Genomic DNA, 70,803 nt, shown 5'->3' on the forward strand with positions numbered 1-70,803 from the left:
TATGGGGCTCGGTCGTTTTTTTGAGGTATTTATAGTTTGGAGCGCGTGACAAAAATTGGAAGGTGAGGGGACGAAGGAAAACTCCAGGCCGATTGGCCTGGGAGGGTCCAGGCCGATCGGCTTGGGCTTTCCTTTTGGCCCCTCGTGTCCTGCTTCGTTCCCAAGTCTCCTCAGGTGCTCTGGAGTCTTCTTTTCACTTGCATAGGGGCCTGGCACGTCGATAACTTGGGGATGAGATTGATCTCCAATAACTTTTCAAATCTTAGCTTGATCTTCTTTGATTCCTCTTTGATCCCAAAGTGATTCTTGCCATATCTTCACAAACTTAGCGTGTCATTATTGAAGATAAACAGGGGTAAAAGTGTGTCAATAACGAGCGTCAATAATCCCCCATGCTTGAACCTTGCTCATCCTCGAGTAAGTCTTCAATGCAAATCAGCGTTGTCTTTCGGTGTTCAATTCCGCACTTGATCACACACAAGAAAACATAATGCTCTCATAGGATTTTTCAATTAATATTCAAGTTGTAACCAACCTTCTCTAATATGGAGGGTAGATATCATTTAAGCACATCCCACAATAAATTAATTTTCTTACTCTCAAATTTAAACAAACCTTCGAAGATTTTCATTAAAGCTTTTTCAAAAAGAAACTAAACCGAGATCAACAATTTAAACTTCATTGCAATTGCTCATGTTATCTCAGCTCATCAACTCTCTCAAACCTATGCTAGAACTTCTCCAACCTGTCATCACTCATAAAATATGTGTAAGGCTTTATCTAGATCTTTGGGAAGGTTAGTCCTAGCAAAATTATTATAATTAGGATATTATCAAAATAAGAAAGACTTCTGACGGATCTTACTGAGACTTGTCAAAAAGGTCATGGAAAATAATTGTTTATGGAGAGGGAGAGAATGAACACACGTATTTAGATAGTGGACATGTGCAAGGGCAAAGTGTGATCGCGAGACACAAATGAAGTTCTCGTAATCAGATTGCACATTGTTTGAAAAATGAGTATGGAATAATCCTTAATCTTGAAAGCACTTGGGGTCTTTATGAAGCTCAAAGAACTAATGAGTACTTTATTTTTTTTTCTTTTTCTCATATCTTTCTTTCTTTTTCCTTTTTCTTTCTTTCTTTCTTTTTGCTCCTTAGAAATCTTTGCAACATATTACTTACTCAGTAGTAGTCAGAGATAATGCGATGACTCTCCCTCCATGCTTAAACGATGCTCGTCCTCGAGCATGAAAACGAAGAAAGATAAACTACTGATGTAAGTACCAAAATCTTCGATCTTATGGAAAAAATTATTTTATTCCTTGGAGGGACTTCCACACCAAATTTCAGAGGCGGTATAGGGGAAAACACCCTAGGCCGATTGGCCTGGCCCCTTCTGACTTCCATTTCCTTCCTTTCTATTCCATGCACTGGTGGTTGCTTCCAGGTCTTGATTTTCTTAAAAAGGCACTGAATAATCTTCCGAATCTTTGTCGAAATATTTTTCGTACTCATATTGGGTTGTGGTTAAGGAGGTAGTCATAAAAATAATATATTTGAGTTTAGGTTTGGATGCCCAGCGAGGTTTGCGAGATTCCTAGTGTAGAAATTTATAATGCATGGACAGAAAGGCTAGCAATAAAAGGTTATAGAAAAAGGAATGACCGGTTTCTAAGTCTTATACCACATAAGTAAATTCTGAATCAATTCATCCAAAAATAAATCTTGCAATCTATAGTTCATAATGATATAAATATTTAACTTTGGGTGGGTAGAGCAATTGCAAGAAGTATTATTGACATGGTCAGTGCAATGATATTCAAAAAATAAAAGAGCCTTTGATACATTTAAAAGAGAGATCAATAAACAAATATATGGGTCCAGATTATCATAACCTCCAAAAAAAGATAAGCTGGTGTTTATGTCAATTTTACTTTGTGTTAGAGAGAGCATTAGTTCAATGGTGCAATAACCAAGTATAAAAATTAAACTAAGCGGCAACGATCATCATCTTTCAACATGACAAGAACTTAAACCATCACAATTAATCACATATCATTAGGTTCAGGTGATGCATTTTTATTTAAGCATGACATGGTGAAATAAACACACAAACTGAAAATGAAGAGAAAATAAAATAGAAAATACTACGCACACCCAACACACATGCTGAAATAAATAAAGAAAAGAAAACTCAAACCACACGTGTGCGTATTTATTCGGTTCCTTCGGTCTTCAATCCAAATCATCCTGTGGCGACTTGTAATGTGGCTTCCCTTGTTGCTGATGCTCGTGGAATCCCCGCTCATAATGTTCCTACGCTCCACCTTGATACTGATTTGGGGGCACAATTCCCATCATACTGAACTAATAAGCGATGCTTATGTTCCCATCTTCGATCCTGTCGGTGGCTTGCCTCATAGTATCTGCATCTTGTAAATTTCTTTGCACATATGCGCCTATGGTGCATGCGCCTCTCTGTGGCTGTGGCAGGTGGCTGAATTGAGAAGATAGTGGAGCATACAGTGGACGTTCCTGAAAAGGAGGTGGTATGTAACTATGAAAAGCATATGGTGGTGGCGGCGGTGGACGCGCCGGTTGCTAAAATTCCGGTCGTGGTTGATACACCGACTGCTGAAAATATGGTGCAAATGGGCCTTGCGCCCATGTTTCTACTGGTGCCTCCAGCCATTGCTCCTGCTGCCATCCTTCAGGAACTCCCTCGTAACTTGGTGCATTTTGGAACTTAGTCTGCCAGTAGCTTGAGCTGAGTGGTGGTAATGGTACTTCTGGAGTTGCTTGCAAGGATGAGCTTTCTTCAATTCTTTGTCCTCTTTTGTCTTTCTTTGCGGAAAATAATACTCCCTCTTCTTGCCAGTTAGTTTTGCCCACATGACAAATTTCCAGTCTTCTATCGGGCAGTTTAAAATTGGTGACCCCAACTGTATATCCATTCTCTTTGTCGCCGCCAATCAAATGTGCACTCTTCGTGGTCTTAGCATCGTTGCTTCCAGCTTTTATAAGCCAACTAGGGAGCCTTTCAATATTTGGCTTCAAACATGATGCTATCATAGTGAGATAGCAACTTGACCCGACAACTCCGGTTCCAGATATAGCTTCAGCAAACCATCTCTTGATCATCATATAAGAGGGGTCAATGACTTGCTTTTTCACAACTGCATAATAAAGCCAGTTCATTTCTAGGTTAGTAATCTTGGTCTTCTTCATCCTCCCCGAGACACGATGGCACATCCATAAATGAAATATTTGCAGGATGGGGTTGCAAATATTTTTTATTGGCCTATTATCTTCCTTGGAAATTTTCTTCCAAAACTCCTTCAAATCTTCTGCTTCTACTTCTCCAAGTTCTGGGGCCTGTGGATTGAAATCCAAAACTTCTGTGATGCCGTTGTATATGATAATCTTTTCCTTATCTCTTATCCTGCAGGATACGCATGGAATTTGCTTGGTCCTTTCTTCGTTCCACCTCCTGAGTTGTTTCATAGTCATGAACATCACGACAGCCCCATCCTTTTGTACACTAACGGGACCGTTGAGAGCAAATTGTATCCAACCAATGTTGCTCAGAAGCTTGTAAATATCATTGTGGAATCCAATCTTCTGAAGAAAATCATCATCGAAGTCATGGTTGGTAACAAGTCTTCCTTCAATATTCTTGAGCCTCTCCTTTTCCTCCTTGCGCTTTATTGTGAAGCCGTATATCGACTTCTTTTCGGTACAGCCACTTTGAGAGCGAGTTGCTCTCCTTGAAGTTTGTGGCATGGCTTCGGGAATTCCATGCGGTTCATCGAACCGCATGGAAGAGCTTCTAGTGTTCATACCACCAAGTAGCATTCGGTTGCTGCGTGATGCCTCCATGTCGATGTCACCGCCTCTCGGTGACTCGGAGACCGAGTACCGCCGCGAAGCGCTCGATGTAGATGAAGCTTCGGCCGACAATTGCGACTTCTCCGACCTCCCGAAAAGCCTTCCGATGCTCTTCATTGGTGCACACTTCAAAGAAAACACTTTGCTAGGGTTTCTTGCCGACGAAAAATATGCACAAGAGCAACGGCTAGCAAGAGGTGCTTGTTGAAATTTTATTTTCTTAATTTTTGTGTTTGAATGGACTTTTGAATTTTTCAGAGGCTAACCAAAGGTGTTCTTGGTGTTCTTGGTGTGGAAATAGATGAAGAATGAGCTAAGTGACTTACCTAGCAAAGGGCACCACGAGGGGGCTTAAAAAGACCCCAGGTCGATCGGCCTAGAGCACACCACGCCGATTGGCCTGGCATGTTTCTGCCTCCTCTGGTTCTCATCTTTCTTCACATAACCACTTGCTCATCATTGTACCCAAAATTTAGATCTTCACGTGAAGGGCACCGCCAAAACAACCTCTACCTCTCCTTTGTGTTGTCACTTTGCTCAAAATCGTGCACCTATGTGTCATAGACTTGTTTTTTCCACAATCATACTCAATGCTTTGTCCTTTGATCTGCGACAAACAAGCATGGCAGACCACTCCTTATTTTCTTATGCATGTGTGGTAGTTGGGAGTGCCTCCATAATGATTCCCGTGATCTCAAATCAAACCATTAGTGTTAATAAAGCTCATAAACTCTCCAAATCATATTTAGATGCTTAAACCTCCTCTAATTTCAAAAATTAAAAGTTAACTCAGAGCTAGCGATAAGTTCAAATATATTTTAGACGAGTTTTGATGCATCAAAAATAAATATAAGTCAAAAATATTTTCGACTACATTAATTTTGGTTGCACCGGTATCATCCATTCTCATGAATTGAGATGAAGCAATTTCGATTTCAACTATGGGGTAGTAGGTTTAGGTTCTAATTTTGGCTAAAAATGAGAGAGGAATTTTGAATGAAATAAACCAAAGATGGCTGAGAAAAATTATAATTCTAGGAAAACCGATAATTTTTCAAGTTTAAGCAAACCAAAATCGTGTGGTTATGCGAGTCCTAACATGCGTAAAAAATTTACAAAGTAAGAACAACACGGGCTTCTACTCATGTGTTTATCATGAAAACAAGTCGGGCTAATCATCATGGTAAATATGAAAAGTCTGGTAGGATCTGGATATTTGGTTCTGGTTTTAAAAAAAATCAAATAAAACTTGGGATGGCTCATGTCATTGGTTTATGAAAAAGAGAGGAGTAGAAAATGATTGAGCGAATAAAACTCCAAAAATTGTCTTGATCGAAGGTTCCACTTATTAAATCTTTACCAGGTATGTTGTAGCAAAATCTGTGACTCACTTACTTGAAAATTCAAATATCTTCAGGGTTGTCCTCCCATTAGCTTATTCTTGACTCCATGATCGGGTTGCCTCTCGCAAAGCGCTTCGTTTAAAGTGTATATCTAGACTCTTCAATCCTTCACTTCGGGCTAGTGCTTGGTGTCGACGCTGTAGTCTTCAGCACCCACTTCTTCACCATCTTTGGCTTTGATGTAGTCACATGCTTGGCTATCTTTTTGGTATTCACAGGCTGGAGTTCTTCCTTCTTCTGGACGATAGCAACTTGCACTGACTTCTTTTCTTCTGCCTTCTTATTCTTCTCCTCCTGCTTGACATGATGGTGTGGCGGTATATACTTGCTAGAAATCATGTTGCATACCTCAAAGTGTGGGCGAAACTTGAACGCTCTCATAGTGCCATTAATATCAAACTTGATCTCGCCCTTCCCAATGTCTACGTTTGCTCTTGCGATCTTCAGTAACAGTCTTCCCAGGATAAGTGAGGATTTAGCGATTGCAGCACTGCACTCTTCTATCATCTTGATGTGGTCTGTAGTGAACTACGGGATATCTCGCTTATTCGTCAGTATATCCTTGAAGTAGCGAGCATAGGTTGGAACTTGTAGATCCAATAGTGGCATATTGATGTTCAACCTGCGCACAACTCCAAAAAAAATTTCAAACTATTTGTCAATTTTACCTAGACGATGGCGTGGCTTTCCTGGAAGAATCTTGGTGTCATCTTGATCAACCATCTCAAACTCTGGTTCGTCTATTTTGATCTCCGGATCTAGGTTAGGTATCTTCGCCTTTGAAGTCATCTCTACTTCAGCAGCTGGTTTAGGCTTCCTACCTCCCGCTGGATGTTCAGGATCTTCTGTTTGTTTGCCTAAGCAAGTTTGAATAGCTTTAGCTATCTTTGGATTTCTCGGTTGTCCTGGGAACTTCCCTTCATTGCTTGTAAAATGCCCAGCTAATTGTGTAACTTGAGTCTCCAGCATTTTCATCATGTTCATTACATGGTGGTTTGAACTTCCGACCTCTGTCACCTTGCTATCAATATTTTCCAGAACCTTGTCCATTGCCTTGAACTTAGTGATAATGTTTTTATTGATCTTGCCTTGCTCCTTCATGAACTCCTTTAGCTGAATGCATAGAGGAACTGTGTTCTAGATGGATGAGATTGCGTTGAATTGAGGCCTATTCTATCTATACCGATAGTTGGATGGTGGAAACCATTCTCCCTTCTGCAGGTAGTCTGGTAACTTTGCTTCTTCTGGATAGTTCTTTCCAACATGGCCGTAGTCGCTACACTCTTCACATGTTGATCTTGCTTCTACTGTCTTCAGGTCTATAGAATGAGCTTCTTTTATCTCCATCTTCTCCAGTCTCCTCATCAGCGAGTCGATCTTTCCTTCGAGTAATTGATTATTCCCCACTTGCAACACACCTTGAGAATTTCCATTTGGTTGAACTGGGAACAGGTGCCAAGATGATGCCCATGCGTCGTTGTCTGCAACCTTCTTGATTAACTTGAAAGCTTGAGTTGGGGTGAGGTCGATGATCGATCCTACAGCCGATGCATCGATGATTACCCTTGATGCTGGTGTTAGCCCTTGCTAGAACTTCTGGACTATATCCTCCATCGGGAACTTGTGATGTGGAACTGCATGGACGTAGTCATTGAAGCGCTAATATGCTTCAGCAATGTTCTTAGTAGAATATTAAGCAAAGATAGCTTTCCTGCTTCTCGAATTCTAAGTCTTGGTTGGTGAATAATGTTCTGCTATGAAGGCCTTCATCAACTCATCCCAATTCTGAATTGTTGCTAGCGGTAGAGAATAAAACCATTGAATTGCTCTTCCAAGTAGAGAGTAGGGAAACAACCTTGCTCTTAGTTGATCCTTGTTAACTCCAACCATATCGAAGGTGTTGCCAAAAAAGCTTGTTAATGGCAGTTAGGACGCCAATTTGTGAACCGCAAGATCATGGATCAGTTGTAGCTCTTCCCTCAGAGTACTCCCCAAAGGTTTATCAATCCGTGGAACTTATAACACAAGATATATTTCAACTAGCATTGTTAGTATTAACTTGGTGTTGATGAGCGATTCAGATCCAATCTACTAAGCATGTACAGACAAATAATATATAGAGCAGAGGTAACCAATCTAGAGCAACCTAGACTATGCATCGAGGAGCAGCTCCTCCACTAGTCTTCATCGCCGCTCCACCGCTGGAGTACCATCGCTCGCGAAGACCCGAGCCGGCCATCAGCCAAATTCCGACCAGAATCCATTCGCCCCGCCGCCGATGAGCACCTCCATAAATTCCCCTTGATCTCCTCTTCCAATCCCCATCCTCGCTGCCGACCCTAGCCACTGGAGCGTTGAGGATTTTGCCGTCCAAGAGCCCATCCCCCATGGTTGATGAGCTGTGGTGCTTTTACACATAGGTCCCTGGAAGCTCGATAAATAGTTAGTTTTTCCTTGTGTCTTGTTTATTTTTCATCCATGTCCCTGATTAGATTGGATCCCTACAACCAAGTCCAACCCAAGCACTTTAACAGATCTAACCCTATACTTTGACCTAATGGTGAGCTCTATTCCAGTGTCTTGCAAATCTTCCTTGCTAGCCCCAATAACCTTCGTTTATCGCGAGTAGGCCCTGCAACCTTGTTTAACCCATAGATTCCACGTTTCGGCTTCATTTATATCCATTCTTGTTCCGTTAGGTTCATGATAACACAAATTACATGTTAGTAGTGATCTTTCCATCATGCATATTTTTAAAATAAATTTAATATTAATCTGATTAATGCCTATTGGACATGTCTTCTTTAATTAAAAGCTACTTAGTGTTATAACCGCTTTTCATAATAAATGTTAATTTAGTTAATGCTTATTTAAATAACTCTTTCAATTAAAAGTGAATTAGAGATGCACCACGGTTGTTCATAATTAAACTTAAATTGATTAATGTTTAATCAATTTATTTTCTAAATAAAAGCTACATAAGTTATATCTCGGGTTTTCATAATTAAATGTTAATTTGACTAATATAAATATAAATGTGTTTTTGAAATATATTTGGTTAGTTCAACCCGAATCATAAAGCTATGCGCTTAGATGTTTATATATACTTTATTTTCAAATTAAATGTTTAAATTGCATAAATTGTACTTGAATGTTTATAAATAAAATTTGACTAAGTTCTACATCGTCTTTCCATATATAAATATAACTTGCTAAGGATGTTTCTCTAAAATATCTTTACATTATTTTCTTTATTAAAATATATGAAGCATGTAGGCTTTTCTCTTTCTTTATAATTCAAATCTCTCGATAGCTTTGTATTTTCAACCATAGTTTTGTTCCTAGCGTTTCTTGTGTTTGAGTGACCTTAGATTCGAGCCTTATCCTTTAGTACACTCTTTTAAAGCTTTCCTATGATTGATATATTGTTCTTAGTTGTGATTGTTGTTTGCTTTGCATACTTGTGCCGATGATTGTTGCGAGTAGGAGGAACAATCGTTCGAGAGATTTGAAGAACAAGAGCTAAAGATAATCTGAGCAGCTATTCTTTGGAGAAAGGCAAGTGTGTCCTTGTGCGTTTATCCCAATAACTATATTTAATCACTTTTGCATTACTCTGCCTTTAACATTGATAGGTCCTATTAAGGTTTACCTAGTTTTTATGATCATTCCTTGTCAACCTGGGTTTTACCTTTTTGTTGGGTAGACATGCTTAGTTGCAATACCTTAGGTTATGATGGTTTTAATGAATTCAGTGATTAAACTTATTTTATTTATGCTATACCTTCCATTAATACAAGATCACCATGCTTAATTGGAACATGGAGCGACCACCTAAGAAAATAGTACAACCACAAGGACTATATGGCTCTGGTCTTGGCTAATTAATTAGAGACTCTAGTTTGGGGTAATCTTACCGAAAGGGCAAGAGGGGAGGCGTTGATGGGGTATAAACTGGCCCTCAGACTGATGTACTCTATGGTAGCTTCGCAGCATTGAGAGAGGTTTATGCTCTGCTTCGACCTGAAACCTTAGCGGGTTACCACTTATTAGTGAATCTTCATAAAGGCGTTGTAGCGTCCCTACACAGTCACACCATGGTAGTGTGATGAGTACCTGATTAGCACAGCATGGTTGGGTCTAAAGTTCTTCGAAACTTTTACGCGACTTGTGAGTAAAGATGTACAACCTCTGCAGAGTGTAAAACTGGTATATCAGTCGTGCTTATGGTCAAGAGTGGCCTACACCCTCACATGATAATTGAACTTGAAGATGGACTTAAATCGTGCTTATGGTTGTGCCATATGCTTATGGCCTATGTTTATGCTTAATTTTGGGTTGGTAAATACTTATACTTTAGTAGTAATTAGGTGTTAATAAAATTTGACCAACTAAAAAAGTCTAATGCAGTCAACCAGTCAGCCTTTCCTTATTTAAGCCTTGCATTCATACGTTCCCCACACTTGCTGAGTACGACATGTGCTCACCCTTACTAAACTAACGTTGCTTAGAAGAACAAGCTGCTATGAAGTTGTTGTGAAGATGGTGTTGAGTTTTAGGTATACGCAAGCCCCGGTCGATTGCATGTGAAGTTTGAAGCTTTCGTTTCCAGGATTAAGCTGTAAATCTCTGATGGACTCTATATCTTTTCACGTGATATGTTACTGTTATTCACTAATGATGTCACTATATGTATAGAAACTAGATCCTGACATACATATAGGTAACACTTGGTTTTGTTTTAAAACTGGTTGCAAATTAAACATGCAAGTACTTTGCAAGTTTATTCACAAAGTCTCTACCAATTCTCACACTTCAAAAGTGTTTGTAGAATTGGTATGTGATGACTTTAAGGTTTGCAAGATTTAGGGGAGTCTCCTCATGAATTATAACCTATTCATGCATATATTGTACTCTTTTCTTTTCTTTTTATGAGTTTTCCTCTCAAGGTTTCTCATATAAAAGTTTTTAATGAGGCAATATCAATACAAGAATATATGTCATATCTTCTATTTCCACCATTGAGGTTTGTAAAGGAGGTATCCAAGACATATCATGTTATATCTTCACCCTTGGGTTATGAGAAGATATCAAAGACATGCATTGCTCACTAAACTCTTATGGGTTTGTGAGTGAGCAATGACCATAAATGCAATATTATTTTCTCCTCATTTTTTCCCACTAGGTTTTGAAGGAGTTTTAATGGCGTATCCATATGTATATTCCTCATATTTTCCCATAGGATTGTCGGAGGAATTAACCAATAGATTGATCTCATTGATGGAGTTGATCAAGGGGGAGGGTTGTGAACCATTTTATCGGTGATCAACATCAGTAATTGCTGTTGGCAGTTACTCACCGAAAAGGCCGCACACCCTTTCACCATGACCTTTCATCTTGTATATATATGTACAAACAGATCTGCAATACACAGAGATTCCACTCTTATCATTTGTGTCTCTTAGCACAAATTACTCTTAACACAAACCATTATGGCTCGGTTCCAGCTTCCAGCCATCAGCAAAGGGCCGAGAGAGACACGGGAAGAGGAGAGAACAGAGCCCCCGACGCTGAAATCCCACACCCGGAGCCCAAAAAAAGGCCAACCGGGTCAGAGGGACAAGCGAGGACAGGGAAAGAACACCAGTCACCAACGCCACGCCACCACCGAGCCGGGGGCCGAGCGAGGCCGGAGAGCAAGCACCCGCACACGCCAGCAGCAGCCAGCAGCCAAGCAAAACGAAGACCAGAATCACATCACGCAGCTACAAGCCAGCTACCAGCACAGCGAGCACGCGGAGCTAGAAGCTCCGTCAGCAGCAGGGAGCTCAGCCCCGTCGGCCGTCGCGCCCAGCGGCAGCGCTCCCGTCTCTTCCACCGATCGCTGCTCCCCCCTCGTCGTCCTACGCGAGCACCAGCAGCAGCAGCAAAGGTGAGCCGAGCTTCCCCTCCTCCCCGGAACCCAACTGCCTCCCCGCCCTCCCCAATTCCCCCGCACCTCGATCCCCCCCACGCGCGCGCGCGCGCGCAATGGGGCCCGCCCGGCAGCCAATGGCACTCGTATCGCGCTCTCCCCGCGGCCGCTCCGCTGCACCCTCCGCCGCCGGTTGCTGGGGGCCGGCCCGGGAGCTCGAGGGACCTGGGAATTCGGCGCGAAACCCTAGCCCCCTGCCGGAATTCGGGGGGCGGAGCGGGTCGGATCAGCGGAGCCCGGGCCGGGGGACGCCCCGAGCTTGGGGGATTCAGTTTGAATTGCGCACTGTTGCCGTGCCGCAGTTTGCTAGGCCTTCGGAAATTTTTTTTTTGGGTGTTCTTTTTTTCTTTCCGGCCCTCGCACACGGGCTGAATTTCGCATCGGGAATGGAGCTCGTTCGTTCGGGGGCCTTTGAATTCGATCGGGGCGAAACCCTAGCTTGGCTCTCGTCTCGCTTGCATCGGAATCTAGAATCAGGTGAGCTTGGTGCTTGGGGCCGTTTGCCTGCCCTTTTATTTGCTTGTCATTTTGGTTTCAAATCTCCTGCAGCTGTGGCGCTTCATGATCTTGCCTCTGACTGTGCGGTCCCACGGTTCCGGGATCTATGCACACGTTCACTTCGTGGGTTCTCCTTTAGATTCTTGATTTCGTCACTGGCTGTTTGGTTTTGCTGTGCCAGATGAGCTCAGAAGACTTTGCTTAGGCTTGTGCATAAAAGGTGGATAACATTGGAGAATTGGATTGAACAAGCTTTCTATGGTCGTGATTGCACTAGTAGCTTCAGTCTTGCTGTTTCTTCAGTTAACTATGGATCAATTTTGGTGACCTGGGTTTCTCTCCTCGAGCTGCTGCTCTCCTCCTTTAGGTGTCTCAAGCATGAGCAGAGTCTTTAGAAAATGGAAACAAGTTCCAGCCTCTGCAACACATGCATTTGCTCTAGGCTGAGACAATGATAAATGCAAATACTAGACATTGTGATATATGGCAGATCATCTATAACGGCAACCTCCAATGCATAACATGTGCTTATCTTCTTATGTAATTTAATTTGCTTTCTACAGATTTAGTTTTACTGTTTGTTGGGCTTTTACTTGAAACTGAGCTCCTAACCTTTTGTTTTCGTGTGAAGCCTAATCTTTCAATTGATCAGGCAACATTATGGGACTCATTGAAGTTTTAATTTAATGCTGTTCTATTGATTCTTAATTAATCCAACTAGGGCAGGCAACATTTTTTTTGGCCCCTGTTTTTATTTGTTACACCCATTTTTGAAGCATAATTTGTTATCAATTGCAGTTAGCTCTCCTGTTGGTTGATTTGTGTACTGGGGCATACTGGATTGGAGGAGCAATAAAACTTGAAGAACCCGAGAAGTACTTTGAATTTAAATTTATGTTCTGATTGTATGGAATCCTGTTCCTGAGAGATGCCATCATCCACGCCACCACTGCCACAAAATTTGCTCCCACTACCATCACCGGTGGTTGGGCAGAGCACTCGTATTAACCTTGTGGACATCAAACTAAAACTAGTCAAGAGAATTGGTCCAGAGCAGGCAAAGAAGTACTTTGAGCACCTGCAGAGGTTTTTGTCTTCGAAACTTAGCAAGACTGTGTTTGACAAGCTATGTCTCACGATACTTGGTCATGAAAATGTTCAGCTTCATAACCACCTTATTCGCTCTATTCTCCACAATGCCTGCCAAACAAGTGGGCCGCCCACGGTCAGTGCACCTAAATCAATTGGAGCTGCCAAGAATTCAAATCATGTCTTAGTTCCTACAGTTCTGGTCTCTGAAAATGGTGATGTTCTGCGTCAACATGTGAAGGCCCACTGTCCACAAGGCAGAAATGCAGATGTTGTCGAGGAGAATGGTGTTGTGCATTTGACCAAACTGAAGAGATTTCCACAGCCTGAACAAAGTGACCTTGTGGAACCACTGTCCAAAAGATTACGTGTGGAAAATGCATATTCAAATTTATCTGAGTCCCCAAATAGCAACTGTCTTGATGTTGTTGACAGAGAAAATATGGAAGCGATTGCACAGCAAGCTCGAGATCCAATAACTGCCCCACTAGGGGTTGCCTTCTGCTCTGGTAGTTTTGGTGGGAGTTGGAAAACTTCAACATTTTCCTCTAGTGTTGGCAGTGATAACTCTGTTTGTTGCTATGACCTTGGTCAGCTGTGCGATACTTCATCACTGAGACAGCGGATGGGGAGAATAGCAGAAACAGAAGGGTTAGATGGTGTGTCATTAGATTGTGCTAATTTATTGAATAATGGAATTGATTTGTTCTTGAAACAGCTTATTGGATCTTGTATTGAACTAGTTAGGTCAAGATCTCAGCATGATCGAATAAATCAGATGGCACTAAAGCAACGGTTAAGTAGAAAGCTAATAAATGGTGTACAGCTGCAAAATCAGGTGCATGGTCGAAGTGCCAATACATGTCCACAAATCAGCTCCATTTCATTGCAAGACTTCAAGGCTCTATCAGAGCTAAATCCTCAGTTGCTTGGAGTCAATGCGTCACTGCTACTTGAAAAAATGAATTCATATGACTAATCAGATAGGATCCAAGTGAATTAATCTTTCTACAGAGATTAATCTTTGCCTAGCAGGCATGAGGATTGCAAGCTTGAAATCCTATCTTGGTCAAATGCACCTTCCTTATTGTACCTTTGGCAACAATTAAGCCTGAACCAACGCCCTCTGTTTCCTGTGTGAGTTGTAGCACCACTCAGAAAATGCATCAAGCTGAGGTTGGAGTACCAAACATGAAACACCACAGTGATAAAGTGTGAGCCTTGCCAGCTAGCGTGCTTCTCCAAAAATTTTCTGGTCACAGCAAAGTACCTGACTTGCTTCCATGCATATCTGCAGCTGAGGTCTTCCTGTTTCATCTCTCTTGCACTACAGCAAAGTCCAAGCCTGCCTCCATAACTTACTGCAGCTGAGATGTTGCTTCCTGTTTCATCTCCATTACTCAAATGACGTTTTGACATTCTCTGTCTCATATGTAGCAGACACCAAATCTTCTCAGCGTGGTGTTTCGTATGATGCCTGGAGTATGTTTTCATAATTTGTTGATGGGCAGTGGAAGGTGCTAATGAACATTGTACAGTATCCTGCTTCTGGTGAAGTCCACAGCCCACTATTAAGACTGCTCCATCAAAATGAATGAAGATCACATAACTTCTAGAGACTGTTGATTATACAAAGACACCAATTTTGGCTTTTATGCACTGTGGCAAGATTGCGCACACAACTATGGTGGTGCGGGGTTCAAAACAGATTTAGAACAGGGCCTTCCAGCATTAAGAGAAGTGATCTGTAAGTCTGCACTAGTGTGGTATAAATTGTTACATTTGTACTTCCGAGCATGTAGATACTACAGAAATTGATTAATGTGGTGCATTCAATTTTGATTTAGAGTTAGTTTGTTATGTTTAGTCTCAATCTATGAGTGCATTTCCCCTTTCTTTCAGAACTATAAAAGTTACTCCCTCCTTTCCAAATTGTAGGTCATTTTGACTTTTGTAGATTCATAGATATTATTATGCACCTAGACATACACTATATCTAGATGCATAATAATATGTATGAACCTAAAAAAGCTAAAACGACCTACAATTTGGAACGGAGGGAGTACAAAATAAGCCATACTCTGGGAATAACTTTTTTGAGTTGTTGTAGTTAGACCATAAACTGTTGAAGTACCCAATTCTCAGTCTTCTTTCTATTAGGCTATGTAAGTAGAAAACTTTATGTTCCTTCTTCAATGACGGGGTTCTATTTTCTGCTATTTTACTTTTGCTTTGTGCTGTGTGGAGTAAGTGAGAAGACCAAATTTAGTTTATTAGAATTCATATTGGTTACTATGCTACTGTAACTTGGAGTTTAAATTTTGCATTACTTAATTTAATTTGTGCCTATATATTAATAACATAGCGAAACAGATTGATATGGATCAAGTATAGAAAAAAAACGATAGATTTCGCTAGATAACAGGCGCAACAGAAATACAGGCACAAAAAAGTCACTGGCTCCACATTTTGGGTTTCAGCACAAAAAAAATGAACTTTGAAACATTGTGGAATTAAGAGATGCAACAGACTTGGGTTGGCTGAACCTTATAATCTGTAGGGATGCTTATGGATAAGATGCGTGGAGATGAAAAGCATCTTGTGCTAGTTGCTGGGTGCCTTTGGTTAGAAAATTTTTATTTCATCTCGTGTGTGAGACAGTCCCAAAATTGGTTTACCTTTTTCATCACATAATCACATAATTACGGGTCCTAACTTGCAGAAGTAGCAGCAATTTCACTCAATTCCATAACAGTAACAGACTAACAGTCACATGCATGAATGGAATGAAACATATGAACATCTACTCTTCACAATTGAGTACACATTTTCATGAACCAGAGTAGTTTTTTACTTTGCAACATGAAAAGAAGGTTTGTTTTCAGTGCTCCGTCAGTTCCTCGCGTCCATTCTCACTCTCAGCTAGACATGGCAGTCTCAAATCTCCCCACCAAGGCCATTACCTTGTTCTTCCTCTCCTGGATAGGCTTGCTCCTGCCCTCCTCTGTGACTTCATTGCTCCTCCCATCGTCCTTCCTCCACCTCTGTGCCAACTCCATGGTCTTCGCTGGTAGCATTATTTTCTCTTCCTTAGGTTTGGCCTCTTCTTGTACAATTAACTTAGGTTCAGCAACATCATCCTTTAACTCAGTTTCACTGGCAGCTTCTTTTAATACAGTTTCACAGTCAGCTTCGGTTAACTTGATTTCATCATTAGCTTCGTTTAGCTCAGCTTCACTGACAGCTTCGTTTAGTTCAGTCACATTCACATCAACAGATTCCTTTAGCTCAGTTGCACTGACATCTTCCTTCAACTCAGTTTCATCCGCAGCTTCCTTCAATTCAGTTTCACTGTTAGCTTCTTTTAGGATGTTTATATCGCTGTTGATTCCAACATCAGCATTGTCACCTGCATTCAGGTCTTCATTGTCTTTTCGTTCGTGTTTCTCTTCTGAAATGTCCCCTGTATTCTCATTCTTGTATTCCTCCTGACTAGATGATGGCTTGCTATTGACATCCACAGATTGCAGATCAACAGGGTCAGGGAGCCGTTCTTGCAAGTGTTCTTCTATGGAAGAGGTGCTTATGCTCTCTGTCTCATCAAATTCCATCAACAGCTCGACATCTTGCTCCTCGATTTTTGGTGTCTCTATTTGTCCTTCCGGCACACTTCTTGTCCTCTGGATAGAGATAGAATTTTGAGCACCTGTTCTTCTCTTTGCTACAGTACCAGGAGCACGGGTCGAAGATGCATCTTGAGATTTTCCAGCTCCAAGAGGTCCTGCCACTGATCTCTGAGTTTTCAGCTTCACAGAAGATGTTGCCATCTTCTCGATACCAGGCCTTGTAGAGAGGTTACTCTTCTGCACGATGGATGGCGATTTTGCTGTCCTGGTCATATTCTTAGATGAAGCATTTGGTGTTGCAAGGGCTGCAGGCCACACAGATGTGGCACCAGGCTTCTCTACTTTTTTCCTCATTGTGTTGCATTGCTTTGCACTGGCCAGAGAAGCAGAGTGCAGTGTCTTTCCGTGAGTGGAAGAAGAGCCCGAGCCAGACGTGGACCGGGATGAGGTGGTGCGCGTGCTGAACGATGATGAGGGTCGACATGTGTTCGATGAGCTTGAGGCAGGGGATGGGGATAATCTGCGATCAGGAGAGGTTGGGACGGACCTTGCACGCCGTAGCGCTTGGTCAGACTCGCTTGATTTGAGCCCTGGGGACATATTCCGGACGCCCTGGTTGACCCTAGCATTTGGTTGAGGCTCCCTCCTTGATGTTGCCATTGTGTCTAAGCTATTCTGCCAACAATTAAAAAATGCAGAAATTAATGACGCTTCAAGTACTATCTCTATCTGCCTCTGGGTTATGAACTGCAACCATTTTGATGCCATCACTGAAAAAAGTACTAGATCCGCATCGTATATTACCATAATTGGGCTTGATGACTAGCAAATCAACATGTTATGAATGCTTATATCTTTTCATGTGCAGTTTCATCTAGGAGAGCAGGCAAATAATTGTGGACAATAGACGGCAAGGCACAAAGGGTGATGGATAGAAAGGAAATGGCGCGGTTCGAGGTAAATCATACTGATAATCAGATAAAACAACATAAATACTTTTCAGAGCGGGCCTTCATGAATTAAGTTCTTATTTGCATGCCATGCATAGACATCATACAATCCCCAATTGATGCCTACCATCCATGCTCAGATGCAATGATCAAGAATGAAAATTCGGTAGCCAGGGGGATCTAAATTACGCTGCCATTCTGCCAATAAAGAGGCCAGGAAACCGTACCTGAGCTGATCTCAGAGCTGCTCACCAGAACCCCGGATGCTGATCAATCTCTGCAATTCAAGGTCAAGAATTCAAGCCGGAGAGAACAGAAAATTTGCGTTGCGGTTCCCACTTTTTATGGCCTGCCGCCTGCACCTGGAGGATCCAGGTGGTTGCGGCGTTGAAATAGCCTGAGAAAGGGCACTGGCTGAAAAGGCTCTTGAATGTTTGGCCCTTATGCTTCCGTTTGTTGGCTCCGGTGGACGTTCCATAAATAGTCAGCTGAGACGCCCCTCCATTCATGATTCATGGGCCTGTGGATCAGCCGTTTCGTGTTTTCTAGCCTAATAACGGAAGGCGCGGTTACATGCCCGCCTGTCTCTGAACTTTAATTTTGTTGCTGGCACGCGTGTTCCCTGCTGCGGATGTTGCATGTCCGTATCCTTGTGTCACATGTTGCCGCAGGAGATGACATGAGTTTAGCATGCGATGTGTACACTTTAGGTATGCCATGCAATTATGCTCCTGGGCATCGTGGGGGCTCAATCCTTTATGTTGTGATGATCATTGACCAGTGTTCTGAAGAAAAGGTATGCCTATGGAATTGGTATACTTGTGTTGTTGATCCTTCTCCACCTGTTTTGAACTCCTATGATAGAATTTCCGAGCCTATTGCCGAACTTTCCTTAGGACGCGTGTCAAATATGCAAAAATTGACCTGACAAACGGCCTTTAGGATCAGTCAAAAGCTTGGACGGACACGCTGCTTTAGATATATACTGCCTCTGTTCTAACCCCTTCTACGCATTGACGCATGGTATCAGCAGGAGCGGAGCTGCACCCCGTGCTGGGGGTGCTGCAGCACCCCCTTGGCCAGAATTACTATAAAGCACCCATATGGCCATATGTATTTGCTCACAACATTAGAAATAGATAGATCATAGAACACTATTGCTCTTTGATTTTAACTCATGCATGCTCCCTCTTTATGAGTTCCTCTCCATCGGCCATTGTTGCTTATCCCAATCCCAGTGTCACATCCTCCTAGCTACCCATGGCACATCCCCAGCTTTGCTCCTCAGGTAGCAGCACCAACACATAGCACCCCCTTTGTCCCATTCCTAGATCCGCCACTGGGTATCAGCCTATCAGGATGGCAGCACTGCACGGCTGCACCACGTCAAGGAAATAGAGGTAAGGAAACCTACCCGAATCATGTTTACAATCAGAGAATAATAACCCTGAAACAATATAACCTTATTGCGATTTTGTAAGGCCCTTATTTGTATATAGATTCACTATCAGTTTGGTCTATGCAGAAATCACACAGTTCACCAAACATGCTGGTTCATGCACGGAAGGGCGGAAGGCAATACAGAAACTTCAGAACTAATAAGCAAGGTCGTCTGCACTCTGTAGAGCGATCAACCAATTCTTTCATTTCCAAGTCCGTCAACAGGTATCTGAAGGTGTTTGACAAAAATTAATACTAACTCTGCTGTTAATTCCATCATTTTATGCCGTATGCCCAATCGACCACTCTTTGAAGAAAAAATAATACTTAGTCTTTTGGCTTATTCACATATCAATTGGACCTCAAACTCCCATGTGTCTATAGCGCCTCGATGGGGCAAATAGTCTCAAGAATGGAATATGATGAAGTTTTTCTCATTGTCTATGTAGTCTTCCTTTCCTTTTTCTTAGTAAAAAAAAATGAAAGGAATACCACCGTCAACTTCCACATAAGTATGATCTTAGTATCAGTTTTAGAAAAATGAATAGTCTTCAGTTGTATAAGTTGTTTGTTACCTCTTTCAATTTTGGGGTTTCCCACGGTGCGTGCACTAGAACATCGTCCAGCATTCAGCTTCCCAGGTGTTGCAAACATAACTCTCCAATTGTGCTCCCAGTATAAATAACAATTGTTTAGTTATTAATTAATTTAGATAACATGGACTCCTAAATCCTAATTTAGGTATTTTGGTTTACTTTTTACAGGGTCGTCACAGCAGCGTGTGGGCTTGTAGCGCAGCAACACTGTTTGAAGTCTCCAGTAAATTTGTATTAGATCGACTGTCAGCGGATCTCCCCTGTACCTCATAACATGACGGTTAATGTGCTGGACTTCAGGTCGCTGGTCAGGCAGCAAAGAAAATGCCTCGCGTGCCGCAAGGCAAAGAGATTGGCTGGTCTAAAAGAAAAAGGTAGGTAGGTCGGTAAGGATTCGCAAGGGACTAATTCTCGTCAAATTTTCTAGTTTGAGACTAAATTTCAAGCGACAGAAACATATATATCGACCCAAATACCTGCCCTCCGCATTTCCCTAATTTTGTTTGAAAGACATAATAATGCTCGCCTTTTCAGAGTTAGTAAGAGGGATCAAGAACCATCGGAAAATTCACCTTTAATCCCGGTTGAAACTGGACAGACGCTCCGTAGTGAACTTCACGGAGTCAATAATCTAAAAATAATGGTAGAACAGAAGAATTTCGAGTACTCGGGCTGAATATCATAAAGAATCTTAAAATAATTATCCAAACATCTTTTGGAGCAAGTGCCACATTCTCATAATACAAGTATGGTGGCATACAATAGCTCGTCCAGGCAAAAGATATGTTCACTGAGCATGACCCATTTTGACAAGCTAAAACCAACCAAAAGTCGATGGGTCAAGGTCAGTGAACATATCTCTGCCCGAACAAGCTATTGGACCACCATACTTCTATTATGAGAATGTCGCTCCAAAAGGCGTTTGGAAAACTATTTCAAGATTCTTTTATGATATTCAACCCGAGTTTGTGGACTCGAAGTTCTTCTGTTCTACCATTATTTTTGGATTCTTGACTCCGTGAAGTTCACTATGGAGCGTCTGTAGTCTTTATTAGTGTATCTTTATTGTCATGTTCCACAATTGTAGCATTAAGTTGACCGGTGTAATTTTCATGTCACTCTAATTTAACATGCAAACTATCCAAAAAAATTGTAGCAATGACCAAATTCTATTTCTTACACCTACAATATATTTACAAATTAATCATACAAACTAAAATAATGGTACAACATAGCAGAATGTTCACCATCCAAGCCATCTCTGCACATGACTCAATCTTCTACGAAGTCTATGAAGAGCCACCTCCACTCCTCCACTACCGGAGAATAGTGTAAGCACATTCATACCATGTGCAGACACTATTCTTTGGTATTGGAGGAGCAGAGGAACCAGCTCTTTAGAATATTCCTCCAAGTCTATGGAGAGCCATATCCGCTCCTCCAATACCAAAGAATAGTGTAAGCACATTCATACCATATGTAGACACTGTTCTCTAGGATTGGAGGAGCGGAGGTGGTACATCTGGTCCATCTGCATCATATTACGTGAAAAATGAACATAGGGTTTCGTATTAGATAAAGAACTTGATCAATATTAGGTATGGGAAAAAATAGGGTAAATGTATTTATAATATTTAGTCCTTGCAATAAACATGATATAAATAAATTATTGGTCAAAGAAGTAGAATTATTGTTAAATTAGAGTGACATGAAAAATTGTAGCAATGACCAAATTCTATTTCTTACAACTACAATTTATTTACCTTAATTTTATTGAAATGACTAAATACTAAAAACACATTTACTCTATTTTTTTCCCATGCCTAATATTGATCAAGTTCTTTACCTAATACGAATCATATATAACAAGCAAGCTATCCATCAAATTCTAGCTCAGAAACATATATAAATAAAAATCCTCTCCATTCTCCCTCATTATAAAAAACTCATTTTTCTATATCTCTAAAGCATAAAATAAAGCATAATAACAATAAATGAAGGGAGGATGAAATATCTAACCTTTACAACACTTTGGATGAGTGAAGTCCCCACGGAAACAAGAAAAAAATCGAGCAGCACCTCCCTAAGGCTGCTTGCTCGCCGTGGAGAAGGAGGAAGAAGGTTTGATGAGTGGCTCGGGCTCGGGGAGGAAGAAGATAAATTTATAGACAAGGAGCTTTTGTAATTTCCAAACAGGACTAAATCTTTTATCCCAGTTGGGAATTCCAACTAGGACTAAAGGGGGGATTTTTGTCCCGGTTGGTGTTTCCCACCAGGACAGAAGTGTCAGTGTTTAAACCCGGCAAACTACCAAGCGGAGTACCCAAGGTAGAGTTTTGGTTGGTGGGTGTCGCCAAAATCAGGAACTCGATGGTGTATGTAGGCATGCGATTTAGATAGGTTCAAGCCGCTAGATCGCGTAATACCCTACGTCTTGTGTGTTATTTGCCTGTATTCAATTGAACCCATCTGGAGGGGGTCTCTGCCCGTCCTTATATATCAGAGGAGCAGGGTTATAGGTCGATTATTTTATAGGAATACTAGTCGGATTCGACCAGAGAGTTCTACTCTAACTGCTATTAGTAGTTTCTAAGTCCTCAACTAGATCCTATCCTCCACGTAGACTATGCCGTCCTGCATCGCAGTCTCTATGTCTAACACGTCTCGGTGCACAACCCTATATGTGGGTCTGTCCAAACCTTCTGGTGGGCCCATGGATATATGTACAACAAGCCCTCGATTATGTTTTAGTCAAATGCAACAGTTCTGAGTACCTTTACAGGCTTCATCCGACTAGTTTTTGGTGCTTTTCTGAGTACTCTATCGAAGTTGCGCCTTCAAGTAACTCGAGTACTGCCATGCGGCTAGAATGTGCTCAAGCCTCATCCAACGCTGTCTTGAATATCTGTCCTTGAATCTATATATAGAAGTGCGATGAAAACTGCACTCCATATGGAGTAGCCCCCAAGCCTTAGGTTGAATCAAAGAATCAGGCTGAGGGTCTGCATCCGCATTGTCTTCACCTTAAACTCTGGAGAAAAAACTTTTTAGCCGATGGGCACGTGGCACACAACCCCCGAGCCATTACCCGACTAGTTTCAGGAGGTATAAGGATCAACCACCAGTCATTGTGACCATCACCAATAGTAACCTTATCTTTTGCGATAACTTTGGAAACTGACGGCCATATGCGAAATTAACGGCCAGAAGCGAAAACATCGGGACCATTACCTCCGTTTACTCTGCTTCTGTTCTAAATAGATGAGGGAAGTTACCCCCCATTTACTCCACCATTGCCATCTACTATTTGCGCTTCGGAAAACCCTACTGCCCAACGCCGCCGCAATCCAATTTGAGATCACCAATGCCACCTCCCTCTTATGAGCCCTCGAGCGTATGCGCGTGAAGCAGCTCGTGACATCCAAGATGGGGAGAAAAGCTTGTGCTTCCAGGGGTGCTGAAGGTTCCAAGAGGAGGCCTGGAAAGGAGAAGGAGCTGCAGCTGCCTCCGCCCAAGTATGGGAAGACAAACCAAATTGCACCGCCGAGTCCTGCCTGTGCTTGGAAGAAATCGACCATAAGGGAAGAGGAAATCCAGGCATTGGAGAAGGCGAAGCTGCTACAGAATCAAGCAACCGTAGGCTGGAGGTGTGCTTTCGGTAATGCATGGCCATTTGAAGAGTACCCCGAGGAGATGGTAACCTTTGCCCACTTTGTCGAGCAGGATTTTGCTATCCACTCCTCTAATATTCTGCGGGATCTTCTGGATTATTACAAGCTTCAGCTGGTCCATCTCAATCCAAATGGTATTCACCACATTGCTATTTTCGTGCACCTGTGCGAGGCTTTCTTGGGGATTCAATCCCACCTTCAACTGTTCCGTAAGATATTCCAGGTGAAGCCGCAGCCAAAACTGGAGTGTACTGCAGTAGTCGGGGGCGCTGAAATTCAGATGCGGGAGAATAGTAGTAGCTTGTACTTGGAGTATGAGTTGTTGGAGTCACACTCTAGGTGGAAGGAGAAGTGGTTGTACATTGGAGACCATGATCCAAAGCTGCCAAAGGTGACTGGTCACCATCCAAAGTGGAACAATAGGTGGATAGACGAGCCGACGCACGGGAATAGTCTTCAAGTACCCGAGCTCTTAGGCAAGATTGCCCAATTGAAGAATCAAGGACTGACAGGAGTTGGAGTAGCCTTTAGTTTTATGAAGAAGTGAGTTCAACCCCTGCAGCTCCGCCACACCTGGGGCTATGAGTACTTGGGCCTCAACGACCCGTCAAGGATGATGACTAAAGAAATCTCCGTCGATGGGGTGATGGCGAGGTTGAAACGCTTCTTTAAGAACGCCAATGAGATCGCCCGAGTAGTCCTGGAGTTCAGCGCCGCTAACCCGCCGAGAGTAGTAAGTAACCGTGGCTTTAGCTCCCAAGTACTTATTAGAGGTCTTTCTTGCTTTTTGATTTGTCTACCTTTATATAGGAAGACATACTTGTGTTTTATTCACCCCCTCCTCCCCTGGCTCCAACGATATGGAGAGCACCCCATGGGTGTTTGGGTGAAACCTTGTTGTACTAGGGGCCACCGAGGAGGAGGAGGAAGAAGAAGAAACTGAGTCCTTTAGCAGCCTAGACTCGAATGCTGCTGGGGCATAATGTGTGAAGGTCTATGCCTCGGACAAAGTTGGGACGTCCTCTGGCTCATTGAAGCGCCTTGCGGATGATGAATTTGAGACTGCTCTGGCCCCGCCACCGAAGAAGAAATGGATGGTCGGCAGGACGCGCGCTCCGGGTAGTCTGCGCATCGTCGAATCCGCGCCCCCGCCGATAATAACCTTCGAGGAAGGGCAAGACCCTGAGGTATGGGCACGATTATGCAGGTATGTTGATGTCACGACTACTAATCAGGACTTGTTGTATCTGCAGGTAGTCGCGGAGGTAGTCAAGGAGACGGAGGCGGCAGCTGGCGCCGTCCCGCCTGAAGTTCCAGTGTCTGGGGAGGTCGTCATGGTTGAAGATGATCCTGAGCCTCCCGCTACTGAAGTCAATCCTGCGGGTACTGAGGTATCCGCACAGGAAGAAGGTAGGACTACCATGGCTGGTGGTAGTCAGGATGTGCTGCAACATGCCTCGCCAAGGGATCCTGCCCCCACCATTAAGCCCCTACACTGGGTGGGGAAGCCGTCGCTAAAGCTGCAACGGTCTGCAAGGTAAATTGATTCGATATGGTTGAGTACCAATTCTAGCTTGATAGTTGGTTGTCTTCCGTCACTAACGCTATGTGTTGTGCAGGATATCTTCTAGACTGGGCCTTGGGTTGTCGGGTTCAAGGTCAACAACTGATGATGCTAGCTGCTCGGTTGAAGATGTAGCCCCCGCGCCTACTGTAGCCCTGGCCGAGGGAGATTCAGCTCCGGCGGTCAAGACAGGTGCCGCATCACTTGTCGCTACGTTGATGCATGACATAATCGACTCGATGGTTGACAATGCAGTGCCATCCCTCGAGCCTACTGTACCCGGGGCTCTTCCCATGGATATTCTCGTGGAGAGTCCGTCCCCACCTATGATCATGGAAGCTAACCCCCTTAACGCTGCTGCTCCCGAAGCCCCCAAGCTTGAAGCCGCCTGAGCCCTTGAAGCCGTGGCTGCTGCTGTCGGGATGACTTCCGAAGCTGGCACGTCATCTGGCCGTGAGATGGTCCTATTTCCCAGCATGAGGATCGAGCCGAACATTGAGATTCGGGTGCTGCTCGAGGAGGTCCAGCTGATTGACGATCCTCTGCTAGATGCGCAGACGGTGGCCACCATACTCGAGATGAACCAGCACGTCACGTCTTACACCGAGGTAAGTTTGAACTTTTTCCTTATGCTTTACTTCTGAATGTTCGCAATTTGTACTCCATGCGGTACCCCAGTACTGATTTCTGGATAATAGGACTTGATCAACCGCTCCTACTGGAAGTCCCAATTGTTGCGGGACTATGGTGAGACCGTACAATGTGCTGTGGTGTTGGAGAAGGAACTGGTTGAAGAGCGATAGCAAACCTCCCGACTTGTCATGAAGCTTGACAGCACGGCGGCAACCTTCCGGGCATAGATGCAGGATTTGGAAAAGGAAAAATGGGCGTCTTGCTGCCCGGAACAAGTTGTTGAATCAAATGCTTGAAGGTGAGTACTGATATTTTTGTTGTGTTCATCTGTTGGTAGCCTATAGTCTTTTTGACTAACATTGGGTCTCTGTTTGTGCAGAGTATAAGAATCAGGAACCCCGGTTGAAGGCTTCTATAACTCATTGGAAGAACGCCTACTACTGGACCACTGATCAACGTGACATGCTCGAGTAGCAGGTGTCCAAGCTGGAGCACACTTGGAGAAGGAGATGAAGATGCGCCAAGATGGTAAAGTCAAACTAATCAATGTCATGACGACCATCCAGGCGCAACAAGTCGAGCTTGGGGCCTATAAGCTGGAGCTGCAAGAGCTGTCTGCAGTAGCTCGGCCATTGGCTGACATGGTGGAGCCTCCAGTCGATGGCGCGGATCCTCACCCACCTGTAGAGAGACTCCAAGATGTGCCGGGAAAGATCGCAGGCTGTGTCCAGGGGATGGCGAAGTCCGTCTCAAAATAGTTGCTAGCCTTCGCAAAGTCCTTCTACCCCGATGCCGACTTGTCTCCTGTCGTGGAAGGGATAGCAGGAGATTACACGGATGAAGTCTTCAAGCAGTATCTGAAGGAGGTGAATCCCATTGCCGAGGAAGTCACCAAGCACCTGGATCTGCAATGAATTCCTTACCTTTTGGGATAGGAGGAACATTTAGTTTTGTAATGGGATAAATGTGTAGATAACTTTAAATCTTAGTGCAATTTGTTACTCTCGACTTGTCATCTATTGTGTTTAGTGCTTCTCACACTTGTTCCTGATTTTTCTCGTACGACCGAGGTGAGTGTTTGCGCACAAGGCTACTATTGTGAGCCTCTTCAGAAGCAAATTGTTGGGTACTCGTGTACTCGAACTATCCAGTAGTAGACATCAGGTAGTTTCTTTAGGATTCCGCTGACTAGGGCTTATTTCCTCGACTCCCCTGAGTAGAGTACATGCATGATTGCTGCTTTGTTAGGAAGGCCACATGGGGGTGCTGCTTGTCCGTGTCTAGTAGATAAAGTTGAGAAACATGTGAACATTGGTCGTCAAAGTCCTGACGATAAGGACAAGCGTCACATGAACACTGTATAGGCGTGATGTGCATAGGGAACTCTGCCTTGTGTTCATGGGCGCATATTGTAGCACTCTGGATGGTAGCCGGTTGCCTTGGCTATAAATAGAGCTGCATCTGCATTCGAAGTGTTCATGACTCAAGTTATAGCGCTTATTGGTTTGAGGCTTTTGTTGTTCATCAGGGGTAGCTTCCACCATATTTACTGATGCCAGAAGAATTCTCGTGAAGAATACTCAGGTGCTCCTTTCCTCTACAGTCTCTTTGGCCAAGTCTTGAGGCCATGATGCTAGAAGAATCCTCGTGAGGAAGGTGCATCGTGTGCCCCGGGCTTTGTCCAGGACACCGCTGAGGAAGGTTTTTGAGCGCAGCTTTCTTGCATTCACTCTTTTTACTTCTTCTATGTTGAAGCTGCTTGCCCTGAGGTTAGGGTAGTCCCGGGACTGTTCACACATGCTTTGTGATATTGTAAAAGCCTGGGACTTTTGTTGTAACCTTAATGAAAGCACGTACGCCTTGTTGATGAGATGTTGCTGTCTTGTTTCTTTAGCTGTTTTGTTGCTGTGCCCTAGGAACCTGGAGCTATGAAACTCGTTAGTACGAGCCATGTTAAGATAGATTTGTAGTAAATAAGTAGTCGATCGGGTAGTTTGTGGACTCCCAGATGACTTGATGGCTCTTGTACTTCTAGTTCGCTTAGCGAACTGCCAGGTAAGTTGAATAACTCATGTAGACTTGTAATTACAAGTCATATTGGGGCGTTGTGGCCCAAAGAGCTCAATGGCTCGTTAGGATGTTGCCGACCCACTTTTGCGAGCTGCAATGGTGGCGAGAATAAGTAGTCGAATTTCATAGAAGATAACTGCATTATTATGCTAAAAACTTACAAAGGTGGCTAGTGGCCTATTTACAATGATGCGTAGCCTTCTGACTATGGATAGAATCGATAGAGATGCTCGATGTTTCACGAGTTGTCGACATCTTTGCTAGAGAGGTGTTGTAGCCTGTACGATCCTAGGCCTGTGACCTTGGATATGATGTACGGCCTTTCCCATGGCGAATTAAGCTTATGCAGCCATTTGGTGTCTTGGATACGCTTGAGGACCACGTCGCCTATGTTTAAAGAACGTTCTTTGATGTTGCGATCATGATAACGGCGAAGGCCCTTGAGGTACCTTGCATACTGGACGAGTGCTGCATAGCGGGCTTCTTCTAAGCTGTCAAGATCTAGACGCTTGTCTCCTCTGCTACCCCTATGTCATATTGCTCAACTGTTGGGGATTTCCACATAACTTCAGCAGGAAGGATAACTTCTGATCCATAGACCAGAAAGTAGGGCGACTGCCCCGAAGGCTTGCACGGCTGAGTACGTAGCCCCCAAAGGACGTTGGGTAGTTCTTTGAGCCACTTTCCTCCTTTGGTATTGCCAATGTCGTGCAATCTTTTCTTCAAGGCTTCTAGTTGCATCCTGTTGGTGCGCTCAACCTAGCCATTGGTCCACGGGTGAGCAACAGAGACATATCGAACGTCGATGCTGCTGTTTTTACAGTACTCCCAGAACTCGTGATTGTTGAAATTGGAACCCAAGTTTGTGATTATCTGATTGGGGAATCCATAGTGGTGGACGATCTCATCGAGAAAATTGAGTAGTCTGTCTGCCTTGGGGTAGGTTACTGGCTTGACCTTGATCCACTTGGTAAACTTGTCGATGCCTACCAGTACTCGGTTGAATCCTTCGGGTGCTGTAGGAAGCGGACCAATCATGTCGAGCCCCCAGCATGCGAAGGGCCATGATGGCGGTATAGTGATAAGCTTGTAGGTAGGGACATGCTGCTGCTTGGTGAAGAATTGACAACCCTAGCACTGGCGGACTAGTTCTTCAGCGTCCGCTAGGGCGGTGGGCTAGTAGAATGCTGCTCTAAAAGCCTTGCCCATGATTTTGTGTGAGGATGCATGGTTACCGCAAATGCCGTTGTGTATCTCCTCCAATGTGTCCTTGTCATCTTCTCGTGTGACGTACTTCATGAGTACTTCTGAAGATGTGCCTGTTCTGTAGAGCTTGTCCCCGACTAGAACGTAGTTCTTACTTCATCATAGGATCTGCTCTGCCCGTGTCTTGTTTGAGGGTAGTTTTTGCTCCCTTATGTAATCGATGAATGGGGTTCTCCAATCCACGTCAATCATCATCACCCCCTCTATCTGGCGCCTCAAAACCACGAGTTGAGCCAAGTTTGGACAAGACATCCGTGGCGACATTGTTGTCGTGGACTACATGGTGAAATTCTAGGCCTGAAAATATATTTTTGAGCTTGTGTCCTTCTATACAGTACGCGTCCATGTTCTTCTTTTTGCGATCCCACTTGTTGTTAACTTGGTTGATCACTACCAGTGAGTTGCCATAGACCAACAATCTTTTGATTCCTAGCGATACCGCCAGGCGAAGCCTATGCAATAGCGCTTCATATTCAAATTCATTGTTGGATACCTCCCAGAAGATCTGCAGGACATATTTGAGTTACTCGCCTTTAGGAGACATCAAGAGTGCCCCTCCGCCGGCGCCCTCGAGCTTGAGGGACCCATCGAAGTGCATAACCCAATGCTCTGGGTGCTCCACCAGCGTCGGTAGTTGATTTTCCCGCCACTCTGCCATGAAATTGACTAGAGCCTAAGACTTGATTACGGTTCTTGACTTGAAATCTAGGGACAATGCTCCGAGTTCTACTGCTCACTTTGAAATCCTACCTGTGGCATCCCGATTGTGGAGAATCTCGCCCAGGGGAAAGTCAGTGATGATGGAGATCTTGTGTTCTTGGAAGTAGTGCCGCAACTTCTGCGAAGTGAGTAGTATGGCGTATAGCAATTTTTGGACCGGTGCGTACCTAGCCTTGGAATCTGAGAGTACTTTGCTGATGATAGACGGGCCTCTGCACTTTGTATACATGGCTGGGTTTTGACCTTTTGACTACTATCGCCATGCTTATGACATTAGTAGTTGCAACGATGTAGAGCAGAAAGTCTTCGTTGGGACTAGGCGCCATGAGGACCGGTGGCCTTGACATGAAGTCCTTCAATTGTTGCGGGGCTTAGTCTGCCTCCTCGGTCCACTAGAACTTGTCTTGCCGCTTGAGTAGTTTGAAGAATGGAAGACCCCGTTCTCCAAGTCTTGATATGAATCTGTTAAGGGCCGCCATGCACCCAGTTAGCTTCTAAACATCTTTAATGCCAGACAAAGCTTGCATATCGATGATGGCGGATATCTTCTCGAGATTTGCTTCAATGCCTCTATGGTTGATGATAAACCCGTTTTTTTTTCAGATGGTACGCCAAAGATGCACTTTGATGGATTGAGCTTCCACCAAAATTTCCGCAGACTATCGAAAGTCTCCTCCAAGTCAGCGATGAGGTCGTCTGGATTTCTGGTTTTGACTACCACGTCATCCATGTACGCCTCAACATTGTGGTGTAGTTGTTTCTGAAAGCGCATCTGGATCGCGCATTGATAGGTGGTGCTTGCGTTCTTTAAGCCAAAGGACATCGTTGTATAACAGAAAGCTTCGTAAGAGGTGATAAACGCGGTCTTGGCCTGGTCTTCTTCCTTGAGAGTTATCTGGTGGTACCCCGAGTAGCAATCTAGGAAATAGATTAGTGTGCATCCAGCAGTGGAGTTGATGACTTGATCGATCCTCGAGAGTCTGAAGGGGTCCTTTGGATAGCGCTTGTTGATATCTATGTAATCAACGCACATCCTTCACTCATTGTTGTTCTTCTTTCGAACCAGAACGGGGTTAGCAAGCCACTCAGGATGGTAGACTTCTTTTATAAAACCCGCCGTGAGTAGTTTTGCCAACTCTTTCTTAATGGCTTCCCTTCTGTCCTAGGCACATCATCGTAGTCGTTGTCTCTTTGCAGTAGCTTTTGGATCCACATTTAGTGAATGCTCGATCAGCTCCTTGGGCACCCCTTGCATTGTCGGTGTTTTAGACCGGCAACCCGCCTAGGGGGTACCCTAGGTGGTCTTTTGTGCGGTAAGGGCCGTCGAGAATCAAGGAATCAATGGTGATGCAAGGAACACGATTTAGACAGGTTCGAGCCGCTAGATCGCGTAATACCCTACGTCTTGTGTGTTTGTCTGTATTGATCTTAGATGCACTTGGAGTTGTTCTTTGAGGGGGGGGGTCCCTGCCCGCCCTTATATACACGGGAGGGCAGGGTTACAAGTCCGAGTCCTAGTCGAGTACAATTACAGAGTTCTACTTGGCAAGGCTCGAGTAGTTTTCCATGTGCATTACTTGACTAGTCCGAGTGGGATATGCCTATCCCTTGTCTTGATCATATCCGAGTACGTCCCTTAGTGTGCCGTTCAGGGTCTACTCGTGAGCCTAGGGTACATGCCCGACAAGCCCCCGAGTACTTTGTAGTCGTGCGCCACAGTCTCGAGTACTGTGGGCCCTATCCGAGTAGTTCTTTTGTAGAAGTTGCAGTGTCCAGAGTGCTCGAGTACTGTGGCGTGGCTGGAAGGTACTCTTCTTGCTCCTTTGAGTTGCTTCTATTTCGAGAATTTTTTATATGGTAGTGCGATGACAATCGCACTCCATATGGAGTAGCCCCCGAGCCTTAGGTTGAGTCGAAGAGTCAGGCTTAGGGTCAATCCTACTTCTTGGCTGTTTTACTCTTGGTAATCTGAAAAAGAAAATTCTGACCATCGGGTACGGTACCCGCAGCCCCCGAGCACTTAGGCGATTTTTGTCATTGAAGTGGTCAAGACCCGTTTAAAAGAGTAGCTGTTGGGTGTTTAAGGCAATTAATTTGTTTAAAACCCGTCCGTTGCGTAACTGACGCTTGGAATCTGGAGGTGGCGGAGATATAACTGGAGGGCCCCCTTTCGGTTAGGTTTACGCCCCACTGTAGCAGATCTGTTTTTCTTCTTCCCCCACCTTTCCGTTCCTATTTTCCTTTGCCGCGATTGTCTAGCGCTGCCGCCACTGTTGCTGCTCTTTTGAGAGAGATCCAAGGTTGAGTGCTTTTTGCTACGGTTGAAGCCGGCGGATGCGCACCAAGAAGATGGGGAAGAAACCCGAGAAGGCTCAGGGCAAGGCTCCAGCAGCGGGCAAGGTGAAGTCTAAGAAGGGGAAGGAGCTGGTGTTGCCGGGGTCGAAGGTGGGGCCGACGAACCAAACTGCACCGCCGCCGCCTGGAGCGACGTGGCAGCATTCTGTGATGAAGGAGGCAGCCGTTCAGGCGCTTGTTGACGCCAAGCTTCTGCAGCCAAAACATGTACTCGAGTGGAGGCCTGCCTTTGCTGATGCGTGGCAATTCGAGAAGCATCCGAATGAGATGGTTATGCTTGCTCACTTTATGGAGAGAGGACTGGCCGTGCCTACCTCTGACTTCTTCAGAGGTATCCTCGAGTACTATAAGCTTCAACTTGTACACTTGAACCCCAATGGTGTACTGCATATGTCGATTTTTGTGCACCTTTGCGAAGTTTACTTGGGAGTTCCTCCTAATCTTGAGCTGTTTAGGATGTTGTTCTGTTGCAAGCCTCAGCCTAGTGCTGTTAGGATAGAGGTCTTTGGGGGCGCCGGGTTCCAACTCAGGAACTCGGGCGCGTATATTGACTATAATTTGATTGACTCCCATGGAGAGTGGAAGAAGAGGTGGTTCTATATTGGGAACCATAACCCTCGCTTGCCGGTGGTTACTGGTCACGCGCCAAAGCACGTAGAGAATTGGGTGAGCGAGCCTGAAGATACCCCAGAGCTCGATCACTTGCTGCACCAGATTTCCGAGTTGAAAGCACTCGGTTTGACTGGAGTTAATGTGGCGGCTAGCTTTCTCAAGAGAAGAATTCAACCCTTGCAAAAACGGGCTCACTTGGGTGGGGAATACTCGGGTTTTAATGACCCGTCTCGTATGTCTCCGGATGATATTTCTGATGATGATGTTGAGGCACTGCTAGCCAAGTTCTTCAGGAACTATCAAGGAGTACCAGTTATTCCTTCAACGCTTTGTCAGTTTGATGCTTGGTATCAGCCAGAAGTGGTATGGCCTTTCACTTTGACTTGTACTTTTTGAACTGTTTGGGATACTGTTTGAGTGTCGACTTGTTTTTGTAGTTCCGAGTTCTTGCCGGCTACTTGGCACAGTCGGAAGAAGAAGAATCTGTTGTTGAAGAGTCAGAGGACGAGCCCTCTCCTCCTGTGAAGAAACGCCGGGTAGTCCGCAAGATGTCTGCTACTAAGTCTGCCTCGACTTCTCCTCCTGAGAAGGCTCAGGGTGCCAAGGTATGTAGCCGTGTACTCACTTGTAGCTGATGGATTTTAACTTGTAATCTTTTAATCACTTTATCTGTCTCAAAAGGCTGACGATGCGGCGCTCGGTGACGATGAGGCTGCTTCGGATGAAGTAGTCGTGACCACCCAGGGCATTGATGTTATGTCTGTTGAGAAGGTGCCAGAGAAGGTGCCACCAACTGGTGTTGGAGTAGCCCCCGGGCTATCAGTCCAGGCTCCATCGGCTATCGCGCTGCCGGTCCCTGACCAGGCAGTCCTGGTTTTGCCTGCTGGAGTAGCGGACGATGTTGTAAAGGGAGTATCGCCAGTAGTTGCTACTGGTTCTTTGTTGTCCAATGTGATTGCTAGTGGTGAGCTTTCTTTCCCGACTGTTTTTGTTAGCTTGAGTTTATTGTAGTCTTGACCCTGTGTTTCCCAGGTCTTGGCGAGAAGACAGCGCCAGCAGCTGCTCCTGTGGCGCCGAGTACTCGGCTGCCTGTTGCCAAGAAGAAGCATGTGCGATTGCCGCCATGATCAACTCGGTGAGTTGTTTATCCTTGGTGTGTGTCTTCGAATTTTCTTGAAGTCATGTCATGACTTTGTATTTTGATGTAGGGATGCAGAGGAGACTATCCCTGTAGAGGTAGGAGTAGATTCGTGTCCCCCGACTACTCTTTCTGCTCCTTTGGAGGATTTGACTGTCGACGAAGTATCCGGAGTTGATGCTAGTCGCCTTGGAGCTACCATGTCTATGCTTCAAGAAGTGATCCGTTCGGTGGAGGATCCCTCAGCTGCTTCGGGTTCTGGGAATGTATCCTTGTCAGCGTCTACTAGCAGAGCTTTGGCTGTAGTGGATGTGGAGAAATCCAAGGAACCAGCTGCTCCAGGTATGTAGCCGTGGTCCTGGTATTTGTAGTCGTAGTATTGAATTGACCGATGTTATGGTCTTGGGTGCAGCTCCGCATGCCATGAAGATTACTGAGGGTCCGGTACTCGAGCTTCCATCTGAGTCGGAGTTTCAGAGAGCTGTTGATGTGTTTCAAAGCTTCCAGGTGTGTTTTGTCGCTTTGTCTAACAGATTTAGTAGCTAAGGGACTTGACCGTTTGCTTTGCTTTGCAGGATCTGTATGACAGGACGCAAAGGAACGCTCGGGCCCTTCAGGAGCGAAACGAACAATTGGAGCAGGAGTGTGCCTGGCTTACAGAATCCTTGAGGGTTCATGAAGCTGGAGCGATATCCTTTGCTGTGGAACGGTCAGATCATGAAGTCTTGCAACAGAAGCTGCAGAGCCGCTACAAGTCTTTGAATAAAAAGTAACAAGGTGAGTAATGTCCATGCTCTGAGTAAGTCCGACTGTAGTCGGTTGTTTGAACTTGGTCATTTTTGCAGAGCTCAAGAGGAAGGAGGCTCCTGCGAGTAGCCAACTCCTTGACTGGAGAAACGAGCACGGCCGAGTAGCGGATGAAGCTGAACATCTTCAGGCCGCGCTGACGGAAGCACAGGCTGCTTGCGAGCATCAGCGAGACAAGAAGATCCAGAATGGGGTGATGCTTCCTATGGCCATGGTGGCATGCAGAGATCATGCCCAGACTGTAGGAAGACTTCGAGGCGAGCTTCAGGAGTTAACTGACGCCGCTCAGGACTTGGTGAATGCTATTGCCCCCTTGGAAGAGGATGCAGGACCTCAATCACTAGTCGAGCGTTTGAAGACTACTCTAGGTAAAGTGGCCGGCCTCTGCAAGGCTGTTTGCAAACAAGTCCTTGCTGTGGTCAAGTCATACTACCCGAGGGCAAATTTGTCGGCGGCTGGTGACGGCGTTGCTCGCAACTGCACAGAGGAAGCCTATGCACAGTACCTCGAGGAGGCGGAGCCAATCGCGTCGAAGATGTCGGAATTTGTATCTCTGGAGGAGCCATGAGCGTTTATGTACTCTTGTAAATTTCCGAGTACTTTGAACGGTATTTTGTCTGAGAGATGAACGTTTGTCCATATTTTGTTGTTTGAAATGACGCTGACCCGGCGCGGGAAAGGAGCAGTTCACTCCATCTCGCCCAACCCAAGGTCCCGGGGCCGGATACGCCCGACCCTTGATGAAAACTCCACCTCGCCCGACCCAAGGTCCCGGGGTCGGATACGCCCGACCCTTGACGAAAACTCCACCTCGCCCGACCCACGGTCCCAGGGTCGGATGCGCCCGACTCCTTGCCGCAAGTCTCCGCCTCGCCCGGGGTTGGACTTATCTAAGCCCCCAAGACAAGGATGCACAAACCATGCTTGGCGGAAGTGGTTCTGAAGACTGAGTTTGAGTAGTTGTGATCTAGTTGAGTACCCTTGTTACTCTGTGAATAGGAGGTGCACGAGTGTACTGTACTCTTTTGTCCTTTGTGGCATGAATGCTTTCACATGGGCAGTCAGAGATCGTCCAGACTCATCGATCACGGGGGCATAGTAAATCCTGGGTGGTTGGTGGTTGCAGCCCTTGGCTATAAATAGACCGCCCTGGAGGTCGACCCGAATCAAGCTTTGAGTAGTGATGGATTGCCTTCGGTTGCTGTTGTTTGAGTGTAGAGAGCCTTTAAAGAGTACACTGGTGCTAGAAGATTCCTCGTAGGTTGGAGCCACCTTCCCTCCACAGACTCTAGCGCTCATAGGGATAGCCGCGATGCTAAAAGAATCCTCGTAGGAGGTTTCATCGCGCGCCTCATCTTGCAGCTCGTGATCCAACGGAGTACGCGCTGGAACTCGTGGGTGATGGGTGATGAGTGCCGTGGTATTTATCCCACTCACTTAGAGGTGGAGGTGTGGCCGTAGAATGGGTTGGCTCGGCAAGGCTAGCAAAAGAGCAGCCTTGGTTCCTTCTTTGCGCGGCACGCGGGATTCATCGTTACCGCTGTCAAGGTAGCGGCGGTGCAGGAGTACCTGGCGTTGCCTTGGGTAGAGGACCTGGATATGGCTGCGTTTTGCGCAGCTTCCTTGCGTGTAGGTTCCTCCCGTTGTAGTCGACAAACCTGAGTGGCCTTGTGATATTGTAAAAGCCTGAGGCTTAAATGCAGCCCGCCAGTAGGCAGTTGCTTGTAGTATTTTTGTATTTTGAGTACTTTTACTCATATGTAACTTGAGGTATTTTCGGACTTGAGTAAAGAATTACTCTACCATTGAGGCTTTGTACCAGAGCTGGAATGCCTGTTGAGTTGGTAGCATTGAATCAAGAGTAGTGTGTTTTGTAGTCGATAGTCGAGCTGTTGGCTCGAGTAGTAGACGAGTTTTTGCTTGAAGCAATTACTCGAGTTCTGCTACAGGTAGTAGTGACAGAGGTGTTCTATATTTCAAGAGTTTGGTACTTGTTCTCCTGAGAGCTCTTGTAGTCTGTAAGATCCGGGTCCTGTGACCTTGGATACAATGTAAGGGCCTTTCTGTGGTGAATTGAGTTTATGCAACCCAGACATGTCTTGGATTCGTTTGAGGACCATGTCACCTAAGCTGAAAGATCGTTCTTTGACATTGCGGTCGTGGTAGCGCCTTAACCCATCAAGGTATCTAGCAGATTGTACTAGCACTGCACACCTTGCTTCTTCTAGACTGTCTAGATCAGTGCGCCTTGTTTCTTCTACTATTTCTTCATCGTATTGTTCGACTGAGGGAGATTGCCACATGACGTCTGCGGGTAATATAGCTTTTGAGCCATATACGAGGAAATAAGGAGAGAGCCCAGTAGTCTTGCATGGTTGGGTTCGTAGTCCCCATAGAGCATTGGGTAATTCCTTGAGCCATTTGCCTCTTGTGTTGCCGACGTCATGTAGTCATTTCTTAAGAGCTTCGAGTATCATGCCGTTGGCACGCTCAACTTGTCCATTGGCTCGTGGGTGAGCAACAGAGACGTAGCGGACGTCAATGTCGCTATTCTCGCAGTACTCCCAGAAGTCATGATTGTTGAAGTTGGATCCTAGGTCTGTGATGATTCTGTTGGGAAAGCCGTAACAGTGTACGATTTCATCCAAGAAGTCGAGGACTCGGTCTGCCTTGGGGCAAGTGACTGGTTTGACCTCGATCCACTTGGTGAATTTGTCGATAGCCACGAATACTTGGTTGAATCCGCCTGGCGCAGTTGGTAGTGGCCCTATCATGTCGAGCCCCCAGCAGGCAAACGACCATGTTGGAGGTATTGTGACTAGCTTGTAGGCGGGGACATGTTGCTGTTTAGTGAAGAATTGACAACACTTGCACTTCCGAACTAACTGTTTAGTGTCAGCCAGAGCCATTGGCCAGTAGAAACCTGCTCTAAAAGCTTTGCCAACTATTGTTCGTGAAGATGCATGGTTGCCGCAGATCCCCTTGTGAATTTCTTCTAGGATTTCTTGGCCATCTTCACGGGTAACACACTTCATGAGTACCCCTGATGATGCACTTTTCCTATAGAGCTTGTCTCCGACTAGAACGTAGTTTTTTCCTCGCCGAGAGATCTGTTCAGCTTGATTTTTGTCAGAGGGTAACTTGTGATCCTTGATGTAGTCGATGAAGGGTGTCCTCCAATCGACTTCTATCATCATGATTTCTCGAGTAGCGTCAGTAGTCTGGACTACTGGGGGTGTAACTTGTTCAGGTATGGACGGTTTGTGCAGTTCGTGTACGAAAATTCCTGCTGGAACCTCTGCACGAGTTGAGTCCATTTTTGATAATACGTCGGCGGCTACGTTGTTGTCGCGGACGATGTGATGAAATTCCAAGCCTGAGAACTTGTTTTCTAGTTTGCGGACTTCTTTTCAATAAGCGTCCATGTTGTATTTGTTTTGATCCCACTTGTCATTGACTTGGTTTATAACGACTAGTGAGTCGCCGTATACTAGTAGTCTTTTCATGCCGAGGGAAATTGCAAGGCGAAGGCCGTGTAGCAGTGCTTCATACTCGGCTTCATTGTTTGAAGCTTCCCAGAAGATTTGCAGCACGTACTTGAGTTGCTCTCCCTTTGGGGAAATGAGGGTACGCCTACACCGGCTCCTTCAAGTTTGAGGGACCTGTTGAAATACATTACCTAGTGCTCTGGCCGCTCGACTGGTGTGGGTACTTGATTTTCAGTCCACTCAGCCACAAAGTCGACCAAAGCCTGAGACTTGATAGCTGTTCTTGGCTTGAAGTCCAAGGTTAAAGCTCCGAGTTCAACTGGCCATTTGGAGATTCTACCCGTGGCGTCTCTGTTGTGGAGGATTTTGCCGAGCGGGAAGTCAGAAATGACTGTAATGCTGTGTTCTTGGAAATAATGGTGCAGTTTCCAGGAGGTGAGCAGAATTGCGTATAGGAGTTTCTGTATCGGTGAGTACCGAGTTTTGGCGTCCGAGAGTACTTCATTGACGAAGTACATAGGTCTTTGGACTTTGTAAATGTGGCCTGGTTCAGACCGTTCAACTACTATCGCCGTGCTGACGACATGGGTAGTAGTTGCTATGTATAGGAGCAAGTCTTCGTTTGGAGATGGAGCAGTGAGTACAGGAGGCTTTGACAGAAAGTGTTTCAGTTGCGTCAGTGCCTTGTCTGCCTCTTCTGTCCATTTGAACTTGTCCTGTCGTTTGAGAAGCTTGAAGAAGGGTAGTACCCATTCTCCAAGCCTCGAGATGAACTGATTGAGAGCTGCCATGCAGCCTGTGAGTTTATGCACATCCTTGATGCTAGCTGGTGCTTGCATGTTTGTGATGGCAGATATTTTCTTCGGGTTGGCCTCAATGCCGCGATGGCTAATGATGAACCCGAGTAACTTGCCAGAAGGTACTCCGAAGACGCATTTAGTAGGATTGAGTTTCCATTGGAAAGCTCGTAGACTAGAGAAGGTTTCCTCCAGATCGGCGATGAGTTCCTCTTGGTTTCTTGTTTTGATGACTACGTCGTCCATGTAAGCTTTGACATTTGCGGTGGAGTTGCTTCTCGAAGCACATCTGTATGGCTCGTTGATAGGTTGCCCCTGCATTTTTTAGTCCGAAGGACATTGTCTTGTAGCAGAAGGCTCCAAATGGTGTGATGAAGACTGTTTTAGCTTGATCTTCTTCTTTGAGGCTTATCTGGTGGTAGCCTGAGTAACAGTCGAGAAAACATAGTAAAGCACACCCAGCAGTAGAGTCGACCACTTGGTCGATCCTGGGTAGTCCGAAAGGGTCTTTGGGACATTGTTTGTTGAGGTCCGTATAATCGATGCACATTCTCCACTCGTTGTTTTTCTTGCGAACGAGTACAGGATTGGCTAGCTAGTCAGGGTGAAAGACTTCTTTGATGAACCCTACCACGAGTAGCTTGGCTAGCTCTTTTTTGATTGCTTCTCGTCTGTCTTGAGCGAACCTGCGGAGTCGCTGCCGTTTTTGAAAAGAAGCTTTGGGATCAACATTTAGAGAGTGCTCGATCAGCTCCCTGGGCACACCGGGCATGTCAGCTGGTTTCCAAGCGAAGATATCATAGTTAGCCCGAAGGAAATTGACGAGCGTGGATTCCTATTTAGGATCTAGCCCTGTTCCGATCAGGGCTATCTTGGAGGGGTCGCCTGTCTGGAGATCGACTGGTTTGAAGTCATGCTCGGTTGCGGGTTTCACATTTGTAGACCCCGACTTGTTTTCTGGGATCTCGAGTTCGGTTGGATGGAGCTTCTTTGAAGCTGTAAAGACTTGTTGCATGGGGCTAGGTGCTTGAGAAGTCGCGGCGATCTCAGCGGCTTCAGTGTCGCATTCGTAGGATCACCGTAGATCTCCCCGTAGCGTTAGTTATCCCTTTGGCCCTGGCATTTTGAGTACCAAGTAAACAAAAATGTGGAATGGCCATGAAATTGGCAAGTCCTGGCCTTTCGAGTATGGCGTCGTAAGATGTCTTGAAGTCGGCGACTTCAAATCTGATATACTCGGTGCGGTAGTGTTCCTTAGTTCCAAAGGTAACTGGAAGGACGACTTGTCCTAGCGGTATGGCTGTGTTTCCTGGTACGATGCCGTAGAAAGGTGAATCTATTGGAGTGAGCATTTCTGTGATGCCGAGGCACATCTTTCTTAGTGTTTTGGCGAAAATGACGTTAAGTCCACTTCCACCATCGATGAGTACCTTTGTCAGCTTTGACCCTGCCACAACGGGATCGAGTACTAGAGGGAATCGGCCTGGTTCTGAGAATTTGGTCCATTGGTCCTTCCTGGTGAAGGTTATGGGCACTTTTGACCATTTTAGCGGTGTTGGATCTGTTGGCTCGATGGCCATGATTTCCCTGAGTACGAGTTTGCTGGCTTGCTTGGATGCGATGCCTGGAATTCCGCCAAAGATGACGTTGACTATCTTGGAGGCGGTCTGGAAGTTGCCTTCTTCTTCTTCGTCGTTGTGGACTTTGTTTTTGCCCTTCTCCTTTTTCTTGCTGTATTCTTCAGGGGGTGGTGGTGCGGGTAAGTCTTGCATGACTTGACGCATGCTGTAGCAATCTATTGCCGAGTGCTTGCTGGTCGGGTGTCATGGGCACTGCTTTTTGAGTAGCTCGGTGAAGGTTGGGCCTTCGTCGTTTTTGCGGGGTCCCTTTTTCCCGGAATTGGTCATGGCAGCAATGGTGTTGTCGGGCTTCCTTTTGCGATTCTGATTACTCAAAAAGTTGTTTCGAGTATCATTGTGTCGAGTTCTATCCTGATCATTATTGTTGTTGCGTCCTCGGTTGCGATGAGAGCCAAACCATTCTCGCACTTTGTCTTCTTCATCTGCCCACTGTTGTACCATGATTTTGAGGTCTTTGACATTAGCTGGTTGTCGTCGACCAAAGTCTTGGTATGTCCGTCGATCGTAGAGTCCATTCTGGAAGCACTCGATGATGTCTATTTCTGAAATGTCAACTATAGTTGCCTTCTTTTCGAAGAATCATCGCAAGTAGTCACGTAAGGTTTCACCTTCTTTCTGCTTTATTTGACTCAGGTCGATCTTGTCGCCTGGTCTAGCCATGTAGCTGGCATAGTTGTTTGTGAAGGCCTTTGTCAAATCGGCCCAAGAGTCGATTGATTTGGGTTTGAGGGACTCGAGCCATGTCAGTGGTGCGGGTTCCATGCATATGAGAAATTTGATAACTTTGGTATCGTTATTGCCCCCAACTACCTGGACTGCCAAAGACTAGCATTGTAGCCATTGAATTGGGTCATGTTTGCCGTCATACTTGGTGATTCCTGTTGGCTTGAACTTCTCAGGTAGTCTTGTCTTTATTACCCGATTTGTAAAAGCAGGAAAGTGGTTGTAGTTGTCGACTTCTTGCTCACACCGACTATTGAGTATTTCTCGCAGATCACTGAAATTTGATACTTCGTGATTTTTCCGAGTAGGGCGAATACTTTTTACGGAGTTAGTGCAGCTGACTTCTCCAACATCCTTATGGCATATTGGGGCATTCTGTTTGCTTGGGCCTTGGCTATTTTGCCGAGTTTGGTTGACGACATCGTTTCCGTTTCTTTGAGCATCGTTATTGTTGGCTGCAGCACCTCTGCTGCCTTCTTGATGAGCTGTGATGCGAGGAACAGATGGGATTGGTGATTCTTTGTCGAGTAGCTTGTAAGCTTCCTCTGCGAGTTGTGCGATTAGTCCGTTGCCGTGCTGTACGAGCTGAGCTGTGGCTTCATTGTCCCTGTCTTGAGGTATTAACGTTGTTAAAAGATTGATAGAAGCGATTGCTGCGAGTGGAGTGGTATGTTCTTGAGCCTGAACTGCGTCAAATGCTCTTTCAAGGTTTGTGATGGGAATATTTGTAGCCATCGTCTGCCGTCGCTCAGCTCGAGTAGCATTGCGCGTCCTTCTTTGGTCCATTTGATCGGAAGTTTTGCCTTGTGGGGCATTAGCTGTTGACTCATCTTCTGAGACGTTGTCAAGTTGTGCTAATCGCCTGGGGGTTCTGTTCTGGCTAGTACCCGGGTTGTTATTTTGAGTAATAACAAAGACTTCCCTATCTGGGTAGTAGCTTCCGGAGCTTGATGTTGCAATTTCTGTGGAACTTTCCTCGCGGCTTGAAGTGAGTGGGACGCCTTCTTGGTACGAGAGATTGTCTATGTGAGCGACGAGGCGTGACTCATAGTCGCGGGCAAGGGATGGTCTCATTCCTGGCCAGTGAACGAATCTGCCTTGTGATGTTGTGGTTATTACCAGACCCTGAGCTGGTCCTGATAATGGTATCTCTGGAAGATAGACCGAGTCGGAGTCATCATCTTCGTCGTCCCCAAGTTTGAGTTGAATTCGAGTGAGAAAACTCTGGTGGGCTTTGGCTGCATTGCGGAGTTCGTTTGGAAACTATTTTGGAGTCGAAGTCGATTTGGGAAGCGACTGGGACCGACTAGTCCGAACCAAAGTCGAGTCTGACGTGTAGTCGAACTCGAGGTTGTTGACTTTGAAATTTTGGTTTTTGCTAACCGAATCCTCCGATTTCATCTCCTGGACGTTGGTGATGTGGTGCCGGAACGATCCAGCAGCATTGGCGATGCAGAGCCAGGATCCAAAAACGAAGGTTGCGCCCGCTTCAATGGTGAAGACGGGCTTGATGATGATCGTTGCCATTGAGTTCACGCTGAGAAACTCGACGAGTCCCCCTACCTGGCGCGCCAGCTGTCAGTGTTTTAGACCGGCAACCCTCCTAGGGGTACCCTAGGTGGTCTTTTGTGCGGTAAGGGCCGTCGAGAATCAAGGAATCAATGGTGACGCAGGAAACACGATTTAGACAGGTTCGGGCCGCTAGATCGCGTAATACCCTACGTCCTGTGTGTTTGTCTATATTGATCTTAGATGCACTTGGAGTTTTTCTTTGAGGGGGGGTCCTTGCCCACCCTTATATACACGGGAGGGTAGGGTTACAAGTCCGAGTCCTAGTCGAGTACAATTACAGAGTTCTACTCGGCAAGGCCCGAGTAGTTTTCCATGTGCACTACTTGACTAGTCCGAGTGGGATATGCCTATCCCTTGTCTTGATCATATCTGAGTACATCCCTTAGTGGGCCGTTCAGGGTCTACTCGTGGGCTTAGGGTACATGCCCGACATGCATGTCTACTAGTTTCCATGCAGAGATGTCTCAATTGGCCCGAAGGAAGCTGACGAGCGCAATTTCCTATTTAGGATCCAACCATGAACCGATCAGGACTGTCTTAGAGGTGTCACCGATCTCGAGGTCAATGGATTTGATGTCCATGTCACTTGCCGGCTTGACCTTGGTAGCCCTTGACTTGTTCTCTGGAATTTCGAGTTCAGTCGGGGAGAGCTTTTTTGAAGCAGCGAAAACTTGTTGCATTGAATTGGGCACTTGAGAAGTTGCGGATAACTTGACAGATTTTGTATCGTACTCATATGTTTTATTCAAGTCTCCACGGAGGGAGAGGGCTCCCTTGGGTCCCGGCATCTTAAGTACTAAGTACACATAATGCAGGATGGCCATGAACTTGGCCAATGTTGGTCTTCCAAGTATGGCGTAAAAAGTCTCAAAATCCGCCACCTCGAACCGGATGTACTTTGTCTGGTAGTGCTCCTTGGTCCCGAAGGTAACTGGCAAGACTACCTGTCCAAGAGGTATAGCCACGTTGCCTCGGACGATCCCATAGAAGGGAGAGCTCGTCGGGGTGAGCATCTCCATGATGTTGAGACCCATCTTCTTTAAAGTCTTGGCAAACAGGACGTTGAGGCCACTGTTGTCGTTGATGAGTACCTTGGTGAGCCTAGAGCCAGCAACAATCGGGTCCAAGACGAGAGGAAATCATTCTGGTTCTGAGAAATTAGTCCACTGATCTTTTTGAGAGAAGGTAATTGGTACTTCAGACCACTTGAGGGGTGTGGGTATAGCAGGCTCAATGGACATAATCTCTCGTAGCACTAGCTTCTGGGACCACTTCGAGGTGGTACCCGGGATCCCACCAAAAATGACATTGACAGTCTTGGATGGGGTCTGTAACTTGCCGTTACCATCCTTGTCTTTGTCTTCCTTGGCTTTTCCTTTGTCATTGGTACCCGATGGCTCTGCCAAGTCCTTCATTACTCTGCGTAGGCTGTAGCAGTCTATCGCAGCGTGTTTGTGGTGAGAATGCCACGTGCACTATTTTTTCAAGAGCTCGCTGAAAGCGGGCCTGTCTTGTCTTCTGCCACCTCCTTTCTTGGACAATTGAGATATCGCCACGATAGTATTGTCTGGTTTGGGCTTGCGGCTGTGACCTACTGAGTAGTTATTTTGGTGATCGCCATTACGGTTCTTGTCATTGTCCTGGCCGCTGCTATGATTGTTGTTGTGCTGGCCTTGATTGTGATTTGACTCGAACCTTTCAAGCTCTTTGTCTTCTTCGTCTGCCCATGCTTGCGCCATAATCTTGAGTGACTTGACATCATGGGGGCACCGTCTGCCAAAGTCTTGGAACATACGATGATTGTAGAGACCGTTCTGGAAACAGTCGATGACGTCTTGCTCTGAGATGTCTACAATGGTGGCATTCTTATCGAAGAAACAACGTAGGTAGCTTTGTAAGGTCTCGTCTCGCCGTTGCTTTACTTGTGCCAAGTCAAGTCTGTTGCCTGGACACTACATTGCTTCCACGTAATTGTTGGTAAATGCCTTCTTGAGATCTTTCCACAAGTCAATCAAGTTTGACTTCAATGATTCGAGCCAAGTGAGCGGCACTGATTCCATGCATATGTGGAAATAGATGACTTTTGTGTCATCGTTCCCTCCTGCAGCTTGAACTGATAATGAGTAGCATCGGAGCCATTGAACTGGGTCCTGCTTGCCATTGTATTTGGAGATGCCTAGAGATTTGAATTTCTCGGGCAAAATAGTCTTCCTGACCCGACTTGTGAAAGCCGGGAAGCTATCGTTGTCGTCGCCCCTGTACTTAACTTCAAGTTCGCGCTCACGACGCAGTCCTTTGATGATGTCACGAGCATTGCGGTTGTTGTTTATCACCTCTCAAAGATCCACCACGGGATGCGTGGGCTCAGGATCGGCTTTGTGTTGGCGGCAGCCTCCCACAAAAGGTGTCTGATTACCCTCGGGTATATCCCAATTTTGTCTAGCGCCTCCAGATTGTCGAGCTGAAGGGCCTCTATGGCTACTACCATGTTGAATTCACTGGGATGGAGTACGTGATACCGAGGCTATCGGATTCTGCCTGTTGAGTTGTTCATAGGCATGTTCCACCAGCGCTACCAACTGCCTGGTATATCTGTCCTGTGGTATGGCATGGGTAATAAGGTCAATGGAAGCAATGGTGGTGAGAGGCGTACGGTGTTGCCGCATTTGGACTGCTTTGAAATCTTTGTCCAGATTCATGATCGCAAACCTCTCTGCCAGCCAGCGATGACGATCCGCTCTCACTGCATTCCTTGCTCATCGTTGTGTTCTTTGAGCTTCAATCTCCTCCACGATGACATTGGCGGTTAGTTCGTCCTGCGAGACGTCATCAGGGTGACACTCGTGTCGAGGATTCCTCTCTGGTGGATCGCCGTTCTCCATATCTTACCCTATGACGAGCGCGAAGAGGTCTCTATCTGGATAGTAGCTTCCAGAACTTGAGGTGATAACTTCTGTAGAGCCGTCGTGTAACATCCTAAAAATCACCAACTTAAAATCACCCGTTAAAAATCGCTTTCAAAATCTTTTTACCGCTGAGCTCCCGGAAATCCAAACTCTTCCCGGCGATTTCGCCGTCCCGGCACTCAAGCCAACAGCCATCATGTTATCCGTGCCCGTAATTTTTGCCGCGTGCCATTGTCAAGCGCCGCGCGCGTGCTCCGACCGCGTGCCGCAATCGCCGCCGGTCTCCCTCTTTTCTTTCTCTTTCACACTCCCTTTTTCTTTTTCTTTTTCTCCTTCCTTTCTTCTTCTTCTTTCTTCTTCCTCCTTCCTTCTCTCTCCTCCTCCTTCTTCTTCCTGGCGTCCGCACGCCCGGCCCCAATGCCATTAATCCCCCGGCGCCCACCTTCCCTGGTGCCATACCGCCGGCCGCCCGACCCCCCTCTGCGCGCCTGGGACCCGCGCCACCCGGCCCGGCGCCGACGCCTCCCCTCGGGCCGCGCGCCCGACCCGACCCCGGCCAGCTGCGCCGCCCCGCTCCGGCGACCGGCCGCCTCAGCCCCGCACGCCCACCCCTCCTGCGCCGGCCCCGCCTCCGGCCCCGCTCCATGCCGCCCGCCGCCGGCCCCTACCTCCCTGCCCCGGCACGCCACCGGTGCCGTGCCGCCAAGCCATCCCGCCGGCCGCTCGGTCCCCTACCACCGGTGCCCTCCTCGCCGGCCTATAAAAGGCCTCAACGCCCCGGCTCTCCCCATCCTCCATCCACCAACACCGCCCCTCCCTCGCCAAGCACCGCCGCCGTCGTGCGCCACCGCCCGTGCGCCGCTCCTCCCGTGCGCCGCCGCCACCCGAGCCACCACCGGCCACCCCTTCCCATCTCCAACTCTCCAAGGTAAGGGGCAAAATGGAGCCCCCTCCCCTTCCTCTGCCGCCCCTGGCCCTCGGCTCGCCGCCGGCGAGGTTCAGCTGGCCGGCCACCGCCGGCCCCCAACCCCACCTCTCTTCCTCTCTTTGTTCCTGGGGAGAAGAAGATAGGTGTCCCAGATTTCGATCTGACCCCCAAGTTTCCCAAATTGCACATATGTCCTTCCACCACTCTCATAAACCTATTCGCTGATAAGCCCCTCCACCTCCAAAAGTATTTACAAATAGGTCTAGTATTCACAAATAGGTCCCTGGTTTATCGCAAATCAGTCCTAAACCTCCTTTTTAAGCCCCTAATCCATGTTTAACTCATCATCTCATGCGCCAAACTTCCTCCAATTAACCCCAAATTCAACCACGTCATCCTCCACTATACTTCCGCTGATCCATATCCAAATTTCCCCAAAAATACTCTTTCTACCTATTTTCCGTTCGCGTTTTCTATTCGGAGCTCAACGGGTAAAAACCGATTTTGTTTTATTTATTTGTGTGCCCATTTGTGTGTGCCGTAGATCACGGAGTACCCGAGGAGGAGCCCGAGGAGGAGTTTGACTGCGAGCCCAAGCCCGAGGACCAGCAACACGAGCCGAAACTCCCGGAAGGCTTTGAAGACGGCAAGTCCAATCTCACCCTTTGATGCATACTTAATACCTAGTTTTTCAAACACAACCCATTGGCCTGTTTTATAAAATGCATATTGTTTTATTGCAAGACATGGTTGGATAGCCACCCCTTGATTGTTATGAAAATTCCTTGTTGTCCTATGTTTGTCTCTAAATATGACTTGCTTTGTTTAGATGATAACTACTGCTAGAACGCTTAGGAATTTGTTAGTCAACTTCAAACATTATTACAATGGTTTATTTGGTGAATGAATGTGTGTGTGTGTTCAAAATGGGAAAATGGGTTTCCGGGTTCAAAGGCAAGAAAGGTGTAGATGAGATGGATGGGTGTTTCTTGTGTGAAATGCCACGATGTTGTCCTCGTACCTTAGTGTTTGAGCAATGTCGGGAGATGTCCATCTTGTCATGGTTAAGGACTGAGTTGATGTGTCATCTTGCCTAATTCAACCATCGTGCAACCACTCGACCGTTGTATGGGCAACGGCTTAGCATAAATCTCACTAGCTGAACTGATAGTCTTCAGGTGTGCTAGTGAGCAACGGGAGCCCATGGAAAAGGAGTAAGATCTTGGTGACTTAGGTCCCAATTACGGTCTCGTGGATGAGCCGTGAACCCCTTGGGTGCTTCCATGTGGACTAGCCAGTCTTAGCTAAGGTGGGTAATGGCTTTGCTAGGATCCGCACTGGCACTAAGGTGATCGTGCTGCGGTACCCTACTTGTGGGGAAAGTGTACAAGCTCTGCAGAGTTAAAACCTATCCGGGTAGCCGTGTCCACGGCAATGGACGAGTTACGGCTTGGTCACATAACTAGCATTTGGGGATGGATGGTTATAGGTGTGCGTGTGTGTGTTGGATTTTGGAAGAGTCCGGCAGTTGTGCCGTGAGCTATGGTAGACGGAGAGTCCGATAGCAATAAAATTTGGATCCTTTGTGTAGGATCAACCCCACTCAATGTTTCGGTTACTAAAGAAAAGCTCTACAAAAAATCCTTTGAAAACAAGCCCATGCATGTGTTGAAAATCTAGCTTTATTACAAATGAACCCTAGCCTATCCTTGTTATATCCTGTGCATATACTTGTTTGTATCCCCCTCTGTGGATGGGGTTGGACTTGTTGAGTACGTTTGTACTCACCCTTGCTTCGTTGCTACAGAGGAAGACCCGGACTTCATCTCCGAGGACTTTGAGTAGAAGGTTGTGTCCACACCCAACGTTGCCTGTGGTGTTGGCCTTTCCAAGATGCTTCTGCTGCCGTGTAGTCCCGAGTGCTGTCTTTTGGTAGTCGCTTAGTTAGCTGTTGTTGTTTATTTGCTTCTTATCGCTGCGTGGCTTTCACGCCCACTCCCTCGGGAGTTATACGGTAACTGAATTATCTGTCGAATAAATGTGTTATTAGCCTCCTGGGACTGATATTTGCATCACATTTAGTCTCTACTTATGTGGGGACGCTTCACGTCGCCTTCATGGATAGGGGATAGGGGCGTCCCTTCCTGGTATAGGAGAACATCGAGGTGGACGATGAAGCGTGACTCGTTGTCCTGGGCAAGGGCGGGTGGCCTCATGCCAGGCCAGTAGACGAATCTTCCTTGGGGGGTCGAAGTGATCACCAGGCCCTGCTGCGGGCCTTATAATGGCATCACCTCATCAGAATCCGAGTAATAATCGTAGTCGTGGTCCTCAATCGCACCCGAGTTGGATTGCAATCTGGATAAAGCTGCTTGATAGATGGCAGCTGCGTTATGGAGTCCGAACGGGAATCGGCTCGAAACTTGACTCGATTCGCACGATGGCTGGAACGCCGGCTCGTGGGAACCAATCCGAGTAGATCTAGAGCCTGAGTTGTACTCGGACTTGCTTCTCAATCTTTGGAACAGATCGAAAATTTCGTTGAATCTCTCAACAAATTACTCCAAAGCTTGGTGATGAAGGTTGATGTCATAAAGCTTGTCCTCCGAGGCCTCCACGATGTGATGGTAGAAACTTCCAGTGCCATCTGCGATGCTATAGAGAAGTAGATGGGAAACACCACCCACCCTAATGAGGGGGGTGACCTCTATATATATGGCTAATATGGCTTGGAGTACAAGGAATACATCAAGTGTACAAGGAAATGATAAATACATCCTAATATACACATATACTCCCTAATAGACGCAGACCCAAGAGCCGAAGATGAACGTCGCGCCCACTTCAAACGCGACTGCGGGTTTGATGATAATTTGTGCCATTAAACTCGCAAGGGAAATCTCGGCGAGTTCCCCTACCTGGCACGCCAACTGTCGGTGTTTAAACCTGGCAACCTACCAAGGGGAGTACCCAAGGTAGAGTTTTGGTTGGTGGGTGTCGCCAAAATTAGGAACTCGATGGTGTATGTAGGCACATGATTTAGATAGGTTCGAGCTACTAGATCGTGTAATACCCTACGTCCTGTGTGTTATTTGCTTGTATTCAATTGAACCTATCTGGAGGGGGTCCCTGCCCGTCCTTATATATCGGAGGAGCAGGGTTACAGGTCGGTTATTTTACAGAAATACTAGTCGGATTCGACCAGAGAATCCTACTCTAACTGCTATGAGTAGTTTCCAAGTCCTCGACTAGCTCCTGTCCTCCATGTAGACTACGCCGTCCTACACCGTAGTCTCCATGTCTGACACGTCTCGGTGTACAACCTTATATGTGGGTCAGTCCAAACCTTCTGGTGGCCCCATGGATGTATATACGACAAGAAGTTCCCACCATCGGTGGTCAGATTTTTAGCCGTTACAATCGGGACTAAAGAGGGGCGACTAAAGCTCCCCCGTCGGTGGTTCATTTTTGACCTGGGACTAAACACCCTTTAGTCCTGGGTTCAAAGTCAACCGGGAAAAAAAACGTTGGATGGAAGGTGAGTTCTCTAGATGAATATATTGACTTGGCTAGGATTAGTTGGTTGTTAGTTTGGATGTTTAGCCCAGCTCGCCTTATATCAGTTTCTTTATTTTTTTTCTTTTGTTCTTTTTTAGGTTTTCATTTTTCAGGCGTTGTTAGTGTATATGATTGCTTTCGCTTCTGCTGCGCTGGTATAACATATATGGTTCATTTCTTGCCTTCCCACTCTTTTAATGCAATGACGCGCGATCTCTTACGGGTTCTCCAAAATTTGGTAGAGAAGTTACGTAACTCTCACAAGTTCCAGAACGTTTGTGCTACACATTAACTCTATTAGCAAATATCCAGTGATATATCCATTGTTTGCAGTAGTCCCACCTCCGGTTTCAGTGACGTGTACTGTCCCTGTCCTCCGGGACCGACCACAGATCTCCCTTTTGACTACTAACGCCACTTAGCGCGTCGAACAAAACTCTCAACAACCCAAGCCGGACAAACCTTGACAAGTTACGCGCACGCATGGTCAAATTTTCAAACACCGTGTCCTATCTTCCGTTCCCCTGAATTTCCTCTACAAGCGACGGCGACGCGACCGTTTGAACAGAACCGGAGGAAGAAACTACATGTGTACATACACAGACGACTCCAATAAATTTCTACTGGGCAAAAGTAAAGAGGCCGGAGACTTTGAATGAGCTTCGTCTTCAAGTGGACGTCGCCGTGTGCTCAGGCTGCGTGGCGGCAGCGGCGGCGGAGGCCCCCCGGTCCTGCTGGCCGTCGTGGCGGTGGTCGCCCTCGTAGGTGACGATGAGCATCGCCGGCTCGCCGGGGTCGCGCTCCACGTGCTTCCGCGCCGGGCACCCGCGCACCGTGCTGCACTTGTAGTACCCGCTGCATGTCGTACATGGACGCACACGACATCAAATGGTCAGTGCCTCGCAGCGTAAGAACGGGAAGAAAGAATGGTGATCGGACGGGTCGCCAGTTGCTTACCGTGGGTACGGCGAGCCCTTGATGGGCTTCTGGCCGTACTTGCGCCAGGAGTAGTCGTCCGGCGGGATGTCGGCGTTCCGGGAGCTGATCGCCGGCACGCGGACCATCCGCCTCACGCGCGACTTCCTGCCATCGTTTTTCAAATCATCAGAAACATTCAGTAATAGGTCGATGTATAAGTAATAATGTAAGAGTTTTATGAGTGTATATACCGTTTCTTGGAGCAGTGGCAGAGGCCGGCGTGCGCCGCCTTGCCGCCGGCGTCGTTCTCGGAGCGCGCGCGGCCGCCGTGGGACTTGCTTCTCAGCGCGGCGCCGCCGGAGGGGTAATAATCGGAGGCGGCAGGCTGCTGCTGCATCGATACCGCTTTGCCGGTGGCGCTGCCGCTCATCAGAGGAAAGCGGCCCTGCACGCGGCCGTTGGACACGCTCCCTTCGCCACCGGCGGTAAGGCTCGTCGGCGTCGTCGTCGAGGGGAGCGACGAGCTGCCCCCCGAGGCCGACGCGCTTGGCGCCGCCTCATCGCACCCCTTCTTGACGAAGCCCAGCGCCGAGCTCCCCGACGGCTGCTGCTGGTGGTGGTCCGACGACGACGGCGGGTGGCCGTCCGCCACGGCGACGGGGCCGCGGCGGAAGCGCGCGTGGCCCGTGCGGCGGCCGAGCATGGACACCGCCGCCCGGATCCTGGACACCGTCAGTTGGTGGTCGCCCACCGCCATCATTTGCTGCCACGACGTCGTCGCCACCTGCCCGTCGTCGCTAGGAACCACCGGAGCCCCACCGCCGCCGCTGCTGCAGCTCATCAGATCGTCGATGGTGATCATGGCGAGCAAGATGCGATTGTTCACGCAAGATGGGCTGGGAGAAACGCGAACGAAGGGCAGCGAGGAGGTTTATATGATGGGCTATTCCATCGGTCAAGGCAGTGGACTGGTTCGAGTCAAGAGACTCGACAGCAGAGCGAGAGCGCGTTCCGCGGCGCGGGGTTGGGCCATCGGACGGCGCCGGGTTGGGTGCCGGCCGGGCACGGAGACGAGTCGACGGCGGGATCGGCTGGCCAGTGGTGCGGTGCAGCCGAACCGGAAAAAAAAATTGTGCAGCCGGGCTACAAAGCTCCGTCCGTGCAGTCGGACGTCTTATGGTTGCCGCGTGGACACCCCAAGCATCGGACGCCCTACCGCTCACGGGCTTCGTCCCACATAGATCAATCACGCTCGGCTCACACGATTCCTAAAAATCGCAGCTCGGCTCGCAGCTAGCGCTCAACTCGCATGTGCAAGATACGGCTTGCAACGCTGAACTCGCAGGGAGAAGAGTAATTTCCTTTTTGCTTCCCTATCGAAGCCGCCTGCATCTCATACGAACGCGCCGCTGCTTCATTTCGTATAGCGATAACGCTTTCTCTTTCTTAGCGCTCCAGCCTCCATCGCCCGCTGTCGCCGCCGTGATCCGTCGCAATCCGAACGCCCCCCTCTCACCGACAGACACCTCTAACTCCAGTCGTCCTCCGCTGCTATGGCCTCCATCATCCTCCGTCGTTCTCCGCCGCCAACACAGTCACCTCGCCCACCGGCAGCCCTCTCATCCGACTGCTTGAAGAGGCACCTCGACTCCTTGGTTCGCCATCTGCCGCCACAATCGCGCCCATTGGCTCCCCCCTCACAACCGCATCAGCAGGCACCTCAACTTACACATGGGTCATAGAAGGTTATATGCTTCTTAGTGCCCTTTTAATTTGTTCTATGTGGTACATCAGGATGAGCAATTGATGTTGTTCAGTTGATGCAAACCACACAGGTGGGTGGACCAATTGTGCCCATAGAGGTACTTGTTTTTTCCTGTCAGTTATTTATGAATTTTAGTTTCCGCATATGTCTCTGTCCATTGTAGATGCTAAAAATAATAGGTTTTACAGTCGTGACTCGTGGTATTTCAGTGCCCTGGGGAATGTTTGATTCCATCAGACAAGCTTTGTGTACAAACTTGTGCATCCAAATTAATGACGGTCCTGTTCATGTTTCCTAGCTTGTTGCTATCTTAGAATCTTCATATGGCTATTGTCCGCACCATGAGCAATTTTTCATATATATGAGTCTTTCTTGTTTGTGTTTTATCTCTCACAGGAAAATAAAAATACAAAATTCAGTACTACAAGATTCATACGCGGATAAAAGTAGTGATGAATTATTTCAAAGGTGAAGATGGTGTGCAGTGAAGCAATATGTTGCAGTTCTGGAAGGACCACGACAAGGGCATGATGTTGTTCTATTCGGATGTATAGTGTAGTTAAAAAAATGTACAATGTATGGATGTGCTAAACATAAAGAGTTTGTTGGTGCTGTTGTGTTCCGATGTAGAGGGTAGTTATCAAATTCTTCAATGTATGGATGTGTTAAAAAAATATATTGTTATAAAATAAATATGGATGTTCTGAAGAATTGAGTTTGCGTCTCTCATTTGGAGAATCTGAAATACAGTATAGATGCATATTATGAAATTGAGTTTGTATATCTCATTGGGAGGTTTTAAACTATAAAGGCTGAACGTCGGAACATATAAATATAATTGGAAGGTTTTGAAATAGAAGTCTGGATGTGCTCTAAAAATGAGACTGTAATACAAGCCTGAATGTCCTCAATAGTAATATGTCTGCAATCTGACAAAAATATAAATATGGAATGATGCCATGTTTTCACATAAAGGTTACATGTTTTCTATATTTGGCACTCCATCATCTTTTGGCACTCCATCAAAATTTTATTTCTTAACAGCGAGCTATAATGCGGCAGCTCGATCAACTCCCAGTAAGAGATTTGTATATCCTTCTTGGATATCAGGAGCACCGATGGTAGAAGAACTGCCATACATGTTAAAGTGTGGCATCGTAGCATTAGCATATTCTTCTTGGTTCAAAAGAGTGACCATGTATGAAGATGGCCCGTACACATCATTTGCAAAGTTTGGCATTGTGCTGCTAGCATCAATGCTACCATCATTAAGATCATGTATCACAGAATATGAAACTGTTCACAAAAAGTTGCATGTAAGCAAATCAAATATGAAAAGTGAATATAGTCCAAGTCATATGACTTACGATAAATTGCTCTAGGTCAGCACATTCATATCCTTAATATCTATTATTTGCTGCATTTATTGAATCTTGCCCTATATTCAAACATATGAAGTTAACTATACACACATCAAAAAGGGAACAACATCCTAGAATGGGTAGGATCAATACCTTCCTCTTTACCCCTTTTCTTTTTCTTCCCTTTATTCTTTTCAAGGGAGATGGTCCCTCGTTTACTCTTTGGGCCTTTTACCATCCAAGGAATTCTAAATGATATTTTACATCTGAATGTGTCTGTAGCACAGTGAATTGAAATTGGAGGAACCTCATTGGATTTTTCTTGCATCTTTCTTAGAGAATTATCTGCTTCCAAATCCAAATTAGCTATTGCATTCTCCAAATAATCAAGAAGTTCTTTTGACCGTGAATACTTCAATGCAATGGATGTTGCCTTTCGTGAGATACGTGCAGCTTGGGTTTTCAAACTTTCTTTCTCAGATCCTTGTTTCTCAATATAGAATCCTCTCTTTGCATATTTTGTCCATCTGTTCAGTATATATTGTGACGGTAACATGAAAACATTATTCACATTGAACACTTTGAGGGCATGCTTGCACAATATACCTATAAGATGTGGACGTTATATTTCAGTAATTTGTATTAGAAATTATACTATTGCAATTTAAAACTTTCGCCAAGCACAATGCATGGTCAAATATGCTTTGTTGAATACAACTGGTCCATAATCAGAATATATATGTATTGTAACCATATGAAAACTGACCCTTCGCTGGGTAACAATTTACACGAGTATATGAAAATTGTTCCTTAAATTATTCCTCAAATTCTTTAAACATCCTCCTTGTATATGAATCGGCCACGGTCTTCAATAGAGGGATGCAAGTAACCGGGCTCTTATTTTCACGAAACTAATAGAAACCTTCTCACATTCTACAAGGAGCTTTGAAAGACCAAGTTTTCTACGAAATCTTTTCTCGAATATATTATTTATACCTTCACTCCTTTGAGTGGAGTTCATATCAGCTGTAAATGAGTCACGATGCATAGCAGCCCACTTTGCTCTCAAATCATATAGGTTTAACATCCATTCATTATCCTCAAGTTTGTACTCACGCAACAATTCATCCCACTTCTTCTTGAAGTAAAACTCTGATCTATCTTCATAGACACATCTCTTAAAATCAAGAAGAAACTTCTCCGGATGCTCTTGAATTACATGACTGAGATGTGCAGCAGCATTTAAATAAATGTGCCATAAACAAAGACGATGGCTTGTGTTTGGAATACATAAGCTACTGCGCCCGCCATGGCCACATCATGATCAGTAAAAATTGTACTAGGATGCTTGCCTGACATTGCTGTTAGAAAGGTTTCAAATAGCCAAACAAAAGATTTAATAGTCTCATTAAACAATAATGCAGCCCCAAAAATGATTGTCTGCTTGTGATGGTTGGTTCCCAGTAGTGGAGCAATGGAGCAAAAGCCAATTCAAACTTATTAGTCTGAAATGTGGTGTCAATAGACTGACCATCTGCCCAAAAGAAATTAGCCATTCTATCATCGTCCTCATCTATTTCAATGGCATAAAAGAATGATGGATCTTCTATTTGCTTATTTTTCAAGTATTCCAACAATGCTTATGCGTCATTGGATTCTAAATACTTCTTGCGCTGTCGACCAATCTCATTGTTGCAATCCATCTGTGAGAATGACACTTTGTCAGCTCCTCCATAAAATTGTACTATAAACTCAAACACCTGGGTTGGCTCTATCCAGTCATTCCTCATTTGGACTATTAGTTTCTTGTCTGTTTCTTGAACACTTCGTTGGGACCTCAGTTTCTGCCTTTTCTTTGGACTAGCAAGGTAATGATTGTGATCAAGCACAACCTTATACACTATCCAATTCCCCTCCTTGCTAACACTAAACTAAACACGAGCATTGCAACCTGTCCTTGTAATGTCTTTTGATGACTTTGTTTGTCGATGATCTTGACTACTGCAAACTATATGTTTGTGACAGATACTACCATCTCCTTAGCGCTTTATGTCGCTCTTTCTAATACTGAACCCAATCTTGCCTGCATATGTGTTGTACATATCATAAGCTTTCTGCTTGGATTCGAAAGACATTCCAACTTCAGGAACAATCAAAGTTTGTCCAACTTTATTAGCCACATGTTGTATAATGAGCATTGGAAAAATATGAAATATTATGATCTCACTTGAATTGTTATTCAAGTTGCTTCAATTACTTCATCTGATATTTCATTCGCCATTGCTTCTATAGTGATCGACTCGATATTCTGTGCAATCTGGCATGTGCTTGCCGATCAGTACTAGGCGTAGGGCGTGTACCATCAAAACATAGAAGAAATAGACGTATGTCCCTGTGTTGTTGGCTTCCCGTAGACTTCAGGATCCCTGATGATCACACCATCATTATGCACAGCAGGTGCCAACAACTATCCTCCCATGTCGGATGCTAGAGTAGAGGACGACATCGGATGAGATGAGGGCACTGTAATCCCGATAGCCATCTCATCCTCATGGACTCCTACCATGGTGCCTATGTTGTATAGGACGATGGGAGAGGAGTCGCATTGCTGGCAGATACTCGCCCTAACTGACGTATGCGTGAAGCAATCGTGAGAGTATGATGTACGATAGGCTGCCAGATCACGTAACAAACGCGGGAATCCAATCTCCTGTGAGCTAAGGGTCGGAGCCTCAGAGGCTGGAGCTGAGCCTAAGTGTGATTGATCTCTGCGGGAGGAAGCTTAGCAGGGCTTCCAATACTTGGAGTGTCCACACAGCAACCATCGGGTGTCCATCCGGACGGAGCTTTGCAGCCCGAGTGCACGAAATTTTTTTCCGCCGAACCGGGGAGGATTTTTGCGGTCGCGGAGCGTGCAAGCGAGGTTTGACCGCCGAAAGTGGCGTGGCGCGGATGGCGATTCCCATCTAGCGGGGCTGCGACGCGTGGATGGTGTGCGGCGTGCGCGTGTGCGGCGTGCGCGTGTGCTCCACTTGAACCTTTTTCGCAGGTTCCGTCGCGTCTACCTGTGAGTTTCGGGCAAGTTGCCGAGGGTGGGCCCGCGTGCAGTGACCAAGTGTCTTCGGCCGGATAGCTACTGCGCACCAATTACCAAACCAGTGGGATCAACATGGAAATTTGGAGCCTCTCCGCTTAACAACCAAGGGCGTTGTAGCTACACGCGAGGGCATCTCCGCTGCGAGAAACCACTGCGATTATCGAAGCCGAAGATAATGTTGGACAGGTACATCGTGCAAGTTTAAATAAAACTTCTAATTTGTCTTCAGTGTATTTAACCCTCCTTAGAAAGTAAGTCTTACAGAATAAAAAAATCTCAAATAACTTTCATCTCTTCACTTAGCCCTTAAAGCAACTTCAAAAGTTCCTTAAAACTGCCCCAAAATCTTATTCAGGGGAAAAATTAAAAAAAACTTACCTCTATCAGCTCCCCATCCTTCCCGTAAAAATACGCGGATGCCAAAAATACCTCCGTCGCCCCGCATATATGCGCGAGTCCGATCCTTTTCCAATCGCCCCGAACCGCTTGTCCTCGGAATTTCCGGTTCACGGCCGCGTATAGCTGCAGGCACGACCATGCAGCTGCCGCGGCACTGGTGTCGGCGCCGGCAGGAGCAGCAGCGGAGCCCGCAGGCGACGGCGATTGGGAGGAGAGGAGGGCGGCCTCGATGCTGTCCCTAGCTGCCATGGTGTTGTCGACCGCGAGGTCGCAGCACCGAGGGCAGCCGGCGAAGCACTGGGCGACGAGGTGCCAGCCCCAGCGCGTGAGGTGGCGGCTATGCGCAACTGGCTGCGGCCACCAACCACCGGCGGTGCCGCGCTGGGACGAGTGGCTAAACGGCCTTGCCAAGGCCGGAGTCGACCTCAGGTGCATGAGTGGCATCACGGCAGACGCCGGCGAGCTTAGCTCCAGCATGTGTGTGGTGCCGCTATGGTCTCCAGCCTTCGCGACCTGCCCATAGCCATACCGGCATGCCGCCGCCAAGAGAGAGGGAGAGCACGTCAACTCGCGTGGGGGTGCCGGTGTTGAAGCACGCGCGTGGTGCCATGGTCATGACATGGCTGTCTCGATGACTATGCGGCCATGCCGGAGGCGAGCTCGCCCACGGCCGTTGGGTGGTGGCGAGGCCATCCTGCCTCCTACGGCGTGCGACGCCGTGTTCGTGGCTATCCGCCACGGCCGCGGCGAGGAGCTAGGCTGGAGCGTGTGGCGCTCGAGCATAGCAGCGGCGACGAGCACCTCCGTGCGAGAGGACGACAGGGTATGGATGTTTTGGAGAGAGATGGAGGATGGAGGTGATGCATTTAGTGCTGATGTTGCTAGTTTTGAAGTATTGGGAAGTTTATTGTTGGGATCTGCTGTGGGATGACATGATTTTAGGAGAATCAATTTTTAATAAAGCCCCCAATAGATAATTTTGGGGGAGATTTTTTTGACTCTTGGAGTTGCTCTAACCCTTACCAAGCTCTAGACCAGCTCTGGTTACCAAAAGCTCTCGCCACCCAATAGTTCTAAATAAATATATTATATTTTATAGCACCCAGTGCAAACACAGCACCCTAAGCTAAGGGGTTGACTCCGAGCACCCTATGGTCCAACATAAAGTACTATAAGAATCTTTACTTCCATTCTTAAGCACCCCTGAAAACCCAACGCTAGAACTGTTCTAAGAGATTGAGCCTTACAGAAGTACAGATGGCAAATAGATGCGGTCTAAGTAGCACTGAAAGATTGAGCAACATATAGCCACAAATAACAGACGGCATCTTTACAATTGATAAATATACTGAGTCTTTCTCTCATAAATTATATGTTAGCACTATCTTCCGGTTCATGATGACCCAGAAGTATCATAAACGCGTTTTTTCATCATAAAACTATGATTTATGAAGCGGGAGTGATGAAAACCCTTCGTCATTGACGTTCCTTATTTCGATGCGTCACTAAGATAATGACGAATAAAAATGCGTCCCACAAGTCGTCATAAACTAGCTCCTGCGTAGCATGCCACGTTGGACCACAGTCTAATGTGGAATGGCGGTTGTGACGAATTGTTTCGTCATAGATTGAATTAGGCCTAGTTCTTGTCGGACCAAGCCTAATAATTGTTATCGTCATATATTGATTTAGGCCCAATTCTTCTTAGACCGAGCCCAATAATTGCTGACGTCATAAATTGGTTTATGCCTGAATCTTGTTGGATCAAGTGCAACATATGCTCACATCATAACTTCGTTTAGACCCAATTCTTAATGGATTTAGCCGAACATTTATTGGCGTCATAACACCCATGTAATAATGGGCCGAGGGGGCGTGCTTACGAAATTTTGGGCCCAGTTATTTTGGGGTGGCCTCGGGTGTAGGTCAGGTAGCGCTTAATTAAAATATAATCTAATTTAATATTATATACAAATTAATTCTGTAATTGACAACACAATTAATCTGTACATACCACCCATACAAATAAATATTTCTCGTCACACTTCACACATTATTATTCATGACCAAAGAACAAGCACAAACATATTGTCCATAAGAGATCACAAACCACTACACATGATATCTCTCTGACCAAGAACAAAGCTAGCCTAGAAACACATTGAGAACAAACCACAATGCTCACAAACTAGCACAAGCAGCTAGGAGGACATGAGCAAATACCTAAGAAACACATTGACCTTACCCTCTGAAGTTTAGCTGTTGACGAATAAGGTACTCAGTTTCTCTTACTGCTTTCTTCAAACTCTCAATCTCCTCAGACTGCATTTTCATTGCCGCATCTGAAGCTTGTGCCTTTATCTTCAAGTCGCTCAATAGCAGAACCACCCAAATTAATCCAGCTTAAGTGTGTAAACATCACCTTAAATGCGATCAGACACTTTAATCGGATCAAGATGGCAGTCTGTCAGGTTTCACCCAATACAACCACGTATTTGAGATTGAAACAATCATACAAATACTCATACAAGATGAGCCCAGAGATTACAATAATCCAGATGAAAACATCACAGAGGTCCATAATTATTTATTACAAACCGAGTTCAATTCATAAAGTGGTTCAGAGTTCAAGTGCAGCGGAAAGAAACGATAATCTTATGATGATACATGACGTCATGGTGAAGCCGTCCATGAAATCACTCAACACAGTCCTCACCCGCCAAGGATGTGTCCCACTCAAACGTCCATCCTGGAGGGAGCTGGTACAGCCAAGTTAAACTAGCAACCATTTCATCAATTTCATTACCTGAAAACAAAGCCACAAGAAAGGCTGAGTATACTAATACTCCGCAAGGCTTACCCGACAGGTGGTATCTAATCCATCGACTCCTAGACATGCAAGGCTTTTTGGCTGAGGGGTTGTTTTTGCCAAAAGCTTCTAAAGTGGGTTCTTGCTTTCAAGTCTTAGCATCAAATTTCTAGTTGATTAACCATTCTAGATAAGCATTATTCTATGCAAGCATAGTAGAACAAGCAATTTAATCAAACCTCAATTTTAAGTATCATCATTGTTCATCTTCTTACTCAATGCAGTATAGTGGTCAAGCAGTCTCAATAACTGCGAGAAATAGACGATTCGAATTGAATTTCTTAACCTTGCAAGGTGGATCTAAACACACAACATGTGCGTACCACGACGGGTCCACACATTATCAACAGTTCCCATCGATCCCCGGTGTGTGTTCAGGGCCCACTTCCCTTGGATACAACGCCCCACCGGTCCCCAGACAACGTCGTGCCGTGGCTGCACTTGCATCCACATGATGCTTCAAGGCAACCGTTTCCAGAGAGAGCAGGGAAAAAGTCCACGCCCTGGTTCAATCAGGTACTAGGCTTACCAATTACCATATTCTCAGCAAGTGTTTAGTACGTTCAAAACTTGACCATGAACACTGACACGTTTCGACCTTAGCAATTTCTTCTATACAGGCGGGGCATCAACAAATTCAGGAACATCGCACAAAGCCCTGGCCGTCGAGTAAATAGGCAACTCCTATAGTTCGCGAGTGATAGGAAATCACTCGACTTTTACTGTGTCCCTATTCAACGTAGCAACTAAGCGACCTAACATGCTAGTATTCAAAACATGGGTACTAGGACCATGCAACTAGGGTTTCAATACAACTCCTATGGACTTAATGCACACACATAAGTAACAAGAATATTGTATAAATTTGGAAACCAGGGTTATGCTCCGGGGCTTGCCTTCCTGCCCTGAAGTAGCCTTGGGCTCTTCCGTACTTTGGTTTGGACCTTGGTTTGCCTCGATCACGTTCAGCTCACCTTCCTGTTGTCCTTCTTTGCGTTCCAGGATGAGCTCGTATGTTCCGTCGGTGAGGTTAGCTTCTATACGAGATGCATATGCATAAGATTTCTTTTATAATCTTTCATGACGTAGGTTTTTATTTCGTTAACCATAAAAGCATGGGGTGTATTTTCTTTTGGCCACATTCACCTAGACAAGTTTATAAATATTTCTTTTCTTATGACCACATTCACCTAGACAAGTTTATAAGCATTTCTTTTCTTCACAAAACAAGCTTGGTTGGAAAGAAAACATAGATTTTATTTTGATGGTGATTGTGTACACATATAAAATTATTAGAAATTTAGTATTCAAAAGACAATAGGTGGTGCTATTTTGGTACTGTTTAGCAAACTATTTAGGGACGACCATGCTACTGATGAAGAGCATAATTATTTGTGAGCCTACAAATCCTAGTAACAATTATATTTACTAAATAAACTAGCTTTTAACATGAATAAATGTTAAGGAAGCATCTGCTAGTATTTGAACATGAATGATGTACAGGAGATTTCCCCCTACTCAAGAAATCTACTGTAAAAATTTGAGATGGATTTGACAAATACAGAATTTACTAAAAATCAAATATGGTTACACTACAGATATGAAGAATGACTTATAACTAGAGTTCTTTCATCAGTCTAGTACTACAAATTTTTCAGAATAGTTTCCAGCACTTCAATATACCATTGTGAATTTTTCAAGATTTTCTGAGCATGAGGACTATTTATTCCACAATAAGGAGATTAAAAAACATGCATTTTGTTAAGCAACAAAAACACATACTTTATAAGAACAAGTATTTTTACTAGTGAGATAAGAGCATCAGAAAACTAACAAAATTTATTTCGCATTTTTATGATTTTTCTATGATTTTATACAAATTTCCAAAGTTTCAGCCATTTTAACTAAAATTAAACCCGAAAAGGAAAAACACATTTTGCAAGAAAACCCTCCGAAACAACTTCTGTATGAACTAGCCCCTGCATTTTTCACTAAGGACCTTGAAACCAAAACCTAAATCACAATTGGGTCCTTGGCTGGCCGGCAGCTCGGGGAGCTCGATTCCGGCGATGTGGGGCCGCGGGGTCGTGGGCAATAGGCATGAGGGCGACTAGGGATTCACTGGTGACCAGTTTGGTGTAGGGCTCAGGGTCGGAGGATGGCCGGTAATAGCTCGCGGCAGAGCAGTGGTGGCGTGGCAGCTTCGGCTTCGGCTCCGGCGACTGTAGCGGCGGTGGTGGAGGTTTGTGGGGCTGGGGAGGTCGAGTGTGTTGGGATACGAGGGAGGCTACACTAGCTCAAATCAAAATTTCTACCGCGTAAACCAGGAAAACTGCCGTATAAGGATCACGGGATTACCACTCGACGCACTACTGGTACGGAAGATGTAGATTCGCATCGATGCAGCGAAGTCGATCAACGTAGTCGTACGTAGTCGATCACGTCAACATCCAGCAGCTCCTCAGCAGCTCGTCCACGTGCAGCAAGATCGCCCTCGTGCCGCGGCTCATCGCCGGCTCGTCGTGGCTCGTCGGCGGCTCATCCAAGTGCTGCAGGCGCAACACCTCCAAGGTATCCACACGTGCAGGGACGAAACGTCGCAAGCTGGACTACTAGATCCGTGAGTTGCAACACGCGAGGGCGTGGGAGGCGCGGCAGATGTGTTTCGCCAAAAGGGTGTCAACCCTAGGGTGCCCCCACCCCTCTATTTATAGAGGTTCCTAACGGGCCTCTGGGTCCGAGGCCCATTAGTACTTCTAAACCTAATCCAACTCGGATCACATCCGAATTGGGCCTCCAGCCCCTTAAGTGTGTGACCACCATCTGGAAGAAAACAAAAACGAGGGAGTGTGTGAGCTAGAAAAACCACTTATCCAAGAATGATAACAGATTTCTGGATAGATAGTAAACTGGTCGTAACTCGAGAAGTAGCTGTCCCAAACCTCCCAAATTTTACCAGAATGTCCCTTAGGTATTTGGTCACAACTTTGTTATTCAAAACTTTTGCTCAAACAGCCTCCAAGAGGGTCATAAACTCGGATTTCTCTACTGTTGTCTAACCTGTTTTTGTGCAAAACAGCTACCTAGATTTTTAATTTGTAATTGAGGAATTATTAGAGCAATCCTACAAAACAATGGGGGCATCATTAAGGTTGGAACAAAATTTGTATTCATCGTTATTTCATAAAACTTCATTAAGAGGGTTGAAACACTCAAATAATAGGTAGGGTTCATTGAAGGTAGAAAACTGAGGGACAGATTATTTCTAGAGTTATCTTCAAGAAGTTTTTCGAAGTGCTTTAGTACTAACCCATCCTTATTTATTTTATTTTTATTTTTATTCCATTTTCATTTATGATCATGATGCATGCGCATCCTAATCATCCTCACAAGGTAAGCAATTGCCCAATAACCTTGGACTCACAGGGTTAGTGCCGGTGGCATGGCATAAATTATGGCTCTCCCTATAATATCTAACCGAATTTCTAACCATTATTTAACTTAACGTAATTGTGGTTAGTGTACCTGCAAAAGATCATCCATAGTATAAATTGAACCTTTCGTGCTAGCACTCACCAAAACATCCCCATTCATTACCATTCACCATAGAAACGGCATCCGCACGATTTTCACTATACGGACAATGTTCTGATTGGAGACGGTGGTCCCGGTCATCTGTCAACGGCATCGGGGCTTCCCCCACCACACCCCGGTGGCCCTGCGATGACCCTCGCAGGTGTTGCAGAGCGATCGGGGCCCCATAGGGCCCGCCCTCCACTGTGATGCCTCGGTGGCGCCGCAGTCGCCACACCTCGTCACCGTCGTGGTGCTCGGCGGTAGCGGTGCGACGCGGAGCGTCAAGGACCTCCCTCGCGACCCCTCGACTTGTACATGAGAGACGTGAGGAACAGCAGCATCCATTGGAGAAGATGACGACGGAGAGAACGAGAAGGCACCGGGTCCGCGTGATGGCTAATATGGAGTAGCGAGGTTGAGATAGCGTTTCTTAGCGAGGTGAGGACGTATTTTACATTAGTATTTGTTAATAATCGTCCCATATTGATTTTCAACCTATCAAAAAACTAATGCACTATTCCAACTACATTCTCATTAAATAAAATATAAAATTTGATCCATCTTGGTTTCTCAAGGCATGCGAGTAGGAGAATGACCCATTGGGAAATAAATGAGGGAAGATCAGAAATTGGTTTCAAGTAACCATGCCTACACGAGAACCAAGGAAGACCGGCTACATGCACATGGAGGATGTGACATTACACAGGGCTAGAATGTGGACGGTTACCACGTTAATCCTCAGGTACAAATTACAATTCATTACAATTTTTTACAAATTATAGTTCGTTACAATTTTTGGGAAAAATATGTACAGACGTATGATAAGTTATAGGAAAATTGAATAGGACGGACCAATATGTTCGATCCTTTGTAGGAAAAAATAGTTTAAATTTTGGCAAGGTGAGAAAGGATTTCCTTGATTTTGAGAGAGAGATACGATTGTATTATTTGTTAATATTCATCCCATATTGATTTTCAACCTCTAAAAAAACCGATGCACCATTCCAACTACAATCACATTAAATGAAACATAAAATTCAATCCATCTTGGCCTCTCGAGCTATGTGAGTAGGAGAACCACCCCTTGGGAAATAAATGAAGAAAGACAAGAAATTAGTTTCAAGTGAGAGTAACCATGTCTACATGGGAACCAAGGAAGAGAGAAAGGGTGAGGGAGAGGAAACAGAGCAAACAGAGCAAACAGAGCACGAAAATAGGGGATTGATCTTCTAACAAAAAGAAACAATCCATTGATCTTTCAAATAAAAGATAACAGCATAGAAGAAATGGTTAGGGTTCCAACAAAATCTAAAGTTACTAATTAACAACATATCAAACATAACTGCATTGATCTTCCATAGGCGCGGCTTGCTCACCCCAGCCACCCCTCATTCCGAGCCACAACATGGTGGCGGCTCCATTTCTTCTTATTCTTGCCCCTCAGGGGCGCGGACGTTGCCATCCCCACGATGTGGTCCTTGACCTAATTCAGGATCTTCCACCAATGCCTCATGCTAGGGAAGACGGGGCACGCGAAGATGTTGTCAGCATGGCGGAAGACATGCAAAGCATCACCTCGGGGGAAGGGCGTGTGGTAGCCGTGGTGACGGTCGTCAGATGAGTCCGTCTTAGTCTGCGACTCAAAGTTGGAGTCAAACGCATCAGCTGGAAGGGTCACCTTCGAGGTCAACTTCAGGGGCGACAATGAGGGCGAGGGGGTGTAGGAAGCCGCCCCCACCGTGGAGGAGGCTGGGAATGCACTGGGGAGCCCCCAGCGGCTCTTCAGTGACCATCCGCGAGCGACGTCAGGTTGAGGTCGGTGGTGTCAGAGCGCTATCCCAATGACGAGCGCGACAGTGGGTTGAGGTCCGTGTTGATGTAGCACTGTAGCGCTACCGAGAAGTTGGTGCGGCCAGCGGCGCAGCGGGAGCACGACGATGAGGAGGAGGCGCCGGAGGATCGCCCGATGTGCATGAGGGAGCCTATGTGGGAGAGGCGGTACGACAGGGAGCCGGAGGAGGTAGGGGCTGAGGGGGAGACGAATCGCTTCATGGCATTGGTCGGGCTGCAGGGGTGAGGTGCGCGCGTCGGGGACGAGATGGTAGTGGAACCGGCGATGACACTGATGCTGTTGGAAATGGCGATTAAATAAGAAGTTCCTCGCTTTCCATGGGAAGGTGCACCTCTTGAGGATGGCAACTGGCACCTCTCGAGATAGGTAACTGCCTCCTCGAAGAATGTGTGGGAACAGAAACCGGTATAGCAACCGCCGGAGGCCGTGGCATCGAATAGTCGATCTGAATCATCGATGTGCAGATGACCGGCTACGAGGAGTAGGCAACGCCCGCCTCAGTGGCATGTTTTCATTTCCATAAAGAACCATAAAAGCCAGTTCCTACGCAAGTGTGCAGTTGGTCTAGTGGTATGGATTGCCCACCACAAACATGTGGTCTTGGGTTTGACTCCTAAGGAGTCACTTTTGTCTTGCCATATTGTGGAGGAACACCTCGGATTAACTTAGCTAAAGCACGGTTAAGTCGCCTAACACGCGAATATCATGCTTTAATCAAGTTAACTCAACGATCCGTCGGATTTCATCCGATTAAACCACTTAAAGAGGACCGAGTTAGCATAGCTCACACGAAGGCGAGTGGTTCCAGAGAATACAACAGATCAAATACTTAGTCCAACGATTCATTACACACTAGTTCGAAATCAGAGTTTTACAAGGTTCAAAAGCAATGGAAGATAAAATATAGCGGAAGCTAGCGCCGGGGTTGGATGTCCCTGGTGAGGCCAAACAGGACATCAGTGATCCCACTCCTCGTCGCCCGAGGAAGGATCCCACTCGACCGTCCACCCAGAAGGAAGCTGGGGCGGCCAAGTGCCAACAGCAGCACGCTCGGAAGTTTCAACTTCACCTGAAAAGAGATGCCACAAACAAGGCTGAGCTTCTAAGCTCAACAAGACTTAACCGACCGGTGGGAAAACTACTCCACCACTTCTAGACATGCAAGGCTTCTTTGGCTGAGGGGTTTGTTTTGTCAAAAGCGACTACAATAGGTCATCACTTTCAATATTTTAGCTCAGATTCCAAGTTCCTTAACCAATCTACATTTGCAACTTATGCTAAACAAACATAGTTTCCAACCACAATGTGTAGAACAAGCAGCGAGTTCATATCATCATCATGTTCTGTCTTTACTCAGTGTAGCATAGCGATCAAGCAGTCTCAAACTGTAAGAGGCAGACGAATCGATTCGAGTTCCTTAACCATGCATGGAGAATCTAACCTCACGACATCCACGCACCACCGAGGGTCGCTTCCTGTGTCGGCCGCCCCCATCAATTCCTTGACCCGTGTCGGGCCCACTTCTCTTGGTGCAAGGTTCCATAGACCCGGCCTCTACCATTCCGTGACCACACTTGCCACCACATGCGGCCATAGGGGAACTCTATTCCAGAGACAGTGGATCGAACTGCTCACGTCTAGGTTCAATCAGGTACTAGGCTTCCCCATCCCATAATGGGTATGAGATTAGTACTTTCAAACACTTGATCACGAACATCACCACTGTCGGACCTTAAACAGATTCAAGTAAACAGACGGGGCGATCAGCCGACCACCAAAAGAGTTCACCAAGCCCTGCCCCGTCCATCGTCCTTATAGTTGTAACCAGAAGGAGAACAACCAACTCCTATAACTCGCGAGTGACAGGAAATCACTCGAGTTCTGCCGAGCCCTATTAAGCATTGCAACTACTTGAACTCAACAGACTAGTGTTCAGATCAAGGGAACTAAGTCATGCATCTATGATTTCAAACAACTCCTATAACGTAAATGCACATACATATGAAGGAAGGCATGTGCAAGTTTAGAAGACTGGGTTCATGCTCCGGGGCTTGCCTTCGAGCGGGGTGGAGGCGAACTGGTCCTCTGTGGGTTCTGCTTCAGCTCCTGCGGTCGGCGGCTCAGCTACTGCTCCGTCTTCTGGCGCCGGATGCAGTTCGTTTGTGCCGTCGGCGAGATTTAGCTCTACACGGAAGTGCAATGTAAGGTTAAACATTTAGACGGTTATTTCAACAACACTTGCACGTTTTAGCGCAGACACTTGTAGCAAAGCTGCAGGAAAGGTGTGGAGGAGTCCGACTTCCGTTGGTGGAGAACAGGATAAAAGGGTCGGATTGGGAGAAACTTATGATCTAACCCTTAGACTTAAGGAATAACTATATCGGGGTCCTTAGACTTAACACAGAGAAGTCCCTGAAATTTTACACAGATACCCTCGGGTCAAAGAAAAAGATTCAACCGAGCCCTCGGGCGAGGTGGATAAGGGTCGGTGAAACAGACAGGATCGGGCGAGACGGAAAAAGGGGTTGGGCGAACCGGGAAGGGGGTCAGCAACTTACCTTCAGATCTACTGGTGAAGTCTTGGGGTCGGGAAGGAATAGACTTAGGTGGAAGGACTAAGGCGTTAAGGCTTGGATGGCGGCGAGGTTTGACGGTGCTCCAGCGGCGGCGGTGCTTCTTGTGGACAGCAAGCAAGCTCTTGCACTGTGCGGAGGAAAACAGGCAGCTGGTGGGTTAGGGAGAAGCAGGTTTGAGCGGAGAGGGGAACTTTCTCAAGAGCTTAAGCAGCAGTGCTCAAGTGCGAGCAGAGTATGGTGCGGCGAAACAGCGATGGTGAAGGAAACTCCGGTAGGGGCTCTGGTACTCCTTTTTATAGCTGCGCGAAAGGGAGGGAGAGAGAGAGAGAGAGAGAGAGAGAGAGAGTTTGAGCCGCGCGAAGATCAGGTTGAAAAGGGTGGAGTGCTCTGCCTTTGCGGCGATTAGGCGGTGCCTCCATTGGCCAGCGAAGCAGAGCTTCGGGGATAGGGTCTTTGGTCATTGGGCACTGGAGACAAAGCCAGCACAAGCGTGGTTTTGCCGGGATTAAGAGTTGGCGAAGGCGAGCAGGGTCTGGTCACGTCAAGCGGCGGATTGTGGGCGGCGACTTGACTGGCGTGTGACAGGGAGGAAGGCACTGCAAGTGAGGTCACAGCAGGCGAGGTGACAGGGCGAGCGGCGGCATGAGCGAGCGCAGAACAGCGGCTTGCCGAGGCACATCACTGGCAAGGCGGAAAAAGGAGTTGTCTCTGCCGGAGCCGTGGTTGGCGAGGGCGGTATCGTCGTGGAGCGCGCGCGTGGGCGGCGCGACTGTGGATAGGCGGAAATGCCGGAAGGCATCGGGGCGCGCGGCCGGGAATCCGAACGAGGTGATGGGTGCGGGATGCGAGGCGGTCTGGCGCGGCAGCGGCAAAACCTCTGACACGACGGTGACAGGGCGCATTGGCGCGGCCGGCAAGGGTGCGAGCGAGACGAGGCAAGGCAGAAAGGGCTGCAGGGGCTTCCGCGCGTGATTGGGAGGGAGGCACGCTGATCTATCTTGTTGCAGCCGGCAACTGGGCGAGGCGGCGCGCGTCGGAGAGGTTGAGCCACGCGACGGGGAAGCTCTGAAGCGGGGCGCATGCTGCTCTAGCGCGTTTGACTCGAGAGAACCGGGGATCTAGTCGCGGGTCCTCCTTCCAGTCTCTGGCTTTCCCACCGCTCTAAGATTTTGGAGGAACACTGCTTTGGGACTTAGGGAAGAGCTGCTACTTGCTGGGTTGGTGCGATTTTGCTAGGTTTTTAGGGGTCGGACCGGTGGAAATTGCAGATTGGGATTAGTCTTGAGATTAACTCGGCTGGTTAACCAAGGTCGTTACACATATTTTTATCAATTTTTCACCAGAGTATTCCTGGAGTAAAAACACTAATAACTTCCCAAACAATTTTTTTCAAGTGCCTCAGCACCATCACAAATTGACAAATTCAGAAAAAATCAAGATGGTTGACCATAGATAGAAACATCACAAATACAGACAAAGGAAACTATGTTAAGACTGTTCACCATAGCTAAGAACTTCACCATCTACTTAATTATTTTTGCCACCGAGCATCAATCCTGCGACAACAACAAATAAAGCAAGCAGCATGTGCACGAGCTTGACAATGTGCCTATAATTCCCAATGAACTTCAGCTTGGCAGTAGCCTTCTGAAGTTGTTGGCACACCGTTTTGAGCTCATTCCTAATCTCTCTAAGCTCACTATTAGTTTTTGTCAATTCTTCCTCCCACTTCTTTGCATCCTTCTCAGCTTGCACCTTCTTCTTCATGAGCTTCACCAGAACACCAAAGGCCCTATCATCCTATTCTGGATCAACCAAAATCATGTAACCGCATTGCTTCTTTTCATCCTGCAAATTAAACGCCCCTTTACAAATTGTCGTTGACAACAGTAACATGAAACCACAGAACCAATATCTCTATGAAGCAGGTAGCCATTACCTTTGGGCAGCAAGCAAACTGACGGCCAGTGTTGAGGAAGGTCCAAGAAAACTTCACCACTCCTCTCCACCCATGATCGCACTTGCTTTCAGGATGCCAACGGGTAGTGTTGCAGAAAGATGTCTCCGAGCAGTAGCTACCAATGGAAAAAGATGATGGAATACTTGGAATCTTCAAAAAAGTCATTGTAACTTGAAACCAAAGTTTAGTTTTGCACTTCATAAACTATAGCCTATCAACTTCTAACACCAATCAGATGCAAACCTAAGTGTAGGACGAAATCGGAATCTACTGCCTTCAACCCAAATCCCCAATTCCAGAAAATCCCCTTCCCTCTAATGAAAGGGGAAAGTAGTGGCACAAAACAGGGGACTGACCTGACCGTAGCTCCTACTCCTCCCTTCGCTGCTAGGATGCGCCATTTCTGCTGCCCGTTGCAGTTGCGCACCTATGCCTCTAGGCTCAAGTCTTTGCCACAGCCAATAGGAGTGTGCTGGTGAGTCCCTTGCAATGTACGCCATTGCAGATGTACCCGTT

At 46.3% G+C, this 70,803-nt stretch overlaps 4 protein-coding genes across 11 annotated transcripts; 2 read left to right on the forward strand and 2 right to left on the reverse strand.

Moving 5' to 3' along the window:
• The first annotated feature begins 10,882 nt into the window (after window positions 1-10,882).
• LOC101758965 lies at window positions 10,883-20,420 on the forward strand. 8 transcript variants are annotated; one of them, XR_002677827.1, is made up of 7 exons: window positions 10,883-11,225; window positions 12,564-14,601; window positions 16,378-16,433; window positions 16,582-16,708; window positions 16,862-17,259; window positions 17,349-17,437; window positions 17,571-18,263. XR_002677827.1 is itself a non-coding variant. In XM_022826950.1 (3 exons), exons 1-3 carry the CDS (start codon window positions 17,408-17,410, stop codon window positions 19,702-19,704), a joined length of 240 nt encoding a protein of 79 aa, XP_022682685.1. In that variant the 5' UTR covers window positions 17,266-17,407; the 3' UTR covers window positions 19,705-20,420. The 8 variants fall into 8 exon arrangements, 1 of the variants encoding a protein (XP_022682685.1); XR_002677831.1 differs by having other exon boundaries at window positions 16,582-17,259; window positions 17,529-18,263; XR_002677826.1 differs by having other exon boundaries at window positions 16,582-17,259.
• On the reverse strand, window positions 14,985-17,259 carry LOC101758560 (uncharacterized protein DDB_G0280205). Its single transcript, XM_004952374.3, has one exon. It carries the CDS (start codon window positions 17,246-17,248, stop codon window positions 15,773-15,775), a length of 1,476 nt encoding a protein of 491 aa, XP_004952431.3. The 5' UTR covers window positions 17,249-17,259; the 3' UTR covers window positions 14,985-15,772.
• A 3,708-nt stretch (window positions 20,421-24,128) lies between the features above and the next one.
• LOC101760183 (wiskott-Aldrich syndrome protein homolog 1-like) lies at window positions 24,129-26,362 on the forward strand. Its single transcript, XM_012844276.2, has 4 exons — window positions 24,129-24,674; window positions 24,757-25,309; window positions 25,400-25,632; window positions 25,714-26,362. Exons 1-2 carry the CDS (start codon window positions 24,232-24,234, stop codon window positions 25,091-25,093), a joined length of 780 nt encoding a protein of 259 aa, XP_012699730.1. The 5' UTR covers window positions 24,129-24,231; the 3' UTR covers window positions 25,094-25,309; window positions 25,400-25,632; window positions 25,714-26,362.
• Window positions 26,363-50,189: 23,827 nt separating this feature from the next.
• Window positions 50,190-51,749, reverse strand: LOC101760439 (WRKY transcription factor WRKY51). The gene is made up of 3 exons (XM_004952379.3): window positions 51,084-51,749; window positions 50,872-50,997; window positions 50,190-50,769 (listed from the first exon to the last, which is right to left on the reverse strand). The coding sequence occupies exons 1-3, from the start codon at window positions 51,692-51,694 to the stop codon at window positions 50,583-50,585; spliced, it is 924 nt and encodes a 307-aa protein (XP_004952436.1). The 5' UTR covers window positions 51,695-51,749; the 3' UTR covers window positions 50,190-50,582.
• Between the last annotated feature and the right edge of the window lie 19,054 nt (window positions 51,750-70,803).

The sequence above is a fragment of the Setaria italica genome, chromosome I (assembly GCF_000263155.2).
Source record: "Setaria italica strain Yugu1 chromosome I, Setaria_italica_v2.0, whole genome shotgun sequence".
NCBI lineage: Eukaryota > Viridiplantae > Streptophyta > Magnoliopsida > Poales > Poaceae > Setaria > Setaria italica.

Excerpts from the sequence above, each read along its gene's own strand:
- LOC101758965 (XM_022826950.1), top strand. The coding sequence starts at position 17,408 with ATGGATAGAAAGGAAATGGCGCGGTTCGAG. Across the intron at positions 17,438-18,955 it reads AGGAAATGGCGCGGTTCGAG|AAATCACACAGTTCACCAAA; the intron begins GTAAATCATACT and ends TGGTCTATGCAG. Across the intron at positions 19,096-19,634 it reads ATTTCCAAGTCCGTCAACAG|GGTCGTCACAGCAGCGTGTG; the intron begins GTATCTGAAGGT and ends TACTTTTTACAG.
- LOC101760183 (XM_012844276.2), top strand. The coding sequence starts at position 24,232 with ATGGTCGGCAGGACGCGCGCTCCGGGTAGTCTGCGCATCGTCGAATCC. Across the intron at positions 24,675-24,756 it reads AAGCTGCAACGGTCTGCAAG|GATATCTTCTAGACTGGGCC; the intron begins GTAAATTGATTC and ends TGTGTTGTGCAG.
- LOC101760439 (XM_004952379.3), bottom strand. The coding sequence starts at position 51,694 with ATGATCACCATCGACGATCTGATGAGCTGCAGCAGCGGCGGCGGTGGG. Across the intron at positions 50,998-51,083 it reads TGCCACTGCTCCAAGAAACG|GAAGTCGCGCGTGAGGCGGA; the intron begins GTATATACACTC and ends AAACGATGGCAG. Across the intron at positions 50,770-50,871 it reads AAGGGCTCGCCGTACCCACG|CGGGTACTACAAGTGCAGCA; the intron begins GTAAGCAACTGG and ends TACGACATGCAG.
- LOC101758560 (XM_004952374.3), bottom strand. The coding sequence starts at position 17,248 with ATGGCATCAAAATGGTTGCAGTTCATAACCCAGAGGCAGATAGAGATA.